The following is a 70,865-nucleotide window of genomic DNA, read 5'->3' as shown; positions in this document are numbered from 1 at the left end:
AGGCTCCAAAACTGTCTGTGGTCTTGGCTTTGGAAACGAGTCCTTGGTATCATGGAGACAGGAGCCCAGGTGTGTTCTGTGACATACAAGTTCCATGATGGCCTTCTTCATTAGACCCTTGAAGAGATGGGTTAACAGAAACAGCCACAACATATAAAGAAGATCGCTGTTGCTTCTTTAGTCGCGAAGTCATGTCTGACTCTTGTGGCCCCATGGACTGTAGCCCACCAGGCTCCCCTGTACATGGAATTTTCTGGGCAAGAATACCAGAATGGGTTGCCATTTCCTTCTCCAGAGGATCTTCCCAACCCAGAGATCAAATCTGGGTCTCCTTTGGCAGGCAGAGTCTTTACCACTGTGTCACCTGGGAGCCCCCATAGAGAAGATTGTTATTGTTGTTCAGTCACTAAATCGTGTCTGACTCTTTGCCACCCCATGGACTGCAGCACGCCAGGCTGCCCTGTCCTTCACTATCTCCCAGAGCTTGCCCAAACTCATGCCCGTTGTGTCAATGGTGCCATCCAACCATCTCATCCTCTGTTGCCCCCTTCTCCTGCAGTCCTCAGTCTTTCGCAGCATCAGAGTCTTTTCCAGTGAGTCAGCTCTTCACATCAGGTGGTCAAAGTATTGGAGCTTGAGCTTTAGCTTCAGCACCAGTCCTTCCAATCAATATTCAGTGTTGATTTCCTTTAGAATTGACTCATTTTATGTGCAAGTGACTCAAGAGTCTTCTCCAGCACCACAGTTCAAAAGCATCAATTCTTTGGTGCTCAGCCTCCTTTATGGTCCAACTCTCACCTCTGTACCTGACTACTGGAAAAACCATAACTTTGACTAGATGGACCTTAATCAGCAAAGTGATGTCTCTGCTTTTTAATAAACTGTCTAGGTTTGTCACAGCTTTCCTTCCAAGGAGTGAGTGTCTTTTAATTTCTTAAAAAGATAAATTTCTTTAAAAGATAAAGAAGATGGAGCCTCTTACTTTGGATACTGTTACCTGAAATACAAGGGTGGCAAAAACCATCAGATGCTGAAGCCAACTTCGTCCTCGTAGGAGCAGGGGTAGAGATGTTCTCCTTGGTGTAAACTTAACGATTAGCAGTTTCATCAGGTGCTAGAGGCTGGGACGGGCTCACCCACCTGCAATCTCGCCTGGACCAGGTATCTCAACTTCCTGTCAACCATAGATGCGGCTCTCCAGGCCTGCAAAGCAACTGGACACCAGGAAAGCAGGCTCGGCACTGACTGGGGTTTGAAGTTTGCTCTTTCATTTCCTAGAAGTGGAAACTTTGAGAAGTGGCTCTAATATTCTGAGCCAAATTTTCCTCATCTGGAAAGCATAAACCATAACACCAAGCCTGTAGGTCCATGATGTGACTGGTACAAACTCTGTTAAAAACCCAGAAGGCACTACACTTTATTAAAGGAAGTCATTCAATGGCTAAGTCAAAGAACTCTCTTGATAAATGTCAGTTTGCACTTGAAAACACATGGGTTATTTTAAAATTTCTTTTGATATTGATTTCTAACATCATTCCACAGTGATCAGAGGTCAGACTCTGTATGATTTCAGTATCTTTAGACCATGAAATTTTTGCACCTTGTTTTATGTCCCTGGATATGTTCTAGTGTCTTCAGATTTATACTCTCTGGGAACTTGAATGTGTATCCTGTTGTTGTGTGAAGATTATATAAATCTCTATATTGAATTGGTTCGTGCTGCTTTTCAAGTCTGCTGTATCCTTTTGAGAATTTGATATATCAAAACTCCAACTAACACTTCCGACTCATTGGAAAAGACCTTGATGCTGGGAAAGATTGAGGGCCAGAGGATGAGATGATTGGCTGGCATCACTGACTCAATGGACATGAGTTTGAGTAAGCTCCAGGAGATAGTGAAGGACAGGGAAGCCTGGTGTGCTGCAGTTCATGGGGTTGCAAAGAGTCAGACATGACTTAGTGTCTGAACAACAACAACAAAATAATAGTAATATATTGTGGAACTATATGTAACTTTGTTCTGTATTTTTAAAGTCTCATTTAACTGTTATCATACTTTCATAATTAAAAAAATAAAAAAGAAAGAGAACGAATAATTAAAGGAAGCCATTTCTATGTCACCCTCCTACATCCCTGTTTCCATTCTTATCACAGTCCAGCCCACATGGGGCTGTGGCTCCCAGGCTCCTGTCTGCTGCTGAAAGTCTCCTTTCCATTTTTTGGTAAAGGTCAGAATAAGGATAGAAAATCAGAACATGTTCATTTATTTCCTCCCAAGGGACTGAAAGCTCAGTAATCAAAACATTGCTTCACTGGTGTTTAAAAACTGCTCCGTGGGCAGATGTACACAGAGACACTGAGGTTTGCAGGAGTAATGGGAACTGCTGAAGTTCATGTAATAAGCCAGAGCTGTTATCCAGGGAGTCCCGGGATTGTCTGTTTTCCTCTTACGGCTCTTTTCACTCTTACTGTGTTCAGAAACAAGGAAAATGCTTTTTGCACTATGAGGAAAATGAACTGGAACCAGTGTTGATTAAGCTGAGCTTCTTACAAGGCACTTTCACAAAACTATCTCCTGAATTTTGTGCAATAGTTGTTACTGTTAACATTCACAAATGAAACTGAAATTCTGTGATGCTACCGAATCTATCCAGCGTCATCGTACCCAAATAAGCAGAACTCAGGTGGGTGTGGCCCCAAACACCCATTCCCCAATTATACTTTCTTATTATTCTTGAGCATGCAACATGAAAACCATATGAGCATTTTTGGGAAAAGATGCTTTCCCACCTTCACATCCCTCACAACCGGCCCCTGCATCTTTTCTCCCAGTCCACCCACTTTCTATTTCTCAAATCCTTGCTCCACTGTAAAGCCTGTCTTGATCAGTACCTTTCTTTTGGATCCAAGGAATCCTGACTCTTCACCTCCTCTACCTGCTCCTGACACTCATCTGAGAGCATGAGATGCGAGGCGTGCACTGGTAGATTTCTGTTTTATCACGTGATGTTAAAAACATAATCCCCTATGAAGGATAACCTGAGGTTCATCAGCCTTGAAGCTTGTGTGGTTCGGGAGTCCTCTCTAGGAAAGGAAAATAATGACAGAGCCTTAGAAGAAGCCCGTGTAAGTGGGAAGGCACTAAATTTCCTGCTCCACAGTCTCTTTGCAGTCCACCCCCAAGGAAGATACAGTTCCCTCTGGCCACCCTTTGAGGAGTCTGCCTTGAACCAAAGGCTGAGTTTGGAGGCTTAGCCCACTAAACATTCACAACACAGTCAAGAAGGTATGACATTTCCACTTTATAATTCAACTCTTCTCATTCAAGCCCAAGTTTCTTAACCTCAAGGGTGAAGCTTGCTATTTCTTGGTGGGACCATCCATCAGACCCAACCGATGAATAAGTGGATATTTGAAGAGACAAATGAATAGACTCGTTGAATATATAGCAGAAAATTTAATGATTATAGTAATTACTATTATTGAGTGTCTGTTATGATCCGGTGGGAAATATTATCTCAGATTTATAGCTGAGAAAATCGAGGTTCTTATGTGGTCAGTTGCTTCCCCAAGGTCAGACAGGAAGTGGCAGAACCAGATCCAGTTAGCCCTAAAGCTCAGTTCTTTGTACCACATGCTACAGCTCAGAAGTCAGAACCAGGATGCTTCAGTCATGGGAACCATCTGCCCTGGCTGGTACCTGCTCATCCTGTCTGCCTCATCTGTCAGTGAGGAGGTGACGAGAGACCCTTTCCTGCTTTTACTCACTTTTTCCTGCCTCCCCTGTACCCACAGTTCCTTGGACGTGCTTGGCCCACGCAACATGCAAGTCACGTGAACTTAAACAGCGGGCAAAATTCTCTTAGTGGGTCTGCGGTAGAAAGTAGAATTCAGTAAACAGAGTGAGCATGCCGAGGAGACCGGGGTGCTGAGGACTAAACTTGGGAACAAGCGCCTGAGCCGCAGGAGAGGGGAGGAGATGAGCAAGAACCTCTGGGGCTTTTGCCTGGTGCCCCAGACGGCTCTGCAGATAAAGCCAGCAGAAAGATGTTCTTTGCGGTCTCTTTGGACCAAACAGACTCTGTGATCATAGGGGAATGTGAGGGTGCATGCCAGATTCCCACCAAGCCCTGAGAAGAAGGAGATCTCTCTTGGGCAATTTTTATGGGATGAAAATGTGGTGGTGCTTTTAAGAGGTTTCAAGAGCCGGAGGCAAAAGATGCTCTGATAACTTTGGAATGAGATGCTCAAAAGCTCTCACCTCCATTATCTCATTGAAGTCTCTCTTATCCTTTAGGGCTAGAAGGGAGGCAGTCCTAGTCATTCCCATTTCAGAGAGGGGAACTTGGAAGCCCAAGATGGGAAAGCCCAGAAGTTCAGTGTGTTTATTCTATGTTTGGCTCGGCATGAGATGGCCCCGGATATTAAAAGCTTCTAGAAGACAAGACAAACTAGAGTCTTTCCTTTTCATTAGAGTCTAGTTCAATCTAGCATTCTGGTATTTGTTATTATTTAGTCACTCAGTCATGTCTGACTCTTTCGAGATCCCCATGGACTGCAGCCCGCCAGGCTCCTCTGTCCGTGGGATTTCCCAGGCAAGAATACTGGAGTGGGTTTCCATTTCCTTCTCCAGGGGATTTTCCCAATCTAGGGACTGAGCCTGCATCTCCTGCATTGGCAGGCTAAATCTTTACCACTGAGCCGCCTGGGAAACCACATTATAGTATAGTTCAATCTATTTTAAAATGCTGAAGTTTTATTTTATTTAAAAATGGGAACTTCTCTGGCAGGCCAGTGGTTAAGACTCCATGCTTCCTCTGCAGGGGGCAGAGGTTCAATCCCTAGTCAGGAAACTAAGATCCCCCATGTCTAGTGGGACAGCCAAAAAGTAGGAAAAAAGAGCAATGTTGTCTGATGCTGGGAAAGATGGTTATAATGAGGATGGTGACAATGATGGTGATGCTGATAATGGCCATCACCTGAACTCATTCAGAAATCAGAGCACCAAGAACATCGGGGTAGCTGGCCTGCTCCTGGGTCCCTGTGTGAGACCCAGAGACCTGGCAGAGTCCTCCCAGACTGGTGACAAACAACTTTTGACATGAGCTGCAAAAAAACGTAAGTGGAGAGGGGCAAGGAAACTGCAATTACCCAGCTCTATTGTGCATAGCCAGGTCTATCGTCTATGGTTCTGCAGCTCCAGATATTTTTTAGATTTTTATTTGAAGATTCATGGCCTGAAGCTCTGCAGTCACTTTGTGACCGTGAGGGGGAAATCCTAAGGGTAAAAATCAACATGCTTAGGATGGCAGAGAGGGCTTCCTTGGTGGCTCAGACTGTAAAGAATTCATCTGCCAATGCAGGAGACCCTGGTTTGACCCCTGGGTCAGAAAGATTCCCTGGAGAAAGAAATGGCACCCCACTCCAATATTCTTGCTTGAAGAATCCCATGGACAGAGGAGCCTGGCAGGCTACAGTCCATGGGGTCACAAAGAGCTGGACACAACTGAGTTTGCATGCACACATACACACACCCTCCCACACACACACAAAAGGTGGTACAGCAGAAAGATGGAAAGAAGCTGGCTCACTGATGCTACTGGGCCGTCAGACTGTCCAACCACAGAAACAGGCTCAGGACTCCTCACCGTGTGGTGATAAATGTCGTCTTTACTTAAGCCCCTTGAGTCAAGGTCTCCATCCATGCTGTACTAAGTATTTCAACCAGTACACCCCCTGTGCAGAGAAAGAGCTCCATGACAAAGCGGACAATGAAGCCAAGGAGTGTGAGAGAAGAAAAACCAAAGGGGAGGCCAGTGGTTACAGAGTTAGAGAGGGAAAGTGAGCAGTGAGACAGAGGAAGAGCATCACTGGGGGTGGGAGAGAATCAGAGCCTGTGTCCCGCAAGTCCACGGGACGGAAGGGTCCGGAAGAAGTAACACAGGAGTGGACCGAAATAAGTGACAGTGGAAGAAGGCAGAAAGCAATGGGAAGAGTGGGGTGGGGGGGTGGGGAATCACCCTTTGCCAGTTGACTATCTGTACAATGGACAGCTGCCCCACAGAAGCCAGGATGACCTGGGTGTCCAGGACTCAGGAACTCTAATCCTCAGGACGAGAAAGAAGTGCCATCGTGCAGGTATGAACTCCCCACGCCCAGGGCCTCTGGGGCAGAGGCTCTGCAGAATGCTGCCCATTGTCAGACCAGGAGCCCAGACACCTGGTCCCGACCTATCTTCTGTAGACAGAAAACGCAACACAGAGCTGCGTTTATCGCCTGTAACTCCTGGGAAGTCATTTTGTTGCTTTCTTGCTTCCAGTGCCGGCAGCTCCCCAGGTCCCTCCTCCCTCCCACTTTCTTCCTTCCTCCTGCTTCCTGTCTTTGATCACAGGGTTCCCTCTACCCTGGTGTCCTTCCTCCTCATCTCATCTCTACTTGTTAAAGTTTCTCTTCCTGTCCTTCAAGGCTGCCACCTCCTCCGGGAAGCCCTCCAGGAAGTCCTCCCCAGTTCTCCCATGTGAAAGTTATCCCAGGCGCTTAGGTACCACCATTTCACCTGTCTTGAAACTTTGTTCTTCAAAAGCTCGAGGGGGATGTGTCTGGGGGCATCTGTGGTCTCCTGGGAGAAAAAAGCACAGACCCAGAAGGTAATTGTCCTGCACAAGTAAACGCAGGACCTACACACAGTCTGCCCCAAGTGTGAGCAGAATGTGGGTGACCCATCCCCTCTGCTCACCTTCAAAGTCGCCCCTCCCTCTTGCCTTCTCAGATGACCTCCAGGACAGACGACCTTGGCAAAGCAGCATGTACACCACTCGCCTTCCCACCTCTGGAGGGTAGGTGACCTCACCGGTCCCCAGATAAAAGTCCACTTCCTTTGGGGCCACCTCTCTCCTCCTCGGCTGCCCTCTCCTGGGCTCCAGGCCCAACGCCTAGGCTCTCTCTTTCTCCTTATCGCCCTCCGCCTTTATCTGGCATTGTTTCTTTCTCTGTCTGCCCACCTCTTTCAGACGCTGTCCTTGTCCTTCCCCACCCCTCCTCCTCACTCCCTCAGCCTCGTGGACTGGAAGGGTCTTCCTAAGAAAGCAGCTTGGCTTCCAGCGCACAAGGGGAGCTGGTATGAAGACCCAAAGGACAGGGGGCTTTGGGATCTGAAACTAACCAGCAGTAACTTACACCGTGTTTACCAGACCTGACTGGACCTTGGAACAAAGTCATGGGCAGGGTCCCAGAAGCCGGGGCCAGAGATGCACACTGCAGCCTCGCTAGCATCTCAGATGGTGACCCAAACAGTTTTGATTGCACACCCTGACCAGTTTTTAGAATTGAGCAGTGGTTAAACTAACACAACGTTCTGAAGTGACTATACTCCAATAAAGCTTAATTTAGAAAATTGAGCAGCGGCCTCAATCTAAGTACTCAGTTCATTCATTCAGACGTGTCTGACTCTTTGCGACTCCATGGACCACAGCGCACCAGGCTTCCCTGTGCATCACCAACACCCAGAGCTTGCTCAAACTCATGTCCATCAAGTTGGTGATGCCATCCAACCATCTCATCCTCTGTCGTCCCCTTCACTTCCTGCCTTCAACCTTTCCCACCATCAGGGTCTTTTCCAATGAGTCAGTTCTTTGCATCAGGTGGCCAAAGTATTGAAGTTTTTGCTTCAGCATCAGTCCCTCCAATGAACATTCAGGACTGATTTCCTTTAGGATGGACTGGTTTGATCTTCTTGCAGTCCAAGGGACTCTCAAGAGTCTTCTCCAACACCACAGTTCAAAAGCATCAGTTCTTCGGTGCTCAGGCTTCCTTATAGTCCAACTCTCACATCCATACAAGACCACTGGAAAAACCATAGCTTTGACTAGACGGGCCTTTGTTGACAAAGTAATGTCTCCACTTTTTAATATGCTGTCTAGGTTTGTCATAGCTTTTCTTCCAAGGAGCAATCATCTGTTAATTTCATGGCTGCAGTCACCATCTACAGTGATTTTGGAGCCCAAGAAAATAAAAGTCTGTCACTGTTTCTGCTGCTTCCCCATCTATTTGCCATGAAGAGATGGGACTGGATGCCATGATCTTAGTTTTTTGATTTGTTGAGTTTTAAGCCAGCTTTTTCACTCTACTCTTTTGTCTTCATAAGAGGCTCTTAAGCTCCTCTTCGCTTTCTGCCATAAGGGGGTGTCATCTGCATATCTGAGGTGATTGATATTTCTCCCAGCAATCTTGATTCCAGCTGGTGCTTCATCCAGCTTGGCATTTCACATGATGTACTCCGCATGTAAGTTGAATAAGCAGGGTGACAATATACAGCCTTGACGTACTCCTTTCCCTATTTGGAACCAGTGTATCTACCTACTTCTATATACTTCCAATACTTTGGCCACCTGATGTGAAGAGCCAACTCATTGGAAAAGACTCTGATGCTAGAAAAGATTGAAGGCGGGAGGAAAAGGAGACAACAAAGGATGAGATGGTTGGATGGCATCACTGACTCAATGGACATGAGTTTGAGCAAATTCTGGGAAATAGTGAAGGACAGGGAAAACTGGCGTGCTGCAGTCCATGGGGTTGCAAAGAACTGGAAAAGACTCAGTGATTAAACAACGTTTCTCTTGTTGTTAATATCTTCCATAGTAGTGGAATTTATGAACTAATACTGATTTCGTTATGATTATTTTAAAGCCCCTGCTTTACTGTGTTTTGTTTTGTTGGGTTTTTTGGTCACACCATGTGTGGCATTCAGCAACTTAGTTCCCTGACCAGGGATTGAACCCACACCCCATGCAGTGGAAGTTCAGAGTCCTAACCACTGGACTGCCACAGACCACAATGATGTTTTTTTGAAATAAATAGAAGCTTATTAGTTTTCTTCCTAACCCCATGCCTCTGGCATACCCCCTGTGTCTGGTAGCCCTAGTGGTGACCGTTGGTTTAGGAGGTCCCCTTGCTCATCAGATAGCTCAGAAATGAGGTGAAGAGGGGACACCAGGTGAAGGGAGGTCAAGAGTGTGAATGCTGAGCAGATATGCAGAGATGGAGTGACTGGCAGCACCAAGGATCAGTCCAGAAAGCATCTTGGAAGCCGGGTTTAGCTGGGGAGGTGAGAGACTGGTAGAGAGAAGGGTGTGGCTTTTCCAGGGTGGAGAGCAGCCCCGGTGCAGACCCCAGGGGAAGCAGGAGCAGAGGCAGAGGGGGTGGCAGTGAGGGAGAACCTGGTTCGCGTGGGGAGCGTGGCCGGGCAAGTGACACAGAGCTAGCTGGTCTGAGTCAGGGCAGTGGGTGGTGGACTGCCGGCCCGGGTCCTGGGTACTTTCCTGCTCTAAGAGCCTGTCTGCGCTCTTCTGAGCCCAAGGTTCTGTCTCTTTTGCTGAACTCTGTGTCCCGTGCTGTGTTGTGCTGTGCTTAGCTTCTTCAGTTGTGTCCAGCTCTGTGACCTCATGGGCTCTAGCCCGCCCCTCCCCCCGCCCTGCCCCAGGCTCCTCTGTTCATGGGATTTCTCAGGCAAGAATACTGGAGTGGGTTGCCATTTCCTCCTCCGGGGATCTCCCCAACCCAGGGATCGAACCAGCATCTCTTGCACTGGCAGGCAGTTCTTTACCACTGCACCTTGTGGGAAGCCCCTGTGTGTACTGGTTCCCTGTTAAAACAGCAGGGTTTTCCTTGACCCTTGGGAGTCCATGTACTGGGTTGGCCAAAATGTTTGTTCTGGTTTCCTATAACAGCTTACAGAAGAACAAGTTTTAACCAGCCCAATATCTGGAGGACAGCCACGATCTTGGAGAAGAAAATTGTAGCAAGACCCCCTACTCCCCTCTTCAGGCCATGAGATAAGAGCTGTCTGGGGAAATCAAGTCCTTTCTGGCGCGTGTACACAGAATGCACCCACGACATACGGTACTCACCCACTCACTGCTGGCTTCTGTCCACATTCTGACTCCCAGGTTTTCCGTGACTTTCCGGAGGAGGTCCGGAAGCAGAGCCCCTGGGGTCCCCTCCATCTGGACAGACACGAGCCCATGGACTTGTGCCCAGCGGCTGAGCGCCCTGGCCATCACATAGGCCTGGGGTGTAGAAACGGGTACAAACCAAGATCACAGATAGGTAGGGACGTAAGGATGACCGACGTGGCGCCGAAACAACGTCATCATCTGTGCGCATCCCTGGAGGTGGGACTGGGTCCCTTCCCTCTGCATTTCCATGTCCAGCTCAGGGCCTGGTGCGCAGTCCGTGTGTCAGACAATTTGTCCATCCAAACGCGCTTACAGTCATTTATTGTAGAACCAGGAAAGGCCTGGGGACCCTGAGCCTTGGGTCCTGCTATTCCTTTCATGGTACCAAGCTACCAAATTGCTTCTGGACCTTGATGTGGCTGCATTTTGGTTCTGCCAGCCACCTTGCTCCTCCACCCCAAGTACACCCACACCAGTTCCTCTGCTGGTTCACCTGGGCTAAAGAGCACTTGTGGCTCACAGAGACAGCTGTGGCCACAAGGCCATTGAACATCCGGGCTGGTTAGCTTCAACCAGGCTCAGCCCTGGCTCTAGGCAGCCTCCTTGGAGAAGGGAAGGTGCACTTGGGGACAGACAGCAGTGCTCAAACCCTTAACACTCAGTGGGGCCACAGTGCCTGGAGGATAAAAATCCAAAGTCGTTAGGGTCAAGTTAGTCCTCCATCATTTTTCTGGAGCCTTCTGTCTCTCCGTTACCAACTTCTGCACTCTCACTCTAATCCTGACTCTACTCACCCAGCTCCCCAGACATCCATGGCTCAGTCACATTTAATATTTGCCATTCCTTATACGGGGCTTCCCTGGTTGGCTCAGATAGTAAAGACTCTGGCTGCAATGCAGGAGACGCAGGCTCAATCCCTAGGTCGGGAAGATCCCCTGGAGAAAGAAAGGAATACCCACTCCAGTATTCTTGCCTGGAGAATTCCAAACGGACAGAAGGGCCTGGCCGGCTACAGTCCATGGGGTTGCAAAGAGTCAGGCACGACTGAGTGACTAACACTTTCATTCCTTATACGTATCCTTTGTCCACCGGTACAAACAGAGGATATGTCTGATCAATGTTTACAACTGCTTCTACTGTGGAAGGGTCTCCCTGCAGCAGACCAGGAGGATTCTGGTTTTGGGAGCAGTTCTGTCAGACAGGGCTTGGGGCACCACCTCCCCACCGTCTACCTCATCCCTCCTCAGAATTTCTCCAGAGAAGCACCCAGTGGCCCCCAGAAAGTCACGGAGCCCAGAGGCGCAGCACAGCTGGTCCCCAGCAGCAACCTTTTCCAGTGTCTATCCCCATTTCCTCTCTGCCTCCCCCAAGCACACACGCCGCTGGGATCCTCCGACGGAAGGCCCCAGGCTGCTGCTCCTTCTCTGGACTCCTGAGTGCTGGCGACCTTCGCCCCAGTGCAGCCATGACCCTTGGGCTTGGAACCAGAATCATCCAATTCATCTTCCTCTTATCCGTCAAAGGTGGGCGGGGCGCGTGGGCTTCTGGGAAGCCCCCAGACTGCCCAGCATCCCATGAGACACTCAGCCAAGAGCAAGGAAGCAGCATGGGACAAAGTGCTCCCTGCTTTCCTGAGAAGGGCCAAGCTCATGCCCGTGGACCACACAGGTTTCCGCCCATCACCCCTCATCAAAGTCCTGCAGGATCCCCGCCATCCTAAGGAAGAATGGCTCCAGTGACATAAAATCATGAAGGATGTCAAGCTTCCCCAAGGCTCAGTGGGAAAGAATCCACTTGCCAAGCAGGAAATGCGGGTTCGATCCCTGAGTTTGGAAGACTCCCTGGAGAAGGAAGTGGCAACCCACTCCAGTGTTCTTGCCTGGGAAATCCCATGAACACATGAGCCTGGGGCGGGGCTACGGTCCATGGGGTCGCAGAGTTGGACACCACCGATCACAGCACACATGTGAGGAATCTCAGACCCATTCTGCCTGGTTTGGGAGCACTGGTGGTTCTTTTCCTGCAGCTGACTTTCCCGAATCTATTGAATATTAAAAGCCACGCACCGCCTGGACAGGGCTGGAGGGAAACTGGCTCCTCATGGAGAGCTGGCCACGAGCAAGTCTGAGCGGTTGTTCTCCAAGAAATCTTTTAAAAATCACAGGAATCGCCAGAGAGTCTGAGTGCTGTGTGTGCGCATTATCTTCTCCGCTTTGAAAACCAACCCAGAGTCATAAATTAGCAACACTGGGAGGGGTCTTGAGACCACTGCCTGAGTCCCCGGTCTGTGTGAGGAAGCCGGAACCCACAGGGAGGTAGGGCCCGCCTAGCGGGACAGCCCGTCTCCTCCTCCTTCTCTTTAAAACTTTGACTCATACGCCCTTTTACCCAGAAACCAACCCACTCGCCCAGCTCCCCTCACCCAACAGCAACTTTGCTCCACGCTCTGATTTCTGCTCAGCTGCTATTTTTATGCACCTGCTGGGTGTGTCCTTTGTGTGTGTGTCATTATGTACATTTTAATGACTTATTTCTCCTATTAACCTATAAGCTAGAAAACTACTGATTCATTTGGGTTTCTTTGTGTAAACTACATGCTAACGCCTCATCGCCTAGTAACACCCGACTAACGGCCCCCAGCACCCATCCTGAGGGTCTCTGGCTCCCACCAGATCCTGACCCTGCTACTTTCCAGCCACAGGACTCAGTTCGTCTGGAGGTGGCACCAAGGGGAGGCTTTAGTCCTCACAATTGCCATGGGCGTTTGTGTGCTCAGTTGCTAAGTCACGTCTGATTATTTTGCGACCCCATGGACTGTAGCCTGCCAGGCTCCTCCGTCCATGGGATTTCCCAGGCAGGAGTACTGAGTGGGTTGCCTTTTCCTCCTCCAGGGAATCTTCCCCACCCAAGAATCGAACCTGCATCTCTTATGTCTCCTGCGTTGTCAGGCAGACTCTATCACACACCCAAACACACGAGGTATAAAGTGAAAACAATGTATTTTGAAACTCAGCTTCAGGACTAGTCTCCCAGTACCCCTGCATCCGTAAATTAAAATGATTAAACTTCAGCAGCTACTGCAGCTCCCTCATTCTCAGTTTCCATCATCTGTAAAAGGGAGGAAACGATATCCACTAAGGTCATTGCATAAGTTCAGTAAGATAATCCATGTAAAGCACTCAGCACTTGGAAACCTTTAGTACGTGTGCACGCATGTACTCACTGGGGTTAGGGGTCCAGTGACCAGCAAAACCTGGTCCCCATCCTCAAATGCTCACAGAGGCAGAGAGGAGGCAGACAGGAGATTCAGTGAGGGCTGTGTGGGACTTCCCTGGTGGTCCAGTGGTTAGGACACCTCGCTTCCAATGTAAGGCTCGTGGTTTGGCCCCTGGTCAGGGAACTGAGATCTCACATGCCACGTGGGGCAGCCAAAAAATTTTAAATGATGACGGTGTGATGAAATGGATGGAATAACAGAGGGTTGAAAGGAACAGTGTTAATCGTGGGCAGGGGGATAATACCTCCAACTGTGGAAGGTGGTCTGGGGAGATTTCACAGAGGAGAAGAGAAAATGCCTAAGCAAGAACGTGGAGCATGAATAGGCGTTTCCTGGGAAGACAGGTATCTCACTGGCCCCAAGGAACATCTTGTAAGAAACCAGAGGCTATAAATATCACAGTGCCTCCACAGTGCATGAGTGACCAAATGGGGGCAGGGAGAGGCCGTGGGCAAGACACCAGTAAGACGTGGCTTCTGCCCACATCTCCATCTGTGACCAGCTGCACAAGCAAGAACCTTCACCTCTCTGAGCCTTAGTTTCCTCATCTGTAGAAAGGCAGAACAGGACAACCACCCCCAATAATTATCACCCATCGTTTGGCAGTGGCACCCACTTAGTAGCCTGGGCACGGGGCAGCTGTAGTGTCCTTTGTATCACACAAAGGAGGAGAAAAAGGCCTCAGAAAGAACTATATGGGTGAAGGTCACCACGGTGGAGATGAGAATCCTCCAGGAGAACACCAGAAGGGCTGAACCGCTAATGGCAGGGGTTGCTGCCGTTCTGTCGCTCAGTCGTGTCCGACTCTGCTCTCCCAGGGACTGCAGCACGCCAGGCTTCCCTGTCCTCCACTATCTCCTGGAGTTTGTTCAAACTCATGTCTGTTGAGACAGTGATGCCATCCAACCATCTTATCCTCTGTGGGTGAGGCAGGGGGCAGGGATGCCAATGAAAGGTGCAAGTCAACAAATGAGAGGGTGTTGGAGGAAAAATGGACAGTTTGTGAAACTTAAGATGAGTGATGGGCAAGAGGCATTTAAGGCGAAGACTTCACCGACAAAAATTATACGTCTGAGTGTGTGTGTGTGTGTGTGTGTGTCTGTGTGTGTGTGTATTAAAGGAAAAAAATGCAGGGTACATAGCAACCACAATGGACCTAGCATCATTCTTCCTCTTGTCGTGGAAAACCGGCCCATCTCCCTATTTTCCAGGTGAATAACCTGAGGCTCAGAGAAGCAAAGCCATCGTCCCCCCGACCATGACCCTGAGTGGGGCTGGGGTGGGAATGCCCAGTGGAGGAATTGAAACAAGTACTGGGGACTCTTTGGGCCCATGAAGCCAATGACCTTGGTTCAATGGCTCCAAGTAGATGCTACCATCTATCTGGGTTTTTAAAACTATCTTAAAAATAAAATAAAAAACTATCTTGTTCTGTGAAAATAGTTGCTCAGTCATGTCCGACTCTGTGTGACTCCATGCACTGTAGCCCACCAGGCTCCTCTGTCCATGGGATTTCCCAGGCAAGAATACTGGAGTGGGTTGCCATTCCTTTCTCCCCGGGGATCTTCCCTACCCAGGGATCAAACTCGGGTCTCCTACATTGCAGGCAGATTCTTCACCATTTGAGCCACCAGGGAAGCCTTAAAAACCACGGTATGTGTCATTTAAATTATGACAGGCCACTTGATGTCAGGAGCCAGGATCTAAACGCTGTTCCCCAGTGTCTAGGAGGATAAAGTTGTGTCTGGACGGCTGGCCATGGAAGCCCAGAGTCCTGAGCGGCGGTGGTCACACCTCGGGCAGACATTTCTGTGGCCTCCACATCACTGACCTGCCCTGTGACGCGTGTCATTGGGACACAGGGAGGTTCCTGCATGGATGGGGGCTCGGGCAGGGGGGTGGAGGGGAGAGAGAGAGAGCATGCTTGTGTCCACCAGGCAAACTGCAAAGTCCTCTCCCCTGAGTGACCCCCAGACAGTAGAGCCGTGGGGGAATGTGCACTGGGGAGGCCGGAGTGGGAGTGGGGGGGGTGTGTCTGGAGGGGGGTGGTCTTTAGACACCGGGAGCAGCAGGCGAGTCCACGGTCTTTCGCGGGACTCTAGCCAAGCGAGAAGCATCTTCCACTGGAGGAAGAAGTCACCAGGACAGCCAGGCTGGACTCCACCGCCCCTTTGGTCTCCGCAGGCAGGCACACCTGGGGAGTCCCCAGGTTGCTCTGCCATCTCCTACTCAGACTCCCGCAGCCCCACCCTGCCCCCACCTGGGGCCCCCCACCCACGTGGGCTGTGCTGAGAGCAGGCAGCAGTGCCTGGGCCTGGCGGGGCGGGCAGGGGAAGGACTCCAGCCCGCCCCCACACCCCCACACAGCTCTCTACCCTCCAGCTGTCGCTCCCCCTCCAAGCCCACCATTTGGCAGAGCGCAGCCCCACCTCCAGCCCAGTCTGGTCCAGCAGGCACGGCTTAAGTTGCCACAGAAACTCTGACTTTCCTGGGGTTTGGAGCAGCCCCGGCAAGGAGGGAGGTGGGCGGTGTCTGCGGCCGCGGTTCCAAAGGCTGCTGGCTTCGGGACCCCCTTTCCTCCCACGACTTCTGGCGGGCATGGTCACTGCCTGGACTGAGGCCTGGCAGATCCTTGCCCGAGGGGTGGGTGGCCTGCTGCTGGTTCCTCTTCCTCCTCCCCGAAATCCCGAATAGCAAGCCATCACCCTTAAAGGGTCCACTTCCACGTTTCAAAGAACTTTCTAAAATTTTATTCCACATGGTCCCCATTGGTTCCCAGAATAATTAAGACTGATGCTGTTTGATCAGAGGAGAAGCTGAGACCAAAGAGGGTGAAATGACTTGCCCAAGGTCCCACGTTAGGGTCGCTGGCAGGGAACCCCTGGAGTCCTCCCCAGGCCATGTCGTTAGCCCCATACCCTCTCTGGGTGACACAGTGTACTCCCAGAAGTCACAGCAAAAATGTCTTTGCATTTTTCACAGCTTCCCTTTTGCAGAAAAGACCCTGGAGGTGCCCCATGTAGGGAGCTGGTAGGGCAGTGGGGAGGCAATAATTCACTTCTTCTTGGGCAACCTCACCACGTCTGGGCACCAGGACCCACCCTCATCTCCCCTACTTGCTGGAAATACGTGCTCTGTGTCCTGGGCAAATCTCCTGATCAATGTGATAAGCCCCCAAAGAAAGATGCTTTGCCTGTGTTTTTCCATAGGAGGAACAGGAAGTTTCAGAGGGTAAAGGAAATTAAGAGAACTGGGGGAGGAAGAGGGCAGAAGAGGAAGAGATGTGCCCTTGTGGGCCTGGAGACAGCAGTTGCGAGGGCTTGCTCCTGCGACGCGTCCACCTCTTGGCAGTTTCGCGTGTGTGCTTGTTAACTTGACCCCAACTGGCTTGAGAAGAGACCCCTCCAAGGCAGCAGGCTCATTCCTGAATCCACAGAACTGAAGTCACCAGGTCCAGCGCAGTCCTAAATTCCGCCAGTGGTGAATCTGCACCCTGGTCTTGCATGTTTCCAGAAAAGGGAGTGCCTTGATCAATTCTCCGGTCTCAGGTTCTACTTAGAGTCTAGCCTAAATCCCTCCTGCTGCAGTTTTAAAAGACCTTCGAATCTCAGTGGAAGAGAGAGCAGGCGGGATGCCAACAGGTAGGAAGTGAAATCAGGAGGCTGATGGTTTCCCTCTTTTCTTTCTTCTCCCCTCTCCTCCTCCTAGTCCATCACCTCGCTGGCCCCCACCCGTGGGGCCACTTATCAGATGCCCCACTGTGATGAGCAGCGCCTATGTGGACGGTGCCCTTATGAGTTACAGATTCTTGCCGTGAACCTTCGGGCTTCTCCTTGCAGCCTGGACAAGGGAAATCCCATAATGAAGGATTTCATGGGGCTCAGAGGCTGGGAGCGGCTTTTCTCTCCATCTGTCATTTTACTTCATGCCTTGACCTTTCTGTTCCCATGTGGGGCGGTACCAGGAAGAAGCCTGGGCTGGGGAGTGAGTGTCTGGGGTGGGCCGTGGACTAGGGAGCAAAGGAACCTAAGCAAGTAGACTGGGGTCAGATAACCTTGAAAGGGTGCGTTAAGGACCAGAATACATCCTTCAGGGCTGTGGATGGAGGCAGGTGGGGTGAAGAGAAAGGTTTAAAGAGAGGAGAGGGGCTTCCCTGATGGTCCAGTGGTTAAGAATCCGCCTGCCACTGCAGGGGACGTGGGTTCAATCCCTGGGCCGGAAGATCCCACATGCCACAGGGCAATGGAGCCTGTGCACCCCAGCTGCTGAAGCCCATGTGCCCTAGAGCCCTGCTCTGCAACAGGAGAAGCTACTGTAATGAGAAGCCTGCAGTGAGGAATGGCACTCGCTTGCCACAGCTAGGGAAAAGCCTGTGCAAAGCAGCAAGGACTCAGTACAGCCAAACATTTCTTTGAAAAATTAAATTTAAAAGAAAGAAAGGAGAGGATCCAGTGAGGAGTCCTCTGTGGAAGTGAGACCGCAGAACAGCCTAGGAACCCCTCCCCGTCTAGCCGCCCTGGCCAGACACCCGGCGATGCCGCTTTTATCAAAGAAGCCAAGGCTCTTTTGTTGTTCAGTGCCTAAGCCGTGTCTGATTCTTTGCGATCCCATGGACTGCAGCACGCCAGGCTTCCCTGTCCTTTCTGGGATCCCCCAAATATGTGTTTAAAAGCCCCTTGCTTGCTGGGACCTTGGGTCAATCCTTTAACTTCCCCAAGGTTCACTTTCCACATTGGAAAGCCAAGGGCGGGGACTCAGATGTCACCAGCTGCTCTGCTGATGGAACAGGCCACCGCCCAGGGCTCAGCCTGGTACCTACAGGTGGGCAGCGTGTAACCAGGGATGCTGGGCGCGCTTCAGGGCAGGAAAGGAACCCAACACCTCCACCTGGAAGATCTCAGAAACCAGAAAGCCCAGCTGTGGCCTCGGTGCTCACAGAATACCTGGAACCTGCCCCGCTCCACACCCAGTAGGGCCTCAGCCCCGGACAAGCAGCAGTGAGAAAGCAGCTGGGGGCTTTGATGCCAGTGAAAAGGCCACCTTCTGAGCAACTTTCCCATGTCGGGTCCAGACGGGGCTGAAAAAAACTCCCAGTCTCCAAGGCTCCACCACCAAATGCCCGGCTGGCCCTCAGCTTTGCAGAGGCCAAAGCCTCCGAGATGCACAAGGATTGTAATTGTTCGCAATGCTGGTAACATTTCATCTTCCCAAGGACCTTGTTCATTTATCTGGGTTCTTAAAACCCTTTTGTTCCTAGGCGCGCGGTGAGCACAGAAAACATTCTAATATCAGAGCACAGCTGTTCCCTGACAGACAGACTTGGGGAGAAAGCCCTCAAAAAAGGGGGAAGGGCAGGAGGGGTTTATCCTACCAGGGACAGAAACACTGGAGAAGCAGCCAGGGCAGCTGCCTGACCAGAATAAGCTGCATGGGGGCCCCGGGAGAAAGTCCCCCCAGCGACAGTGGGCCCCCGGGCGCTGAGTCCCGAGACAGAGGCTAGGCCCCAAGTCGGGGCTCCACCCCCTGTTGGGTTCCTGGCAGCCGCACCCGAAGCCCCAGCCAAGGCCCCTAAAAATGTTTGAAGTAGGTGTGGAGTCTTGAGTAACATCTTCTTAAGGGCCAGTGTGGCTGGGAAAAAAAAAAAAAAAAAGGCCTAGTGGAAAACTCTGTCCATCCAAGGCCACAGACGACCAGGAAATATTTTCTAAAAAGGGCTTTGATTGCTCCTGAAGGCCCAGGACAGACTAATTGGGCCTGGCCATGGCGGAGACTCTGCAGTGTTACCAACGGCTGCAGAAGGTGGGGGCAGACAGGTCCCCAGTCTAGGATTTATTTTCAGCTCTTGATGATTGAGTCGGGAGTCGTGTAAAACTTGGATAAAGGAAAAATCATATCTGCGTTGATGAAATGTCCGAACAGTCGACATCACATTAAATGGCACTTTATTTCATAAATCAAAGCCACATTCTAAAAGGGAAAAAGGGACTTTCCTGGTGGTCCAGTGGTTAAGACTCCACCTTGCAATGCAGAGGACGCAGGTTCAATCCCTGGACTGGGAACTAAGATCCCACATGCCGCGGGGCAATGGGGCCTGCAGGCTGTGACTCCTGGGCCTACGTGCCACAAAGAAAGGTCTTCAAGATGCAACACAGATCTCAACACAGCCAATCAATCAATATTTTTTTTTTTTAAATAAAAGGGAAAAATGGTAAAGTTCATTGAGTTGCCTTTTCAATACTGAAAATTGCAGTTGCCTTGTAATCAACTAAAAATAAAGTAAGTGTTAGTCACTCAGTTGTGTCTGACTCTTTGTGACCCCATGGACTGTCCACGTAATTCTCTAGGCAAGAATACTGGAGTGGGTAGTGATTCCTTTCTCCAGGAGATCTTCCCGATTCAGGGATCATATCTGGGTCCCCTGCAGTTGCAGGCAGATTCTTTACCATCTGAACCACCAGGGAAGCCCATACTAGTTAATGACAGAGATAGGTTTAAATGATGGTGCTGTGTGACCTTGAGGAAATGTCTCAACCTCTCTGTGCCTGGGATTCTCCAGTGGAATGATAATGAAGGCCCTTACATCACAGGGTTGCTGTGAAGGTTCCAGGAGCTTCTCCATAAAATGTGTTTCAAAGAGGGTGAGAATCTCTTAAGCCTCCCCTTTTAAAAGTAGAGGCTCAAATTTTAATGAGATGGAGGTAATCACAAGGCTTTGTTGGATCCTGAAGCATCTCCAGGCCTTGGTTATCTCTGCAAGAGGCAAATAACACCCATCTATTCCATCTGACACGAAGGTCAGGGGTCAGAGAAGCTTGCTGCTGCTGCTGCTAAGTCGCTTCAGTCGTGTCCAACTCTGTGTGACCCCACAGACGGCAGCCCACCAGACTCCCCTGTCCTTGGGATTCTCCAGGCAAGAACACTGGCGTGGGCTGCCATTAAAGGCGTAGGTAACTGTGATCTATCATTATGACAAAGTATCTTTATTCAGGGCTTCCCAGGTGGCTATAGTGGTAAAGAACCCGCCTGTCAATGCAGGAGATATAAGAGACGTGGGTTTGATCCCTAGGATGGGGCGATCCCCTGCAGGAGGGCATAGCAACCCACTCCAGTATTCTTGCCTGGAGAATCCCACAAACAGAGGAACCTGGCAGGCTATAGTCAACAGGGTCAGACATGACTAAAGCGACTTAGGACAGAGTGCATGTCTTTATTATGTAATTTATTTCCTCTCGTTCAACAAACAACCTCATGCAAGAACTTTGAAGGAGTACTGGGACCCAAATTTCCACTGCATCCTTATTCTAACAGATCCATCGCTAAAGAGTGACAGGCAAACAGTGGGGAAAATTGGATACTGAGTTACTGTTCATTTTATTAGTTATAATCATTGTATTCCAGATTTGTAAGTATGTACACATGACAGAGTTCTTCCATGGGTGCACGTGGAGTGTTTACAGATGATATCACACGATGTTTGGATTTGCTTTAAAAATCTTCATTGCAGGAGTGGAATCTGGAGCTGGGTATAGATAAAAGAAGTTTGGCCATATGTTAATAATTGTAGAAGCTGGGTGAGGGCACATGGGAGTTATTTATATTGTATTCTCTACCTTTATGTCTGAAAACTTTCCATAAAAACAATACCAAAAAAAATTCCAGAAGGGGATCAACGATTAAGCATCCATGAGGGCAGCTGAGGACCATGTAGAGAGTCCTAACCGGGACAGTCAGGTAGCTGGGATGCAAAGAAGGTACCCAGTTTCGGGCGAATGCTGGAAACTGGATGGCCTGCAGAGGACAAAGCTGAGGGCAGCTGAAGACCATGTAGAGAGTCCTAACCGGGACAGTCAGGTAGCTGGGATGCAAAGAAGGTACCCAGTTTCGGGCGGATGCTAGAAACTGGATGGCCTGCAGAGGACAAAGCTTTGTGCAGCCACCATCACTCCATATCTCGGGCTGCTGTGTCATTTCTCCTGTAAACGGGGGACAGGAGCCTGAAATGCTCCTTTCAGCTTGAACATGCTATGCTCTTCGAGGATTTCAAAATCAATTACACTTCACCAGGTTCTCTGAATGGAACACACCAATCTCACTTTTAAGTGAACCAAGCCATTTACAATGTATCCGCAAAGCTCTCAATTTAAAGAATCACCACGGGAAAGTGTCTGGGTCAGTATAACAAATATTTTGGTGAAGGGTGTGCCTTCTGCCTCAATTTCTTCCTGGCTTTTCGATCTGTTTGTTAAGGTCCATTGACCAACACCTACAGAGTCTGGAGAAGTTCTTCCAAAGTTCATTTCTAAGAGCTTAAGGATAATCTGAAAAAAAAATCCTTTAGGTTTCAAATCTCATTACAAAAACAAAACAAAGCACTCAAAGCCAGGCGTCTGCTTTCCTAGCTTCACCACCACGGAGGAACAAATACTACCTTCTTGGTGAGCTTGGCGAGAGGTTTCTTCTCATTTCAGGTCATCGCCGAGCATCAGGTCTGACTGCCCCGGGCTGGAGATGTAGGCAGAGCGGGTAGAGATCAAGTCCAGTCTGCCGGGCATCTTCTGGAAGGTGAGTGAAGCCCAACATCAATCCTCATAGGAGCCAGTTTCACCCTCCTACAAGCGGAGGACAGGAGAGCAGTTAACACAATGTTCTGGTTTGGCTGAGTCTATCAGTCAACTGACGTGGGCTGTCTTCCCATTTTTCTCTGCCATGATGGACTGCGTTCATTCACTGTGACCCCCAATATGCAGGCTTTATCCCCACCCCAACCAAATCTCCTGATGCCAACTGGGGGTCCGACAAGTCAATTCAGTTCTGACAGGGACTACAGGGTCTTAGCACAGACCCTGAAGTGAAGAGCTCAGCCAGCAAGACTTGCCCAGCTCAAGCGCCATCTGGACTCCTGACCAACTGGCCATAAATTCAGTGGTTCTCACAGCCTCCTCCTGGGGTTTGATCATTGCTAGAACAGCTCACAGAACTCAGGAACAATTTACACACTATTACTGGTTTATTAATAAACCATACTGGGCTTCCCAGGTGGCGCTAGTGGTAAAGAACCCAACTGCCAATGCAGGAGACTTAAGAGATTTGGGTTTGATCCTTGAATGGGGAAGATCTCCTGCAGGAGGGCATGGCAACCCACTCCAGAATTCCCGCGCGGAGAACCCCATGGACAGAGGAGCCATGGGGTCGCAAAGAGTCAGACACCACTGAAGCGACTTAGCACGTACATAAAAGATATGATAAAGGATCCAAACAGACAACCAGATGAAGATGTACAGAGGGTGTGGTCTGGAAGGGTCCTAAGCATGGAACCTTCTGTCCCCATGGAGCTGGGGTGCATTGCCTTCCCAGGCGTGGTTGATTAAGTCATCGGCCGTGGGTGATGAACTCAATCCCCAGCCTTCTCCCCATCAGGAGGAGGGGGGATGGGACCCAAAGTTCCAACCCTCTAACCTTGGTCTCTTTGGTGACTAGCCCCATCCTGAAGTTCTCTAGGGACCCCCCTCCCCCTGAGAGTGGCCTCATGAGAACAAAAGACACACCTATCGCTTGGGAAATTCCAAGGAAATAAGAAGCTATGGGTTGGGAATTGGGGACAAAGACCAAATACACATACACAGTGTGTGTGTGTCACAGTTACCCTGAAGACTTGGAATAAAATGCATGGAAGTCTCTCACTTCTCCCAAGCAGTGCCTGGCTTTTGTCTAGCAAGGACTCAATACTATTTTGTCCTCTCAAAAGCATCTGAACTCAGGAATTCCCTGGTGGTCCAGTGGTTAGGACTCCAGGCTATATTGCTAAGAGTGAGCACAAATCACACAGCATGGCCAAAAAAAGAGAAAAAAAAGCACCCAAACTCACAGATCACTGGAAAAGCAGACTAGAAGAGTCTTGGAACAATCAGTAAGCCGATGTTTCTTGAGCAACTACTCTGCAGGGACATTTGCTAAGCGCTACAGGAGGTACAAAGGAACAAGAACGTCCTTGAAAATGTCTTGTTGAGAACAAGACGGAGACAAATCCCAGACTCTGACACCTGCCCGGGGTTTCAACACTGTGGTCCAGCCAGTACCAGTTGGGTCCTTAGCTGCCGAGGACTGGGGCCTCCAGTCCCTATTATGTAATGCGCCAGTAATAGTAACACAGACTTGTAGGGTTGTTGGGAGGATTAAACCAGCTAATCCCTGGAAATGGTGCCTGGTTCATGCCAAGTATTCCATAAGTGTCTTGCGAACATCTGAGAGGTGCGTTAGTGTAAGAAGCTACTATGGCCAGGAGACATCGCACCAGCAAGAACTCCAATGCCCAAGGCCAGATGGACACTAGGGAGGGTATGTTTGCCATAAGAATGGGGTTAATGGGGAGACAGGTCCCTGGACTGACTGGGCTGGCTTCCAGAGTGTCTGAGGCTTTTATCACCTGGTCTGAACCTCAGCCCTCTGGGGACCCCTGCCCTCAAGGAGTGTGGACTGGCCTGGACCTCAGAGAACCTAGGCTTTGTACCCTCAGAACAGAACTGTGAATTCTATGGGTGTGCGGGTGCTGGTCAGTCAGGAAGGGCTCCATGGAGGAGGTGGCAGAGGAACCGAGGCCTTAAAGAATGGATGGGGTTTCAGAAGGTTAGAGGCAGAGACAACGAAGAGGCCAGCTTTGGGGTGGCCCATCTCCTCTGTCTAGAGGCCACTTCGCTGGGTGAGGTCCCACCGCCACCCTCTGTCACGGTCAGGCATTGTACACCGTCGGGGATGTCTCTCTTGCTCCCTGAAATCCCACTGCTGCTGCCCAAACAGAAACCTACTTTTTCTTGCTTGGCTCTTGGGAGAGCCTCTTCCTACATCCCCTCATCCACAGAACAGCCCTTCTCAGATCTGAAGGCTGAGGTCATGCCAGCCCACCCCGCTGGCTTTCTCGTCTTCCAAGGACCATGTTCGTCTGGTCCCCTCGAAGCCACACTTGGCGCTCAGCCCAGCTCGGGGGTGCCAACCCACCAGTGGGCTCTGAGGCCTTCCCTGGCGCAAGCCCAGGCTTGTGGCTGCTGTCTCATCACCCTCCCCTCCGCCCTCCCCATCTCCGGAGCTGCAGAGATGCGGCTGTCCCTGGCACCCCGTCCCAGCTCAGCTCAGAGACTCTATTCTCAGAACCCTGGCATCCCACCCTGGGCCCTCCCTCGCAGGAGATTTCCAGGGAGAAACAAAACCCAAACAGAGGAACGTCTTCCTATTGCATCACAAGACCTCAGGAGTGAATCACACACCCCACCACTCACCAGCAGGGTGAGCCTGGGCAAGTGACATGTGCATTCCGAGCCTCGGTTTCCCCATCTGTTAAAAGGGAATAACAGTGCCCCTACACGGCGCGGTAGTGAGAGCTGGAGGGGTCACTATAAAAGAAGCATGGAATGGTGCCTTGTGCAGAGTGAGGGCCCTGTTCGTGTGGGGTCTGGTTGGGATGGTGGTTACCAGGGTGGGAGACTGCATCAGGCCTCCTGGAGACATCATTTAACCTCTCTGAGCCCCAGTTTCTTCATCTTCTTACGGTAGGAATAATCATAGCACCTACTTCCCTAAAGTGTTGGACGCCCATAGGAGATGCTGCCTGCTAAAGGGTCTGTGTTAGTGAGGTAGCGCCGTAATTGACATGTCCGTCTAGTCAAGGCTATGGTTTTTCCTGTGGTCACGTATGGATGTAAGAGTTGGACTATGAAGAAGGCTGAGCACCGAAAAATTGATGCTTTTGAACTGTGGTGTTGGAGAAGGCTCTTGAGAGTCCCTTGGACTGCAAGGAGATCCAACCAGTCCATTCTGAAGGAGATCAGCCCTGGGATTTCTTTGGAAGGAATGATGCTAAAGCTGAAACTCCAGTACTCTGGCCACCTCATGGGAAGAGTTGACTCATTGGAAAAGACTCTGATGCTGGGAGGGATTTGGGGCAGGAGGAGAAGGGGACGACAGGATGAGATGGCTGGGTGACATCACGGACTCGATGGACGTGAGTCTGAGTGAACTCCGGGAGTTGGTGATGGACAGGGAGACCTGGAGTGCTGCAATTCATGGGGTCGCAAAGAATCGGACACAACTGAGCGACTGAACTGAACTGAAGTTACATTAAAGTTTATAGCATTAAAAAAAAAAAGAACCTTTTTCCTTTAGTATTTCTTATATGGACCATTTCTAAAGTCTTTGTTGAATGTGTTACAATATTGCTTCTGTCTTATGTTTTGGTTTTTTGGCCCCGAGGCACGTGGGATCTTAGCCCCCCGACCAGGGATCAAACTCGCACCCCTGCACTGGACGGTGAAGTCTTAACCACCGGACCGCCAGGGAAGTCCCAAGAAGAAGAATCTTGAAAGGAAGAAAAAAAGAAAGGCTGATCAAGTTTGGATAGAAGCACGATGACCAAACTCAAGAGAGATGTAAAATGTCTGTAACTCACCCCTCACCCCAGAAGTGGCCCCCTCCACGGCACCCCTTGCCAGGCTGACCCAGAGGTCCTGAAATAAACCAGGGTTCAAGCAACAGCATATTGAAGCATGCCTGCTTGACCCCCAGGAACCCAGGGGAGGAAAAAGAAGCCCTTGAAGGATTTTTCTCCACCCGATAAACACACAGACCTCCTCCATTGGGGAGAGTGGCTGTCATGGGTGCCACAGAATGTGTGGACTTGCCACGTGGCTTTGGGTGCCAGGGTCAGGAGCTTGGGCTTTGCTTTTGAAAGACTGGGTTCAAGTGCACAACTCTGCCAGTTACTGGTTATGGAATTTGGGTAAATTTCTTACTCCTTCCTAGCCTCAGTTCCCTCCTTCCTAAAGTGGGGATTATGCAAAGTACCTCATCATAGGCTTCCCTGGTGGCCCAGATGGCAAGGAATCTGCCTGCAATGCAGGAGATCAGGGTTCGATCCCTGGGTAGGGAAGATCCCGTGGAGAAGGGGATGGCAACCCACTCCAGTTATTTTTGCCTGGAGAATCTGATGAACAGAAGAACATGGGAGGCAACAGTCCATGTGGTTGCAAAAGTTGGACACACACACACACACACACACACACCCCTCACCACTGAGTGCATGCTCAGTTGTTCAGTTGTATCAGAGTCTTTGTGACCGCAGGGACTGTGGCCTGCCAGGCTCCTCTGTCCATGGGATTTTCCAGGCAAGAATACTGGAGTGGGCTGTTATTTTCTCCTCCAGGGGACCTTTCCAACCCAGGGATCGAACCTATCTCTTGTGTCTCCTGCATTCAGGCAGACTCTACCAACCACGGAGTAAGGAGAAGTAAATGAATTATTTGTTAAATGCCCAACACACTGTCTGGTAGATGTAAGCGCTGAATGAATTTGGCTCATTATTACCCATTCTGGATTTCTCAAACTCCTGAAGAGAGAAGAGCATTCCAGGCAGGAAGTATTTTTAGGGCATATCTGCTGTCTTCTTAACTGTTCCGGTTGGTGATCAGGAGAAGAAGGATGGGGCCGTGACCTGAGACCCAGAAGGCTTCTGCCTCGTGCCAGCGCCGCTGACGTGTGTGTCCATCCTGCCCCGGGGTCACGGTCCCCCTCTGGCTGCAATTGTCAATCCCATCACCATCAACACCGCTCCTTCTGTAGAGATGTGAACACGCTGGCATTGTTTCCTCTAGCCAATGGCTTCTCTCTGGCCTGTGATTGGTACCCCCGAGATTCCACTGCGGTCCAGGCATGCCAGCTATGTCAGCGTGACTCCGGTTCTGTGCGTCTGACATCCACACGGCCCCGTAGAAGGCAGGCTGCAGCAAAAGGTTATTTGGAATGCTGCTGAATGTTTGATGGCTGTGCGGTTATCTTTTTGGGGTTAGGCCATTAAAGTCGCATCTCGTGTTTTACGGAGCAAAAGAGATAAACTACATGTTGAAATTCATGAAGCACAGGGGGAATTTTTAAGGATACAGACCCAGCAGCAGCTAAAAGTTGGTGGGGTTTTTTTCCCCCCTAAAACTTTGCAGTTTGTCTTCCACATGGCGATTTCACTTGAATTCAAAGCAGAGTCACAGTGAAGCAGAGAGGCATCATAGTAACAGACTCAGGAAACCTTGGGGCTTGGGGTCACGTATAAAGAACGTTCAGTGGGAATGCAAACTAGTACAGCCACTATGGAGAACAGTGTGGAGATTCCTTAAAAAACTGGAAATAGAGCTGCCTTATGACCCAGCAATCCCACTGCTGGGCATACACACCGAGGAAACCAGAATTGAAAGAGACACGTGTACCCCCGTGTTCATCGCAGCACTGTTTATAATAGCCAGGACATGGAAGCAACCTAGATGTCCATCAGCAGACGAATGGATAAGAAAGCTGTGGTACATATACACAATGGAGTATTACTCAGGCATTAAAAAGAGTACATTTGAATCCGTTCCAATGAGGTGGATGAAACTGGAGCCGATTATACAGAGTGAAGTAAGCCAGAAAGAAAAACACCAATACAGTATACTAACACATATATATGGAATTTAGAAAGATGATAAGGATAACCCTGTATGCAAGACAGCAAAAGAGACACAGATGTATAGAACAGACTTTTGGACTCTGTGGGAGAGGGAGAGGGTGGGATGATTTGGGAGAATGGCATTGAAACATGTATACTATCATGTAAGAAATGAATCGCAAGTCTAGGTTCGATACAGGATACAGGATGCTTGGGGCTGGTGCACTGGGATGACCCAGAGAGATGATATGCGGAGAGAGGTGGGAGGGGGGTTCAGGATTGGGAACTCATGTAAATCAACCTTTTTAATAAATCAATAATCAGTTGTTTAAAAATAATAATAATAATAATAAAATAATGTTGACCCATCTGTCTGGCTCCCATCATCCCATCAGATAGCTGTCTGCTCTGGCCTTACTCTTTCTGCCCAACCTGCAGCATGCATATTAAAGAAAAATCATTTTCCAGACTCATCAAAATGCCTCCTGGGTGTCTCTTAGTCCACTCCCATACCCTGTCCCCCGCCACAGCTTTCTATCCCCATGCTGTTCAGAGGCGGCCTGTGCTGAGTGCCCTGGCCGCAGCAGCCAGTTCTTGGCCCTCTGAGAAACGGGACACTCCCTCACTTTAGATCCAGGGCTATGTCCCCTTTGCTCAAAGCATCCTCCCCATCCATCTTCACCATTAGTCATCCAACCAAATGGCCTAAGACACATTGCCAGGCCACGATAGGAAGATGGGCAGACCAAGCATCAGGGCCTTCCCATCCTCTGCAGCTATACTCAAGTGCCACCTCCTCCATGCAGCCTTCCTGGCTATTCACTCAACAGAGCCCCTCAATCTCCTTCTTCCTGTACTCCTGTAACACTGAGGGGATCCTTATCTCCCTTCAGTCAGTCAGTCAGTTCAGTCGCTCAGTTGTGTCCGACTCTTTGCGACCCCATCAATTGCAGCACTCCAGGCCTCCCTGTCCATCACCAATTCCTGAAGTTCACTCAAACTCAAGTCCATCGAGTCGGTGATGCCATCCAGCCATCTCATCCTCTGTCATCCCCTTCTCCTCCTGCCCCCAATCCCTCCCAGCATCAGAGTCTTTTCCAGTGAGTCAACTCTTCCCATGAGGTGGCCGAAGTATTTCCCTTGCTCTTATATTAAAGGGAAAGTCATGTGTGAACACATTTGTTCTCTACAGACTGAAATTGTTGAAAATAGGGACCTCAAGATGTTCGTTTTCTATCTTGGACCACTTTTGAGGTTGCAGCATTAAGGTCTCAAGACTTTTCTCCTCCTACGGACACTTAAATGCACAAAGAAACAAAGCACAATGATGGCACATCATTTATAATAGCAAAAAAGAGTGGTGCGGGAAGTCTCCCATGCCCATTAATTGTAGGAAGTGATTAAATGATGATACATTCTAACTGTGAATGCAGGAGACGATGGTTTGATCCCTGGGTTGGGAAGATTCCCCTGCAGAAGGGAATGGCAACCCATTCCAGTACTCTTGCCTGGAAATCCCATGGACAGAGGAGCCTGGAGGGCTTCAGTCCATGGTGTTGCAAAGAGTTGGACGTGACTGAGCGACTATTAAAAAACCTTTTGCACTTGCAATGAATGGAGCAGATCCGTACCAACTGTTCACTGAAAAAAATAAAGCTGCGGGACAGTATGTTTGGCATGATCCTAGTTAGGGTTTTCACAATTCCAATGCTTGGAAAAAGAAAAAGGAAAATCTCTCTGCTGTGGTATTGGGTTATCTAAAAATGTCAGGAAAATGAGATATCATTTAAAAATGAATTATACATACCTAAACATTTATTATGGGGAAACAGTGGAAACAGTGTCAGACTTTATTTTGGGGGGCTCCAAAATCACTGCAGATGGTGACTGCAGCCAAGAAATTAAAAGACGCTTACTCCTTGGAAGGAAAGTTATGACCAACCTAGACAGCATATTCAAAAGCAGAGACATTACTTTGCCAACAAAGTCTATCTAGTCAAGGCTGTGGTTTTTCCAGTGGTCATGTATGGATTCGAGAGTTGGACTGTGAAGAAGGCTGAGCACCGAAGAACTGATGCTTTTGAACTGTGGTGTTGGAGAAGACTCTTGAGAGTCCCTTGGACTGCAAGGATATCCAACCAGTCCATCCTAAAGGAGATCAGTCCTGGGTGTTCATTGGAAGGACTGATGCTGAAACTGAAACTCCAATACTTTGGTCACCTGATACGAAGAGTTGACTCATTGGAAAAGACTCTGATGCTGGGAGGGATTGGGGGCAGGAGGAGAAGGGGATGACAGAGGATGAGATGGCTGGATGGCATCATGGACTCGACGGACGTGAGTCTGAGTGAACTCCGGGAGTTGGTGATGGACAGGGAGGCCTGGCAGGCTGCGATTCATGGGGTCGCAAAGAGTCAGACATGACTGAACGACTGAACTGAACTGAAACATTTATTTGAAGTGGATGTACCTTTATTTACTAATCTTTTTAAAACTTTTAGTGGTTTTGCTTATTGTTGCTTTGTTTTTACTTTTTGGGTGTGCCACGCGGCATGTAGGATATTCCTCAACCAGGGAGAGAGCCCATGTCCCCACATTGGAAGTGTGGAATCTTAACCACTGGACCACCAGGGAAGTGCCTATTTACTAAACTCTTGATGTCAATCCAACGCCGATTTTTCAGCATGGGTCCATCATCTTTCCTGGTAAGCCACACCCAGAAAGCACTGTCTGTGACTGCTAGTTTCATTTTCTGTGAAGTAGAGGGGGAACTTAGAGACAAGAATGCAGTCATTCGGGTGCGGGTCCCTAAATTGCGGTATGTAGAAGCTGCGTGTCCAGCACAAGTTGAATAAACTCTGTAAGCCTGTTTTTCTCATCTGTACAAAACAGGGCGTGGTAATAGTAACCATCAGTAACCGAGAAAAAAAAAAAGATGATTCTCTGTTCAATGTCTTGTTCTCAATAAGGTTTAGCTGATCTATGAGGTATTTTACTTTCCTACTATCTTAGCACAGTAAGATGATGAAGAACCAGCAGGGGACCATTCTACCTGGGACTCTGGCCATCTTCTCTCTCTGCCTCAAACATATTCAAAGTCCAGAGATACCCAGGGGCAGTGAGGACTGTGGCATGAAGCACAGATGAGGTGTGACAAAACCGTGCTAGGGGGTGTGGCAACAGAGAGCTGAGCAAGTTAGTCTCTGCTCCAAGGGACATCTCAATCTAATAACAAAACATCGTATATACATGGGAAGGCAATAATAATGAGGATGAGACTGTTAGCATAACTGACTCAATGGACATGAGTGTCCGGGGGACAGTGGAGGACAGAGGAGCCTGGTGTGGTGCAGTCCGTGGGGGTCACAAAGAGTCCGACACGACTTAGCGACTCAACAGCAACAAATAAGTATCGATTAGGTATTTTCAGTTGCAACGGAAAATTCCGGGGGTTGGAGGGACTTCAGGAGATGCTTGATCAGACTTCTAGCTCCATCTCTTTTTGGTTTTTCTCAGCTCTGCCCTGCTCCCTCTGTCAGTTTTGTTCTCAGTCTGGCTTCCTGCTAGTTTAAAAAAAAAAAAAAGACAAAAAACCTGACTCTAGCAATTCTAGACCTCACATCTGAGACCATGTTGTCAAATTGCAGTCCCGAAGGTTGCGCTGGCCTAGTCAAGCTCATGGACCCAAGGCCAACTCAATCCCTCCGGCAAGAAGGACGGGATTATGTCAGTTGGCTTGGGCCAATCAGGGATTACCCCTAGATAGGGTGATGGAATGGATTCACATTTATCTTCACAACAACCCTAGGAGGTAAGTACTAGTAGCCTCTCTAGTTTATAGTGGCAAAACCCAGCCCAGAGAGGTTAAGTAGTTTTCACAAGGTTGCACAGCTCAGGAGCAGCAGTGCCAGGATTCCTACTTTGGCTTTCTGACTCCAGGCCCCACATTCATAACCACTAAGCCCTAGAGTCTCCCAAAACACAAGCCCCAGGGTGGTGCCTGATGGGCACTGCAGACACTTGTTGGGTAAACTGAGAGGAATGACTGCTGGCTAGGCTCAGTTGGTAGAGAAGGGAGGGCTTGAGCTAGGTCTTAAGCAAAGGCGAGAAAATCAGATCCAGTGAACTTTCAGAGATAAGAATCCTGTTATACCAGGAATAACAGAGGCAGTTGGGTCAGACAGCTGCTGTCTGCCATCTATATACAAGCTGAGTGAACTTTTAAAAATTATTTGACTCTTCTGAAGATCCCCTGGAGAAGGGAATGGCAACCCACTCCAGTATTCTTGCCTGGAGAATCCCACGGGCAGAGGAGCCTGGCGGGCTACAGTCCATGAGGCTGCAAAGAGTCGGAGGTGACTGAGCGACTAACACTTTGCTTTTGACTCTCTGAGCCTACAGGTGAATCAAAGACCCATGGGGAGAAGCTCAAGAGAGAAGAGGGACGTCCTTGGTGGTCCAGTGGTTAAGAATCCGCCTGCCAATGCAGGGGACACGGTTTGATCCCTAGTTTCGGAAGATTCCCCATGCTGTGAGGCAACTAAGCTGGTGGTTCACAGCTACTGAAGCCCACGTGCTCTAGAGACTGCTCCACAACAAGAGAAACCACCGCAGAAGCAGGCCACACACCGCAACTAGAGTTGCCCCTGCTCAGCACAACTAGAGAAAGCCCACACCCAGCAACAAAGACCCAGCACAGCCAAAAATGAATCCATAAATAACATTTTTAAAAAAGAAGAGAGCAAAGAATACAGTCCCGGAAACCCTGAAAGGAACCAGTAAGAGTCCAGCCAAATCGTAAAATGGAAAGTCTCTTGGGAGGGCAAAGTACAATGGCACAACTCATGGGCTTGCTGTAGAGACAAGTCTAAAGCAATTATTCTATAGCAACCCCACCACTGCCAGCTAGGAAATAGGAAAGTGAAAGTGTTAGTTGCTCAGTTTTGTCCAACTCTTTCACATCCCATGGACTGTAGCCCACCAGGCTCCTCTTTCCATGGTATTTCCCAGGCAAGAATACTGAAGTGGGTAGCCATTCCCTTCTCCAGGGGATCTTCCCAACCCAGGCTTCGAACCGAGGTCTTCCCACATTGCAGGCAGATTCTTTACAGTCTAAGCCATCAGGGAAGCAGGAAATAGGAAGGAAGGGGATCAAGATGAACCCTCAGGAGCTATAAGGATATCCTAATAGACAGCTCCTTACAGTCACACAATTCTGGACCTTGATGGGACAACGGACAACATTTGGTACAATCCGATTATCTTATAGATAAGAAAGAAACACATCTGAACACATATCGAGGTTTGTAGGCAAAGTGCCTAGCACGGTGCCTGGTGAACAGTGGGTGCTCAATAGATATTAATAGTATTTCTCATGTTTTGAAGTGACTTATCCAAGGGATCAGAAATTGGTTAGTGACCAAAAAAAGATGAGAATCCATATCTCTTAATGCCCAGCGCAGTGCCTTCCATTCTTCTTAGCTTTTTTCTTCTGTGGCAAATTCAAGATGAAGGATGCCAGGTATCGCTAAAGTGAGGGGTTAGTCTCTTTCACCCAAAGCCAGCAATCCTCCTTAGTACCCAAAGTGGGGGAAAGCTGTCATAGAAAGAAAATATAGGAACAAGCGCCAGACAAGGAGTTTGGAAACCAAGATTATGGATGTTGACCTGCCATTAACCAGCTCAGTGACCTAGCCAGCTGAGCCCCAGTTGACTCATCTATCAAATTAGAGATCTGGGGGAAAAAAATAAACTCAGTTTCCTTTCAACTCTGAAATGTTATGGAAGTAGGTTCTGCTCTTCACACTGCAATAGATATCTTTATACGAGATCATGACTGAGTTCTAGGGAAAAATTGTATAAGGCAAAGGTCACACAGAAATTGAAAGTGGGAGGGGACACGAGAGTTGGCTTCATATATTTGGAGAACTCTCTGGTCACATAGGGGTTAGACTTCCTTTGTGAGGCTCCGGAGGCAGAAATAAGCACACAGAGTAAACGCGTCGGTAACAGATTCTTGCTCAATACAAAACAAGATTATGTTCATATATTTGTGGGCTCATTTATTAGGGCCGCATAATGTGTATAATCAATACATCTTCCAGATGAACTAACCCTTCTATCAGCTGTTCTTTGCGTCCCTAGTAGCAGCTTTTGTCCTAAAGTCTATTTTGTCTAGTGTTGGTAATAACCACATTAGCTCTCTTTTGGTTAGTGTTTGCATGAGACATATTTTTTCATCTTTCTGCTTTAAATTTATGTCTTTCCATCTAAAGTGTGTCTCTTGCAGATGGCATATAGTTGGATCATGTTTTCTTTTATTCTGCCAACCACTTCCTTCGACGGAGCTGTTTAGTTCATTTATGCCTAATGTAATTACTAAGTTAGAAGGAACATCTGTCATTTTGTTATTTGTTTTCTGTATATATTGTGTCTTTTTTGTTCTTCTATTTTCCATTGATAGATTCTTTTGTCTTGAATAATACTATTAAGTGTGCCACTTAAATTCTCCTGTTTTACTTCCTTAAAATTTTTTTTTTTCTTGGTAGGTGTCCTGGGGATTACAATTAAAACAATGTATTAATACCAACTTAAAGTTCAATAGTTTGTAAAAAAGTTTACTCTATTACAACACTATTCCCTCTCACTCCTTTGTGCTATTATTGTCACGCACATTACATCTTTAAGCATTATAAGCCTATCAACAAATGCCTTGAACCAACGTCTCTTAGCTTTACCAAGAGACCCGGTGTCTGTGTTGGGAGATTCTGCCTTCAGCAAGTAGTAGACAGTTTTTAGCTCTTAACTCTCACTTTCTGTTTGCACAGAGGCTCAAGGTCGGCTGGTGGCGAGTAATTAGGGCTTTCTCAGGTCATGCCTGTGTACATGGAAAGCCATGCACACGGAGTGCGACTTTCTAGATTCCCAAGAATATGTCAGAACTGCTCAAAGCCCATGTGGACAGCACATTTTCCAGCATTTCCTTTTACTTTTCTCAGCCAGCCTCTTGTTAGCTCCAGTGGGTAGCACCACCTCAGGTGGTTGAAATGTTAAACAATTACCGCTGATTGTTTTGGGCAAACACCCTGAGGATAAGCTTGTTCACAGAGCAAGCTCTGAGTCAGGTCAGATAATGACAAACCCTTGAGAAAGAAGCTATTTCAGAAAACTGATAGATAAGTCAAATAGTGACATTTCTCTACCCTTAAAAAAGCAGGTAAGTTTGGAAGGGCGACAGGACAAAAGGAAAACCTACTTAAATAGGCAAAAGTAACAGGCAGTAGTGGTCTGGTAAAAAGGCAAGGCACCTGGCCCAAAAGTTAAAGGTAGGGAATATCATTAAAACAGAAATAGACAGTAAGAAGTATCTAAAGCCATTCAGAAAACACAGCCCATCTGTGAGTCACAGTAAAATACTGAGGAAGAAACAAGCAGAATGGGTAAATTGTAACGATACAGTTTAAATGAAAAGAAGCCATTCAATGAAAAGTTAATCCAAAGACTTAACTTCTTTAATTTCAGAAGTGAAGTGTGCTATTTTAGTTCTAGACTACCACCGAGGGGCTGCGAGATTATAGATGTTAAGTGAGACTCTGTCCCTCAGTTTTCTAAGGAAGAATTGGAGTGTGTTTCCTAAATTTTAATAATTTGCATACAACTTTCCTGATTTTTAAAAACTGTGTCTATATATCACTGCTTCTAGTTTTTTTTAAAATGGATCCTTTTTAAACACTTAAATACCACTATAGTATTTGTGTAACTATGAGTTCTATATGTTGCATTTTTTTCTGCTACTCATTAAAATAAACCTCAAAGCATTTAAATACAAAATGCTCCTCCATGTACCAACTACCTCACTTTGGTAAACAGTGGATTTGATATGTAAGGATCTCTCCACTTTTATGATTGTGTAAATGTGTTCTCCTTTGTCCCTTGCACAAGTTGGAAGATTATGAAGGTTGGAGGATTATCTCTGAGTACATGTCTCTCTGAGGATGAAGTAACAGGATGTTTAGAACTGACTTGTTTGAGATTAAACCATGTTGGCAGAAGCCACTGAGTAACTGACCCACAGTGGTGTAAACAGTGGGTAGAGACACCCCACTATATTATGGGGACTTGATCTCACCTCTCATAACCCCAAGCCTAGTGCTTTCTTCATGACACCATACACCATGTTTAAAAAAACTACAGGGGACTTCCCTGGCTGGCCAGTGGTTGAGACTGTGCGATTCCATGGCAGGGGGCATGAGTTTGATCCCTGGTTGAGGAATTAGGATCCTGCATGCTCTGTGGCACAGTTAACCAAATTAATTAATTAGTTAATTAAAAAATATCTTAAAATGATATAGAACTGTCCAGAAACTCTCCCAAAGGTAACTGCTTATTGTTGTTGTTGCTCAGTTGCTAAGTCGTGTCTGACTCTTTGCAACCCTATGGACTGCAGCACCCAGGCTTCCCTGTCCTTCACTGTCTCCTGGAGTTTGTTCAGATTCATGTCCATTGAGTCAGTGATGCTTTCTAGCCATCTCATCCTTTGCTGTCCTCTTCTTTTACCTTCAGTCTTAGCCAGCATCAGGACCACAAATTTCTCCTTCTCAGCAGCCAGGCTTTTTTTTTTTTAAAAAAAGACTTTTGTTGTTGTGGACCATTTCAATTAAGACCAAGTCTTAATTGAATTTGTTACAGTATTGTTTCCGTTTTGTGTTTTGTTTTTTTGGACTCAAGGCACTGGAATCTTAGCTCCCCAACCAGGGACTGAACCTGCACCCCTGCACTGATAGACAATATCTTAATCACTGGACTGCCAGAGGGAAGTTCCCCAGTAGCCACACTTTTAAGAAGGAAATAGTCTAAAATTTTATATGGTAAATAATCTACATTAAGTGGATTTTGCTCAGTGAATGACATTTCTCACATGTTCAAAGCAATGAAAAGTGGGACAGAGCAGAAAGCTCTCCTTGCTTACTCTTCGCTGTTAGGATGCAAGGAGGAATGTCCAGTCTAAAGACTGCAATGCTGGAAATCAGAGTCACTTGATGCCCTGGGAGTTCCATCGAGTTCGGAATAAGCCTTGCTGAAAAGAGGCCCACAAGGCTCTAAGCGGTCACTTAGTCAGGCTACCTAAAGAAGGGTCTGTGAGTGAGGATCCAGTCGAAACTCTATGTCCACACATGCTGTGATGGGGCTGTGTTCGGGATGCGGGAGTACGTACTAGGTGAGTTTAAATTTTGTGCTGGAATTTTCTCAAGCACCAGAACACTCCTGTATTCCGTATATTTTTACATTCCGTGAAGTTTAAAGGCTACCATCTTCTTCCGTTGACTTGGGCCAATGAAAGTAGTCTTTTCATCAGCTGACAACACATAGCAAATGCTCGTCTATGTAATGTACTGAATTTAAAAGCTTTCAAGGGACTTCCCTGGAGGTCCAGTGGCTAAGACTCTGCACTCTCAGTGCTAGGGGTCCTGGGTTCAATCCCTGGTCAGGGAACTAGATCCCACATGCCGAAACTAAGAGTTCTCATGCCAAAACTAAGAGTTCTTGTGCTGCAAGGAAGACCCAGAACAGCCAAATAAATAGAAACAAATATTTCTTTAAGAAATAAAAAGTAAATAAAAGATTTCAATCTATGAGGAGTTAATATCTCCCAGATACCTAGGGAGTGAGAATACATCCACCCAAATTCACAATTTACGATTTTTTTAACGTTAAACATAAAATACATAAAAGATGCTGTACGATATAATTCCTATTTTGATGATGATGGTGATAAAGCCACAGGAACTTGAGAAATTTAGGGCTGAAAGGGAACTTCATGATCCTCTACTCCAGCCAGCTAGTTTTGTAGATGAGAAAGGAACATCAGAAATGGAAGCACTTAAGCTATCCCCAGGTCACACTGCTGGAACCAGAAGATGAGAATTCTGACTTCTAGGCTGGTGCCATCTCACCAACATGGTGCCAAGGACAGATGTTTCCTTTATGCATTTTAGGAGACATCGGAGCTCATAATAAGAGGTCTACGCTCTGCTCTCTCAACATCTGGATGAATCAGGATGAGTATTAATAAATGATCTACTTTTGACCTCAACTTCCCTAACCAAAGGAGTGAAACGCTAATCAATACTCTGATTCAGGGAAGGCTCATTGAGACGAGAAACAGATGGTCTGGGAAAAGCAGCTACTCCAAGAAAGGGCTGCTTGCAGACTGATGGACCAAGAAAGGAGTCTGGGTGCTTTAAAAGGACTGATCAAACCCCAGACACGTAACCCATATATCCAACCAACAAGTTCCAATAGAGTATTATCAAATTAAGAACACAGCTCAAGAATAACTTAAGAAAAATAATTTTAAAACACTATGCAGTCCAAGGAATAACTACTTGTGTAGACTGAATTTTAAAGAAAATATAAATCTCCACGCCCCTGCCTTAAGGTGGGTGGCATAAGGTAGGTAAGACATAGCATCTCATTCTATGCCTTCTGTTCTAGGTTTTATTACTTTCTTAAAGCGTTCATGTATGGGATGTTAATTCTTTCCCAGGCTTGATCCCTAGACAATGGGCTTGTTAAGGACAGGGACTATATTATCTAATACTTTTTCCTCCATGCAAATCTTACAAAACATTCATTCAGTGTCCAGTCTTCATACCCTCCACATCCCTGATTTCTAGCACATTGTTTGACACCTGGTAAGGACTCAGTTTGTATCAAATAAATGAAACAATAAAACACAAAAGGCAATTTCCTAAGCATAGAAACCTCTGCATATCTGACTCCTTCATTAAAACCACTTAAATTCTATCTTACAAATCTGAAGCGTGCCCTCCGACATGCTCTGCTGTACTTGTGCACAGACCTGCGATGTTATCAGTTTAACACATATGTGATCGCTCAGCATGAATAACCTTGATGAATACTGTATAGAATTTCAACTGCAGACTCCCAGACACAGAAGGCATATTCTATGACCGGCCAAAATGTCACGAGGGTCCATCATCCGTTGCCCTGTTTCTAAGCAAGACTACATCTAATCTATAGCAGAGAGCCAGGTTTCTGAAATCTGAAAGAGCTCCACTGAGTGAAACACACAGACAGCCAATGTAAAGTTTTAAGTGTCTCAATGGAGGGTCAGACCTCGATTTCTCAAGGTAAAGTATGGTTTTCATCCCAAGCGCAGCAGATTTCACTGGAGTTCGATTACCGACTTAACTTAAATCATTTGCTAGATGACATAAAATCGCTGGTAATCACACTGCAAGGAGTAATTATCGGAACTCTCCTTGCACAAAGGCAAGTAAATTGAAGCCCTAGTCTATATTCTGCTAGGGAAATTTATAATTAGGTCTGCCATTTTATTTTAAAAAGAGAGAAACATCACAAGAATATATGTTCAGAAGTAGGGGGTAAAAAAAAAAAAAGGCTATTTACCAGTTTATTGAAATTATACAAAAGGGAGTTCAAGGGCTGCTATGTGAAACAACTAAATTTCTTGTGTTTAATAGATTTTAGGAAGACCCCACACACAAAATGGCCTGCCCACATGTGATGCGTGATCTAGAGTCCTCTCTCTCTCAAAATATTTCTTTAAAATCATATTTCATTACCCTGAAATAACTGCTGCCTGTGAGATGCCAGATGTAAGACATTTCATCCGAAACCTTCTTGTAAACCACACCATTCACTTTAGCACATCTTCCTAGACACCAGAAAAGACTTTAGGTCCTGATGCATTTACCTAACGGACTGCCTGGCTGCTCTCAAAAATGGAAACATACATGGGCACGATGAAGGAAAGGATTTGTAAATTAAGCAAAGGATTTTTCCTGTTCATTTTTAATCCAGTGACTTTCCCCCCACCTCTTAAGCAACATGACTACTAAATTTTGGTGACTTTTTATTTTCAAAAGTACAAAATCGAGTGCTTTTGCTGTTATTTCCCAGGGAAAAAACCTAACTTTGGGATGCATTTCTTTGCAACATGCTCACAATTTTTATAGAAAATTAAAGTGCAGGCTCACACACATTCACTGGAAGAGGAGATAGGTGGATTATTATTTATTATTATCATCATCATTATTAAATAGGGCTTGAAAGAACATACCTCTGTATGTCACAAAGAAAAAATTATTTGGTTTACAGCTGATGGAATCACAATGAAAGTGTGACTGGAGAGGGCTAACAGCAGAAATAAATTAGGACTTTCTGTTCTAATTTCACCTTCCACATGAACCCCTGTCCTCTGAATTTGTGCTTTTCAAAGTTGTTTATATAATGCATAGGCACAGGCTTTGTTTCGAGTTCATATGAGAACAAATGCCCTAACTTAAGTAGGAGTGTAAATCCATCCTAGCTGGGATTGTCCAGCATACTTCTGCAAACTGCTTGCTTTCAAGTCAATCCCAAAATAGAAAGAACATCTCTCTCCAGAGGTGCACATTTTGAAGATTATAAAACTTAAAACATGCTCTATTCCACATTTCAAATTTAAAATGCCAACAAAAGACCACCAAGAAAATAATTTTTGAAAAATTTTCAATCTGCCTCCTGAATTTTGCTACCAGGGAAAAAAACCCCAAACCTAAAACCTCAACAAGAAAACTATGTCTCCGGTTTATATTAATTAGTTGTTTGTTTTTTTTTTTAAAGTTTGCAGAATGTGAATTCAGGGTGTTGTACAGCTATGCTATAAAGTAGACTAACAAATGTTTACAATCCTTGTGTTTAAAAATTGAAAAATAAAATATGAAATAAGCACTATTTGTTAGAAATATTTTATATTGCTTCAATTTGGTTGTAGCTAATACACAGCCAAAGAAAGCCACGAAATCGAAAGAATATTCAATCATACTAGAAAAGTGGACATTTTCAAGGCAAATGAACGTTTGAACTTGGGCAAAATTGAAGTGTTTATAAAACAAATAAAAATGACCATTGCTCCAAGAAAATTTCTGGTAAGGGTAGTTTTGATATTTCACTAAGGATTTAAATGTACAAAATGCTTACTCTGACCTCCCAGAACTTAAATGTCTAAAGTGAAGCAGGAGAAAAAGTTAAAAGACATTTGTCTTTTTTGGTTTCTTAAACACTTCTTTGGCTCCTTCCCTTTTTTTTTCCTTCAATAATTTATTCTATTTTTCTACCTTTGTACATACAAACCAAGCACCCATCAAATCAGGCACCAAAAAGCAGGAACTCAAATACAGTTCACTCAGACTGACCTTCAACAGCAAGTATTGACATTTTTTTATTAATTTTAACTCTTTTTTCCCCTCAGAAGAAACAAAACAAAGTCTCTTGGGTCACAGCAACAACCATTAAACGAAAAAGAAAGAAATAATGAATTAAAAATAGAGGGAATGTGTTCAAACGAAGGAAGAAGGTTCATAACCAAAGTCTGACATCTTCAAAAAGAAACAGTTCCACACTTCATATCTTATTCAAACAGAAAGCTTCTCCTTTACATTTGAAACAAATAATTCCACCTCCAATCCACATTTTCTAAGAAGCCCCTAGCTTTCTACATCTGATTCCTGCAACAGTCTCTATACCTCACTGAGGTTAAAAGCTAGTTCACATTTGACTATTTTTCTCCCAAAAATTCCCACAAACTCCTTGTAACTTTCAGCAGAAACGCAGTATTATCACCCTGGGTTTCAGGAATGGCACAGTTCAGATATCACCCCCCCCAAACGGAAAGATTAAAAAGACTTTGCCCAAATGTAGGGGAAAGGAAGGTACTTGGGCTCACTCTGCAGCTGCCGTGTTTAGCTCTGGGAGTCTAGGAGGTTCTCCCGGAGCTCGGACACCATGGGGGTACCCAGCGGGTGGGAGGGGAGTCGCCCTACACGTTTACCCATCGATCTGTGAACTCTTTTGAAAAGTATATAGTTGTAGCTGGATTTGCTCCTAACACAGTAAAATTCGTCCCAAGCTGCTTGTATGCAGATGTCACATGTCATTTTCAGGGCACCAGCCAGTCGGTAATGAAGTAGTGGATGGGGCGGGTGACGGGGGTGGGGGTGGCAGGGAGGAAAAGTCACGCGTGAAAAACTCCTGGTGTCAAACTATGTGCCGAACTCCCTGCCGGGGAACAGAAAGCACACCCACGTCTCCATCACTGGAGAGGCGGAGGACAGCCGGGTGGCGGCGCGTCGCGACCAGCACTCGCGATATTCAATCTGATGTCGCCAACGAGCGCAACTGGACCGCAACCCAAAGAAATCAGCTTTTCCCGGAGCTAGGAGCAACTCGCGGCTTCCAAAGGCTGAAACTCAGCTCCTCCGGGTGGAAGATGCGGGGGCGCGGGGGCGGGGGGAGGGCCTGGGAGCCGGTCGCCGCTCGGCTCCGGGCGGGCGCGCACGGCGGGTCCCAGCGACCGCGGCGGCCGGGGGCGCGCGGCAGGAGCGCCCCTCGCGAGGTGCCGGCCACGCCGCCGCCGCCGCCCGCCCCCTCCCCCGCCGCTTCCTCTCGCTCTCCCAGCCCCTTCCCCCACGTGTGGGTGACGTCAAAATTCCGCGAAAAAGCCGCGTGGTGGCTCCTCCAGCGGAGGCGCGATTCCGCCGCCCAGCGGGCCCCTCCCGGGCGCCTGGGTGGGGGAGGGCGAAGCAGTGAGCCGGCCGGTTCCCTTTCCTCCCGGAGGCCGGGCCCGCCGACGCCGCGGGCCAGACGCCCCCCGCCCCAAATCTTAGTGGAAAAGTCACTTTTTTTTATAAAGCGAATACATTTCAGGGCTATTTTCGGCCGCGTAAGGCGTGTCCAGCAGCTGAATCAGACAGGAAGAGGGGGAAAGTTCGGGTCTCTTTACTTTTTATTTTTTTTCCAAGGGAGAAGAGGAAGATGTGAGGTGGGCGAACGGACGGCAGGCGTTCCAGACCCATGCCTGTCACATCTGCCGCCCCAGGCACGCAGCCCGGGTTCGAGCTCGGACCTCGCCAGGGCGGCTGGAGAGCGCAAGCCCCAGCCCGGCTCTGTCCCCGCAGGGTCCAGGCGCCCCGGAGCCGCCGCGGGCAGGGGGCAGCCGTGCCAAGTCCCGGAAGCGCCCTCACACCTGGTGTCCCTGGGCCTGGCCTGGGGTGGGGTGGGGCTCCCGACGGCTCATCCCCACCCACTCACCCTCTGTCCCCGTGCGCTCCAGTTCCTGACCTGTCCCTCTCCTTGTGCACATGTTTCTAACTTGTTGCTACCCCCCACTCTCCCACTCCAGCAGCTCCTTCTGCACCCCGTCCGGTTCCTCTCTGGTACTCCGGGCGCCCGGAGCCGGGGCTCGGACCCTCGGCCATCTACTTTCAAGCCACCGTCGGGTTTTCGGTTTTGACTGCCTGTCCATCCCTAAATGGGAAAACCCCGACACAGCTCTGCTCTAGGGGGGCAGTAAGGGCTGGGGGGAGGGCCTGAGCCCGAGCTCCCCTCCCCTCCCCCCACCCCGCCTGAGCGCCCCTCTGAGGACGCAGCTTCGCGTCGACGGCGGGATCACCTGGCTGGGCGGCGTCCGCCAGGTGAGCTGGGGCGTAAGTGTGCTCAGCGTTGCAGGTTCCTGCAGAAATGTGCCTATAAACACCCTACACCTACAGGGTTTTGTACACTTTCCAACCGAAACTGCACAACGCGAGAGGTGATGAGCCGGCCCGGGAGGGAATAAAAGTCCAATAAAACTGAAGTTCGCTAAAGGTTATCACTGATCCCTCGAAGGGTAGGAATTTTTTTTTCCCCTTGAGGCATGGAAAAGGAATAAGGAAGAGCCAACATTCTCCTTCCCCCCGCCCCCAACAGTGACCAGTTTTGACTTAAAAGCTAGAGCACAAGTTTGGTGTTTTTTTTTCTTTCCCCTCTAAACCTACGTCTACACTCAAAGGAAATGCGCAGGTTTGCCCAGAAGGCAACGTCCCTTTTCCCGCGTGCGAGACGGTGTGCTTTTTAACAAGCAAAATTAAGGTTTTAATACATGGTCCGAGTGGCGACGAAAAGGGAAAACTCAGTTTCCAGTCCAAGCCTCCCGGAGACATTCCTGCCAACCTCCGCACCCTCGCACGCTCCACCCCGAGCCTCGGAGCCCGAACCACTGGGGGATGGATTCGCCGCGAGGTTGCAGTTCGGATAGAGTCCGTGATCAGAAGGGGAAGTCAACGGGGAACTGGAAGGAGCGGGCCTGCCGCGCGGGGAGCGCCCGCACTGGCGGATCGGGGCGGACGGAGAGGGCGGCGGGGAGAGGGGCACCCGCCTGCGCCCCTCCCCTTCACGACCGCCTCCCCTCCGCCCCCGGCCCCGCTCCCCGCCGGAATTTCTCAGTAAAGCCAGACGAGTTTGGGGTTGGGGGGAGGGAAGGGGCGAGGGGGCCCCTCGGCTCGCTCCGGAGACTTGAGGCCCTGCCACCCAGGCTTTCTCCCCAGGGTGGGCGAGGCCCGGAGGACGACCACCCGCCTCTTCCCCCCCCCCCCCCGCCCCTCTTCAGGGGACCCCGAGCTCAGGATGCTTTCTCTGCAGGGAGGTGGAGAAAAGACCGTGCTGCGTTAGTTATCAAGTGATGTCAAGAGGCTGGGGGCCCTGGCCGGCTTCTGTCCTTGCCTGTCGGGGCAGATTTATACTTTAAAAATACCTCTCTCGCCCCCACTGCCCCCAGCCCACTCCACCCCCAACTCCTGCAGGCTTTCTTTGATCCGCTCAAAGGTGGCTGAACTGAAGTTTGAGTAGGTCTTTTATGGGGTCTTAAAATATAAGTTAACGTATTTATCCGGAGTGATTCAAGGCCTGAGTCGGGAAGTCCACGTTGACTGAAATCAATAGGCGATTGTTAGGGACCCGATCTTTTCCGAGGAACACGCTCCTGGGCCCCGGGTGTCACCCGCCGCGCGGGGCTGTTTCATTTTGAGTTTGCAACTTGGGTTTTTCAGCGAGCTTTTTTTTTTTCTTCCCGAAAGCTAATGGCTTCCACCGTAATTAGACATTCTCCTCGCCCGCCCCCTTCCCTCCCCTTTCTTTACGTACAGTCGATAGGATCCTAATTCCTGCGGCTATTGATAAGGTCGCGGGCGCCCCGGCCTCTCACCAGCCCCCGCCCGCCCCATCCCCGCTCTCCCTCCGCCCTCCCTTCCTTGGCTTCCTTTTGATGTAGCGGGGAACGCGTCCTACTAAAAAAAAAAAAAAAAGTAATCTGCCCGGTAACAATCAGCGCGCAGTAGCAGGAGACCCAGAGCTATTGGCTATGCAAATAGAGGGAGGGGAGACGGCGCCCCAAACTCTTACTCACCCTTTTAAAGCGATAGCCCCCTCCACCGACCCACCCACCCACCCACCCCTTCCGCCCCACCCTCGTGGAAAGGGGCTGGCCCCGGGGCCGGAGTTAATTGCTCGCACCTCTGGTTTTCTGCGCGCTCCCCGCGTTCCCTTTCACCTCCCCCTCCTTTCAGGGAACCGCTCGCCCGGTTCACCCATCCCGCACCCCCCCCGACCACGCTCGCCCTCCGTGCCCCGGTTCTGAGACCCTCCTTGCTCCGCGAGGGAGGTGCTGGGCTGACCTCGGGGTGTCGCGAGAGCCGCGACCCACGCGGCGCTCGCCGCACGTGCCAGCTCGGCCAGCACCCGGGACGCAGGGCCCGCTCCTTTCCCCCTCGGAGTGAAATAGCACAGAGGGCAGGGTGGGAGGGGGTGGCGGGAGGAAGGAGGTGAGGAAACGCCCCCGGATCCCCTCCCAAAGCTGCTTTGACCGGAGGATGCGTCGGAGCACGTGTCGGAGCCGACCGCGTCTCCACCGCAGTCCAGTTCTCGAGGAGAAAGCCCTGGCTGCGATGGAGGCGTGAACCCTGAGGGTCCGCGAGCGTGCCGGCGAGGGACCCGGGGTGGGAGATCTTGGGCCTCGGAGGAAACGAAGGAGTGGTGTCGTTGGCGCTGGGGGAGAGACAGGGAGCCCAATCTACCCCCTCTCTCGCCCCCCTCCCGCCCCCCCCCCCCACCTCCCCGGGCTATTTCCTAGAAAGCTGTATCAGTGTGGCCACGCTCGGCGCAGACACCTCGGGCGGCTTGTCAGCAGATGCAGGGCGAGGAAGCGGGTTTTTCCTGCGTGGCCGCTGGCCGCGGCGGAACCGCTGGTAGCCCTGCCCCCGGCCTGCGGCGGCTCGGGGCGCCTCCCCGCGTCTCCCAGTGGCGCCTGCGGCGCCCCAAGAACGGGAGGGTTTCTGCTCCTAGGTCACATTCTCCCACGTCGAAGAAGCGCCCCCTCCCTCCGGACACCAACCCCTCCGCCTTCTTCCTTTCCCCACACATCTGCGTGGGGGTGGGGGGTGGGGGCGGTGGCATGGGGCGGAGTTGGGGGGGGGTGTATTTTGGTCCCTATAATCGGGTTTCGGAAATAGGCTGAAAATGATTAAGAACGTACATTTCAGGGCCATACATACCCTTTCCCTCTGAGTATGCGAAGTTAACTGTTTTCCAAAATCACCCTCCTTCGGGCTCATATAAGGGATCTTATTTCTCAATCGTTTGAGCCCACCTCATCTTCAGCTCACCCACCCGTCATTCCTGGATCTTAAATTCGTGGGCTGGAGTGTAGCGATCATGTTTGAGGGAGCCAGAGTCGGAGGGTCGTATTTTTGGCGGGATGCACCTACAGAATGTGCTGCAATTACAGGGAATAAGTAGGGATCGGTGGGGTTTTGTGGTTTTTTTGGTGGGTTCCCCTCTCCTGGGCCCCTGGCTTGGTGGAGGGAGAGGGCCTCGGAGAGCTAAGGGAGAGGATGGGGGGCGGCGCGGGGGACCGCGTTTGAAGTTTGGTCGGGCCAGCTGCTGTTCTCCTTAATAACAAGAGGGGAAAGGAGGGAGAGACTGAAAGGAGGAGGGGAGGGCCGGGAGGGGAGGGAACGGGAGGAGGAACCGGAGAGGGGGGTGAGGCGAGAGGGAGGAGAAGTAACTGCCCAGCCAGTTTGCGTCACTGCCTCGGCGAGCAGAGAGCCGAGCGAGCAGGGGAGAGCAGACAAGTTTGAAGGGGAGGGCAGAGAGAGTCAGCCGCCCCCGGGGCGCTCCTCTCCCACCGCCCATCCTTCCCTTTCCACTCTTCCTCCCCGGCTTCTCTCTCTCTCTCTCTCTCTGCCTTTAACTCTACCCCTCCAAAAAAACCCCCTTATTTAGCCAAAGGAAGGAGGTACGGGGAATCCTCTCCCCTCCCCCCTCCCAAAAAAACCCCAACTTTTCCAGTCCGGAGATCGCAGGGGCACGAGCGAGTAGCCAGCTGGCCATGGAGCTGCTGTGCGGCGAGGTGGAGCCGGTCCGCAGGGCCGTGCCGGACGCCAACCTGCTCCACGACGACCGCGTGTTGCAGAACTTGCTGACCATCGAGGAGCGCTACCTGCCCCAGTGCTCCTACTTCAAGTGCGTGCAGAAGGACATTCAGCCCTACATGCGCAGGATGGTGGCCACCTGGATGCTGGAGGTAGGGCTGCAGGCAGGCGCTCCGTCGGCCCCCGCGCCGGGTCCCGGAACCTGGGCGAGGGCAGCCTCGGGAGCCCGCCTCCCCACTCCTGCGCCAGAGCTTACCCCCGCGCCCTCGGCGAGACGCGTGGCTTCCTCTCGGTTCCTTGCGGGGGGTGCAAGATTCCCGGGGGGGAGGGGGAGAGCAGCGAGGTTGTCCCAGGGCGGGGGGTGGGGGAGCATCCCGAGCGCGTGTGCCTGCATGCGGCTGCCACCTCTTCCCACCGGCACCCACCCCCGCCGCGACCTTTTGCTAAGCCGAGGCTGCTTGCGGTGCCTTGAAGAAGAGCAAGGGAGGGTGAACCCCGAAGTTAAAAAGTCAGCTGCACCCCCTTCGCCCGCAAAGGCCAGAGCAAAAGGGTCCTAGCCTCGGGTCCCCGCATGTGGTCGGGACTCCGCGTTGGCACTTAAGGGGGGAGGGAGAGGGCGGAGGGAGAAGAGAAACGGGGAATTCAGGAGCCCCGGAAGTCACACTGAAGAAACGTGTGTTTTCGGGGAATCCAGAAGAAGCACTTCTTTCCCCTTGCTCCGAACCCTTGCCGTGTGCCCACGTCTGCACGGCTCCGGACCTGCCGTGGTTTCGCCATGTTGCTTTGTAAACTCGGGGGTGGAGCGGCTGGACGCGTCGCCTGCTCCCCCTCGCACCCCACGACCCCGGTCCCCCCACTTCTGATGGCGCCCTCTCTCCCCCATCACCCACCCCGCCCCCTCGTGAAGGTTACTTACGGTTCGGCCTTCAGTTTCCTGGGTGCGGAGATCTGGGTGGGGTGGGAGGGGGAGGAGGTGTGTGCAGGGGGGATAGCGGGCCCCCCCCCGAAGGAGAGGCCGGAGCCCCCCGCGCCTCTCCCCGGCGGCTCCCCGTCCTCGAGCGTCCCCCAGCTCTTCGCCACCGTCCCCGGCCTCTGCCCTTGTGGGCCGCGGCCGGACACTCCCGCCGCCGCGCTCTCCCCTGCAAGTTTCCCCTCGGGATCCGAAGCCCCAGGGGTCGCGCTCCAGACCTTCCCGGCGCCTCAAACCTCCGCTGCGGGAAGCCTGGGTCCTCTGCGGGGTTTTCATGGCGAAAGGGCTTTTCTGGGATATTTCCTCGATTTTTAATTATTTTTTGAACCCGTCTCCCCTGCTCCGACTCCGGCCGCCCAGGCTGCGCGGCGCTCGCTCCCTCCGCCCTCCCCCCGCTTCCCCACTTCTCCCCACCCACCCCCCCAAATGCGGCGCCTGGGCCGCGGGGACCCCTCCCGACAATTTTTTCAATTGTCGGGAATGATAGAGCAGGGTCTGGGGATCCGAATGAGACCAAGAACGAGACCCCTGGAGCCTCCAGAATATTTTTATTGATTTTTTGAAAAGATGACGAAATCCAAAAAAGAGAGTGAGTGAGTGCGAGCGCCCGGAGTAGTGAGCGGCCCACGGGGGCGGCGGGGCCGGCGCTGCTGCGCCCTCGGCTTCGGGGTCCTTAAGCCCCCTCTCCTTTGAGATTTTGAGTTCCCGGGGAGGACCCCCGCGCGGATGGCCATGTAAATTGCCCCCAGTTTCCTCGTCTTCGTTCTTATCGCTTATTCTACTCCCCTCCCCTCCCCCCAAATTCAACATTTTTGTCATTTCCCTGGATTGTGCGATTTCCCTTTCTTCCTCCTTTCCTGATATGATGGTCTCCCCCTACCCCGACCCCTTCCCACTCATGTCGTAGGTCTGTGAGGAGCAGAAGTGCGAAGAGGAGGTCTTTCCTCTCGCCATCAATTACCTGGACCGCTTCTTGGCCGGAGTCCCAACTCCGAAGACCCATCTGCAGCTGCTGGGGGCCGTGTGCATGTTCCTGGCGTCCAAGCTCAAAGAGACCATCCCGCTGACCGCTGAGAAGTTGTGCATTTACACCGACAACTCCATCAAGCCTCAGGAGCTGCTGGTAATGCCTGCCTCCTTCCTGCCTGCCTGCCTTTCTGCTCTGCCCTGGCCTAATCCGCCTTGACCCACCGCTCCCAGAACAAACTCTTAGGACCCCAAATTACCCATCTGTGAAATGTCCACCCTTTGGGGAACTCTGACTTTTCCTATTGAGACTCCTTGTGTTCCTACTGTGTGCTGGACTGTATATACAAAGTACTCAGGCTCCGCCCATGCATAAGATCCTCCTTCACAGAGGTTTGGGTTGGTGACACTCATTTGCAGAGAGTGTGTGTGTGTGTGTGTAGTGGAGGTATAGAACACAGTGATAATATTTTAATTAAATTCCCAGTTTTCAATCACTGACTTCTGAGACAGTCGTCAACCTCAACATGGTCCGGACGTGTTGTGACGTGTCTCCTAAGAACTAGGAGTTCAAAGGTAGCCTCTAGGGAATCTCTCAGTCTCTGGCATACCTGGACATAGCAGCTGTTCACTAAACACCAACTCACTGGCTTTTGAGCAGAGTCAAGTTTGGCCCTTTGTGGGAGGATTCGGAGGCATGGATTCCCATCTTCGGTGGGGCTGTAACCTCTGTACAGACATGGGGATCTTGTCTGGGCTCTGGTTTTCTGCCAGCAAACCTTTTCCCCACCCAGTAGGAAGGACCCTTTGCCTCTGCAGCTTCACCTTTAAGACGTCCATGTAGCTGCAGTGTGGCATTGGCTGAGTGGCCCCAGAGGCCCACCTTCAGTGATCTGCACACCCATCTCCCAACTCTTTTGGAAGAGCGCCCCCCCCCCACCCCCGTTCCTTCCCTCCACCCTCTGGCCAGGCCTGCGCCGAAGTCCAGAGGGCCTGGACTGGCTGCCTGAACCGAGTTCTTTGTGAGAGGCCGTCCTCCCTGAGGCTGTGCTGCCACCTAGCGGCAGACATGTGCAAGGACGGGGAGGAATCTCCGAGAATGCAGAGGGGCATGAATGACCTCACCTTTGAACAGCTGCCAGATTTCAGCTGCTTCTGGTTTGGTCGGAGAGGCCCAGAAAGGTGCTTTCTTCTGGGAGATCTGCTTCCTTTAATAATGGTACAAGTCGAGTGGTTTATACTCACATTCTCCCGTGAGAAGGAGAGCTGGAATTTCAAGCCGTCTTGGAAGACCCTGATTGTTTAGAAGGCTATCTGTGTTTTTACCCCCAACCTCCAGAAAAAAGCAAAGGCTGACATTAAAGCCAGTAAAAACAAACAAATGGGTAGAATTAAGATCCAGTTATTATTTGTTTTCCCCAAGGAAGACCAGGAAAAATAATCTTCCTTTTGCATCACTGTTTCATCATGATGGGGGGCTCAGATCTTTTAGAGCACCCCAAGTTTTTGGAGGGTCTGCCAAGCTAATTTGTATTTCTGCAGACACATGTGTCTGTTCCTAGTCTCTTTATCCCAGAAGTTGAGCTCTAATGGGGTCCTCCTATTTTACCAATGAGGAAGCTAAGACCAGGGAGGGGAGGGCATTGGCAGAGACCACACAGCCAGTGGATGCCGTGGGCAGAATGGGGCTCCGGTGGCTGGGGGGAAGAGAGTCAGTTTCCCCGGGTGAATGTGGGAGCGAGCTGCACTGGCAGGCTGCTCTCAGCCTCTCGTTCCTCTGACGACGATCTATCGATAGACCTGTTTTCCCTCTGACTGCACGTTTTTTTAAGGCATTCTTTTTGACTTGTTTCCCTTGAGCATAATTCCCCCTGAAGTACCTCCATGAGGAAAAGAAACAAGGTTTTTTCAGTAGGTGGGCTGCTGGTGAGAGGCCCACAGACACCGGGTTAGCCTTGTGCCAGGATTTGGGCTGCATTCTTCTCTATGACCTCAAACAAGCACTTTAATCCTCTCCTGAATCCCCTCCAGCCGCAAAACGGGGTGGGGGGCTGGGGGCGGCCAGTGACCCTCCGGTCCTTTAGTCATGGTAACAGAAAACTGCGAAAACCTGTATGTGGAAGGGTGTGCTGTGTCTGGGTGTCATTTCCTGAGGTCTTCTGCGTTGTGTGTCCAGGGGAAAGTTAGCAGCAGAGAGGAAAATGGCACTTTTTGGCACCGACGGCAGACGAGCTAATTGGTTGCCAAGAATTTAGGCCAAGAAACCTAAATTTGAGCTTCTTTCTGTGTACATCATTTTTCCAGGAGGATGAAAAAAAAGACTCATTAATCCCGTCACTGATACATACAATAAATTCCTACCAAAGGGCCACCACGACCTTGGCGGTATTTTACTGTGAATTCAACCTCCTGGGTGGGCGGGCGAGAGCATCCTCTGGAAGTCAGGGTTGGGTGGGGAGGTGGGGTGTGCAGCTGGAGAGGCTGAAGAAATAGCAGAAAGGACCATCGAGGCAGGGGCCACCTGGGTGCTCAGGTTTCTGGGGAGCTTGACATTTGAAGCCTTAAGAGCCATCACCCACTTCAAAACTTTAGGACCACTCTGATAAATGGTCCCACCTTCCAGTCTAGCCTCGTCCTAATGAACATCCTCAAAAGACTGGTCTAGATCCCAAGCCTCCCATCCGGGACACTGGGTTAGCCTGTGTGGGTTTTATACTCTTCTCTGCCTCCCTCCCTCCCCAGGAGTGGGAGCTGGTGGTGCTGGGCAAGTTGAAATGGAACCTGGCAGCTGTCACCCCCCATGACTTCATCGAACACATCCTTCGCAAGCTGCCTCAGCCCAGCGAGAAGCTGTCGCTGATTCGCAAGCACGCTCAGACCTTCATCGCTCTGTGCGCCACTGGTAGGAACCGCTGGAGCCCTGGGGGACGGGGGTGGTGGTGGCTGGGTGCCGAGAAGGGGTTTGAGAGGGCTGCAAGGGGAGGCAGACCACAGCCCTAACTTCGAGCGTTTACGGGAGGGGTCCCAAGTAGTCTCTAGAGTCCAAGGTTTCCTTCCTGGGCAGTTTTTTCCTTCCTTTATCTCAGCTGGTATATTTTCTCTCTCTGCCAAACTCATAAATGGTTTACGAGGACAGGTGTGGTAAGGGTAAGAAAAAAAAAATAGCCCCTGTTAAAATATTCTTTATGGTGTCTAAAGTGCTCTTTTGAAGATTATATATACTGCTCTCTGGTCGTGTTTAAATCTTTCATCTTTGGAGGGAAAAGGATGGCTTGGAGATAAGCCCAAGAGGAAATTTGGGGGGTGGAGACAAATACAGGTTAAGGAACCCTGTCAAGATAAATACTGCCTGCCCTGATACTGGGAAGGGAAGAGGCCTCAGGATTTCTACTGGTTGCCAGGCATTGACTGCCTCCCGGCTGCTCCCTCTGGCAGGGTGGGGGTGGACCTGTGGGCTTTGCAGCCAGGAGTCACTTCCTAAGCCTGGGCTTTGCTACCCGCCCCCCCACCCCCCCAACGTGTTGAGGTTTTGATTGCAGCCTGCAAGTTGCAACTGCCTTTTCATGTTAAAAAGCACTACATCCACCCTGTTGATGCCACAATTGGTACATAATCTTGTTGGCCCCTATGCCATTAACTAATACACCAAAGGCAGCAGTTTGATACAGTCTCATCACACTGAACCTTGGCCAGTTTCTACATTGTCCCCACTTCCCGCCCTCCAACGGTAGTGGCTGTGGAAGAAACTCCGGACCCGCAATCATCTGGGGTGGAGCATCAGGAGTTCATATTTTCACGAGCAGAAGTGTCAGGGAAAGAACTTGTTTGGGCAGATCTTCTCCTGCCAGCGGGGGTCGGGGGGGGGGGGGGGAGAGGGCGTGGTTCAAGGTTGCCAGGAGTCTGCACTTGCATTGCAAAGGTGGGCCTAGGGGTTGACTTCTTTCAGTATCTTGTTACATATTATATTAGAGCCCAAGGATGAACACATTGTTTGCAGTAGCGTCCATGCCCTGTTTGCAGCCAAAAGGTCAGGCTTTGCTACTTATCACTGGGTGACCTCCTGGCGCTAAAGTTTTGTCTGAACCTTAGCTTCTTCATCTGCAAAACACTGACCCGCGACATTCCTACAACCCTTTCAGGGTGGTTAGGAAAACAGACATCACAAGAGAGATGAAGGGCGAGGAGGCCCTTTGTCATGCAGGCAAGGTACAGGTGATGGGCCCTGGTACTAACTGTGAACGTGACTCCGATGCTGACTCTTCCAGCTAAGGCGGATACAGTGACGCTGACCGTGCTGCGCCGTCTGAGTCCAGCAGGACGCCATGCTCGGCCTTTGCTGGCTCAGATGCAGGGTCCAGGCCCCCCCTCCGTGGATCCCAGGGCAAGCTTCCCCTCCCCGGGCTTCCTAGATGCAGTCTGTGCCTTTCCTGCGGCCCCGAGGGCCACTCTTAGCCATTGATTCCTGCTACCTTGCAGGCCGTGGCCATTCTTAGCTGCTTCCCTTTCTGCTGTCTGGCCTAAGCCCTCGAGGTCAGCCCCTCATTGACTTGTCACTTTGTCTCCCAGGCCCCGCCTGTCCCTTCTTCTCCGTGGTCGCGGTTCACTGGGGGAGGGGGTCAGCCAGCCCTTTTCTCTTTTGGACAGCTGACCCCTGACCCTGCGCTCCCGCATTGCCCAGCTGTTGATGGCCAGAGCGCTGCTCTGACCTTGTCTCTTAACTGATGTACCTTTGGGTCCATCTGCCCGCCCCTCGATGATCTCTGACTCGGATAGGAGGGCGGGGGGAGTCACCCAGGCCTAGAACAGGTCTCCACATTCTCTAAAGGCCCATTCTCTAAAATTGGGGATCCCATCCCCCACTCCTGGCCTTCTTGGCCAGATCCTTGGGGCAGCTGCCAAGTTTGGGGCCAGACTAGGGAGCCTGGGATTCAGGGACTGAGGACAGAGGTCTGAGGGGAGGCGGAGGAAGTTGGGAAGACTGCCTTGCTAGTGCGGGGCAGGGGGTGGGGAAGGATAGGAGAAAAAAGACTTCTGGCCAGGTACTCAGTAAGCCCCAGGTGTGGTCTGCTCAGAGCACAGGGAGGGTCTCCTGTGTCTCCTGAAGGAAGGAGCCTATTTCCGGAGGCTTTTCTTTGCCCCATCTGCCCTTGAATGTGTCTGCAAGGCTGCGTCACATGGCATCCCACTGGCCAGGGCTTTAAGTCCATGATGGATCAAGAGCCCTGGGGCTGCTTTTCTTGGAGGAAACACCTTCTGGTTAGATGAGATTCCACACCCTGGGGCCCCGTGTGTATCTGGGACAGTTAGCAGGTGGGAAGTCCCAGGAGCTCAGGTCCTGTTTCCCCACCCCCACCCCTTGTGGATCCTGCCGGTTCTGTCTCTGAGCTCTGGCAGCCAGGGGCTCGGAGGCCCCTGCAGAGGCCCCGCGGGTCTGGAGGCGGCAGTAGTGACCCTGGGGCGCTGTGGCCAGTTAAGGGGGAAAGCTGCTTGTGAAAGAGCTGGCCTCGGTCCCGCTGTCCGCAGAGTGCCTGTGTGTGAAAGGGGAAGAGATGGGAGGCAGGGTGGGTAGGGGGTGTCAGTGTTCCAGGGGCTCAAGGCATAACATGGTGAGACGGAGAGGTGCCCCCTTTCCTCCCCTCCTCAATCCAGAACAGCCTCTGGGGCGGAGACTCCCCCCGGCTGGTCCTGGTCGGCGGAGGCCACGGGGCGAGGGGAGCCCTTATAACTACTGGCTCCTGTGGACTTTAGCTGCCAGGCAGCAGGCGGGTCCTGATGGCAGAGCCCCCCCAGGTCTGCCAAGGGGGAAGGGGACCACTGGGATGACTCAGGATTGCACGCCGGCATGGGAGATTCTTGACGCATGATATCATGCTCAACAGATGATTCCAGTTACGTTTAGAAGAGCCAATGGCATTGAGGTTGAACTTGGCGCGGGGGGTGGGGAGAGGAGGTGTTTAGCCTCCCTACCCATGGCGCCTGGCCTCTCCTCTTTTTGCCTAGGTGCTCCGCACCCCAAGGTGCTGCCTCAGCTCTCCTGCACATGAGTGTCCCCCCGATTTCCAGGCCTGGGCCCGGGTGATGGTGTCACCCCCCGTGCTTCCAACTGTCTTCCTGGCTTTGCCTCCAGGTGTTCCTGTGACAGTTCATCCCCAGGTTATAGCCAGATAGTGATGGCCCAGGTGGCTCCCGTGGTAAAGAATCTGCCTGCCAGCGCAGGCAGAGGCGAGATGTGGGTTCAGTCCCTTGGTGGGGAAGATCCCCCGGAGAAGGACATGGTGGCAACCCGCTCCAGTATCCCTTTTCCCTTCATTTTGAATTGAAGGATACTTGCTTTACAGTGTTGGTTGGTTTCTACCCATGGACAGAGGAGCCTGGCGGGCTGCGGTCTGTGGAGTTGCAAAGAATCGGACACGACTGAGCACGCGTGTGCATGCATACACACACCCACACACCCACACACACACACCCACACACACACACACACACACACAAAGTTGCAAAGAATCGGACACGACTGAGCACGCGTGTGCACGCATGCACACACACACACAGGCACACAGACACACACACAAAGTTGTAAAGAATCGGACACGACTGAGCACGCGTGTGCACGCATACACACCCACACCCACACACCCACCCACCCCCCCCACACACACACGCACACACACCCACACACACACACCCCCACCCACACCCCCACACCCACACACCCACACACACCCACACACACACACACCCACACACCCACACCCACACACACCCACACACACACCCACACACACCCACACACACCCACACACCCACACACACACACCCCCCACACACACACACACCCCCACACACACACACACCCCCACACACACACCCACACACACACCCACACACACACACACACACACACACACACACACACACAGTGATGGCCCAGAGAGGATCTACCACTTGGCGCCTGAGCCAGGAAGGGAGGTTTGCCTGGGTGGTTGGAAAGTGGAAGGAAGAATGGAAACCACTTTCTGTCCTCCAAGAGCCGAGGTCGCGGGGCCCAGGGGGCGTGGCCCGTTGACCCGGAGTCTCCCTTCTTCCCTGTGTGGGTTCAGGCAGCCTGGCAAGGCTGGCTCACTTCCCATCTTGCTGTGAGGAGCGGGCTGAGGGCCCTCCTGCCACCTGCTCCCATCCAGGCTGCTGGAGTTAAATTGGCATCAAGGCCCCCACAAGGACGTGGTGGGAGCCGGCTCTGGGGGCGGCCGGTGACATCATTCGGTGGCCAGTGAGCACCCCCATCCTGGCCTTTTAAACCCCCAACGGACTGACAACAGGTTGCAGGAGAGATGGAGGAAGGCGTCTTTGGTTGACACCTCAGAGAGAGCCTCTCTCGCCCCCCAGTGGTGAACAGAAGCACAGCAGTCATGCTTATCCGGTCAAGGCCTCCACCGCCGTAGTCAAAACAACAGGGATAACGCGACCAGCCAGGGCCCTGGAATCTGTGGTTGCAACCTCCTTAGGTCAGAACGCTTCCTCCAGTGACATCTTCCTGAGTTGATGAACGTGGAGCACTTCTCTTGCCCTTGCCTGGGTTAAGGGGCCCCCCCCAGAGGTCCTTGACAGACGTGGCAAGGATCTCTGCAGGGTCCCAGAGCAAGAGCAGGGTTGGTGGTGGGGGGACGGCTGAGGATGGAACAGGTTCTTGTCTCTTGGACGTCAAAGCCGAGGCTCCCTCCTCTGGGCATTTCTCCTGCTTCTGATGGGAGAGACGACCCTGTGTTCTCAGTGGGGCTGGAGGGCGGGGGGGGGGGGTCCCTTTGAGGCACTCTTTACCTTCTGAGGAGTCCTCCAGCGCACTGGGTGACAAGTCTAGGCACCTGCAAACCCAGCAGCAGACGCTAGACAAAGCCGCTTAACCTCTGGAGATTTTACTGGTTCACCCGTAATAGCCAGTGTCCTGAAACAGGTGAATTTTACCTTGTTTTTTGCTAACACTTGGCCAAGTAAGCAAACTGTAGGAACGCCATCAGGGCTGGTCGGTGAATACCCACCCTTTGCCTGCCCCGCTTCACTGGGAGGGCAGAGGTCAGGTCGGGGCTGCAGGTGTGTGGGCCTGTTCCTTGGCTCTGGGTGTCCCTCTTGCAGGAATGAATACGGTCCATCCAGCTTGCCTTTCATTGCTTGTACACTTGTATCGTCTTTCTGTCCCCCCATCCCCACGTCCCCATGGGATCTCAGCTTCTGCCCCTGACAGAGCAGCAGGAGGTGGTGGGGACTCCATGAGGCCGAGTTCCTGTGACACGCACACACACACGCATGCACACACACACACACACACACACACACACACACGATTGGGAAAGAGCCTCCAGGCCCAGAGCAGATTCCTCGTTTTCTCTGGGCTCGCCATCCACCTTCCCCTGAATCACTGCAGATGCTGAACAGAATCTCTGATAGTCAGAACTGCACACCCCAGGGGCTTCCCTGGCAGGCCAATGGTTAAGATTAAGTGTTTACACAACGCAAGGGGTTACAGGTTCGAGCCCTGGTAGGGGGAACTAAGATCCCACAAACCATGCAGTGTGGCCAAAAAAGGGTACTGCCCGCCCCAATCCCACGGCAAGTCCCAGTGTTAGGAATAGTGGGGGTGATGGTGGTGGCGCTTGATGTGGACTGTTGACTGAGCAGGGCGCTGCTCTCCTGGTTGAAGCCTCAGAACTACCCTAGAAGGTGGGTATATCCTCATTTGCAGGTGAGAAAACGGAGTCTCAGAGCGGTCAGTTGACTGGCCCTGGAGACCTTCAGGCAGCTGGTGAGCAGTGGGTTACCAGCCTCCATGGCCTCTACCTTCCAGTGCTTGGAGCTGCGTGGCCCAAACCCTTCCCACCTTCTAGGGGAGGCCTGTGTGGCTCCATGTGGCCGCTCCTATCCACGTGGGGGCATCTCTTTTCTTAAAGATGTATCTTTAGAAGAAACACCCTGCGTTATATTTTTATGTCCTATATTTTTGGGGCAGGGGGCCATCCGTGGTGCCTGGGGCATGGGGGAACATGATCTGAATGGGTCCCTGCTCAGCTAACTACCTCTCAGTCTGCCGAGGGTCGGGTTGCTCAGAAGTGACACACGCCTTACCTTTGCAGGTAGGAAGCTGAGGGTGGAGGGAGATGCTTACCCTGATCGTGCCTTCAGCCCCAGAATATAACTCGTCAGCATTTCTGAGCAAGAGATTTAGATTCAGGGGAGATTGTTTCGTGATATTTAATTTTTGCTAAAAGAAGTTTTCCCCACCCAGTGGCGGGGAAGTTTACATATATCTTTGTGTCTTCTAGTTTTCCTATATGCATGCACGTTTATGCCTTTCTATTTGTATATTTATAGGTGGTTGTAATCTTGATCATAGTACACACTCATATAGTTGTGTTTTGTTTTTTTTTACCCCCTTCCTCACCCAGGTAGGTATTGTGAATATTTCTTCATCCAGTTCCATAGCTGAAAGTTTAAGGTCTTCAGAAATGGCTGAATGGGTTGGGTGGAACTTTCCACGGCTGAGTGTGGAGGTTAGCTAACAGGAGCTAGGACAAAGACGAGACCAGGTGTTTTATTAGGTATTTTCCTCTCTGCCGTTTCCCCTATCAGCAGAGAGGGGAGTGTCTCTGGGTGTAGTCTTGGGGCAGCCCCTGAGGGGTTGCAGAACTGCGGGATGGAGAGACATGTCTTGTGACTTAGCTGCCTGGTAGAAGCCAGGGTGTCTGCTCTGTGATGACCTAGAGGGGTGAGATAGGAGTGGGTGGGAAGGAGGCTCTCCATAGGAGAGGGGATCCATGTATATTTAGAGCTGATTTGCTACATTGTATAGTAGAATTTTAACACTGTAAAGCAGTTACATTCTAATTTTTTTGTAAATAAAAGTGGGTTAGACCTGGAGGGTCCCCTGGGAGATGAACCAGCCTGCTGCTTTCCAACTTTTGACCTACCATAAAGGAAGAAATACATTTTATAACACCACTTGGAACGCCTCATCAGTGTACCTCAAATCGATACAAGAGTTTCTGCAGACAGTGTTGACTCTCCACCACATGCCCTCCTTCCTGACACTTTTATTTTGTTCCACACAACAGCAGCAACAGAACAGGCAGGTCGTGACCCAGGAGTGAACCTGGTGACTGGTACTGAGTTGCAAGGGAAGTTAGAAAAACTTCAGGGTGGAAGGGAGGGCATGACCCCCAGGGGGCTGAACCTGGCTTTGCAGCAGTCATGTTGCCTCCACTGGATTAACCCAGAGGAGAGTGAGCCGCCATTCAGAGTCCTGCTGCTCAGCAGAGCCTGCCTGGCTTCCCTTGCTTCATAGGTGCAGCCATGCGGGGGTCAGGGGATGGTGGGGAGGAGCAGGGGGACATGTCTCTCAGCGTTCCCCCCCCAAACAAGGGAGGTACAGTCCTCTGGGCAGCCCCTGGACCATCCGTCCGCACCCCCTGGCTTCCAGAAGTCGGTTAATTTGCTAGAAGTACGGGTTGGGTGTACAGGTAGTGGGATGCAGAGATAGGCAGTATGTGGACTGTGCTTCTGGGCTGAGGCTTGGGCACTGGGAGTTGGGGGGAAGGAGGCGGGGTCTCCTCCTGCCTGACCTTTCCCTGCCAGCTGCTCCCACCCCAAGCCCCCGTGGGCCCAGGGCCACGAGCTGGCTTCCTCCTGTGCATTGTGGGGGAAGCTAACGAGGTTTCTAGGCAGAGAAACACTGCTGTGACCCCATGTGAAGAGACCTACAGCAGAGAGGAGGGAGAGAGGCTGGCTTCGTCACCATCCAGGGGACAGAGGAGGCTCTGCACAAGTCCGCGCACAGCAGGCTCTGGGTGGGATGTTGTAATGTACATCCCTCAGGAGGTGGAGATGGTGCACAGGCTAAGAAAAGAAGGCCAAGGAGAAAGACAGACAGCCAGGCCTGCCGTGCTCAGGGCACGCGGCCAGGAGGGCTGGGGAGTGGGTGCCTCGTTGAGCCACCCAGCATGGTTTCTAAGGACGCCCGTGACTCGATGTAGACCTTGGAGTCAGCGATAAGAGTGCCTCCATGGACAATGTTGATATGCTACCAAGAGGGAGAAACCATAGGTCAAACTGTTTCTGTGGGTTCAGCTCAGTGCTTTGGTTGTTGTTGTTGTTGTTTTTTTTAAATATTTATTTAGCTGCACTTGGTGTTCATTGTGGCACGTGAACTCTTAGTTGCAGTAAGGTGCAGTCTAGTACCCCGACCAGGGATTGAACCCATGTCTCCAGCATTGAGAGTGCAGAGTCTTAGCCTCTGGACCGCCAGGAAAGTCCCCTGTGCTGGGATTTGAATTGGGATGCAGGTCCTCCCTCCCCGGCAGCCCCTACCCTAGCCTTCCACTTTTTGGGTAGGTGAATCACACGGGTTCTGATGCCTCCGAGGGACCAGGCTGCACTTGTGCTATCCGTCTACTGAGCGGGGAAGCACCCGTCTCCACCCTTTCCTGACCTCCCTGCCTCTCGTCCCCGCAGACTTCAAGTTTGCCATGTACCCGCCGTCGATGATTGCAACTGGAAGCGTGGGGGCCGCCATCTGTGGGCTTCAGCAGGATGAGGACGTGAGCTCGCTCACTGGAGACGCTCTGGTGGATCTCCTGGCAAAGATCACCAACACGGATGTGGTAGGTGGCCCCTGTCCCTCTTCCTGGCCGAGACCAGGCATCCTGTCTGTCTGCTCGGGGAAAGAGACAGTTGGTGGGATGGTGATGTGTCAGAGGTTCTTTGTGCTGGCTGGCATCTCTTTGCAGAGACCCCGGCCTCTAACGTCATACAGAATTCAGCAGGTGAGGCTGCCTCTTCAGGTTTCAGCAGCCCGTGTGCCCTCAAGATAGAGGGGAGAACTTAGCAGGCAGATCCGAGGCAGGAGGGAGGCCGCTGACTGCTTTCCTGTATGGCCCAGGCTTCCCCGTGGCTCTGATTTGTTGCTTGTTTCCATTTATGTACAATCCCCAGCCTGCTTCTCCTCCAGCATGGAGCCTTCTCGCCTGCTCACACACGCTGAGGCTGGCAGGCAGGGCCGGAGCGGGGGGCCCCCCTGCAACATAGGGCGTGGGAGAGGAGGGCCCCCCCACTCCCGTGAGGAGGTGTCCGCCTCCACTGACCTCTCAAGCCCTTGCGCCTGCCTCTCATTTCCCTTTAGTTCACTGTGATGATGGATTAAAAAGCACTTTAAAAAGAGTTAAGTGCCATGCAAACGCAAGGAACTATTATTAGCTATAGATTTTTCCATTCTGGGTGCCCCGTGGACAGTTCAGAGGCTGTAACTCTGGTTGCCAGAATTTGAAGCTCCATAGAAGAAAGAGGTTTAGAGGAAAAGCCAGGGTCTAGGGAGGCTCTGATTCAGCTGGTTGGAAATGACAGTCCTTAGAAGGTCCAGGCCAGGGTGATTCTACAAGGTCAGGGAGGTGGAGAGGCCGGGGTCACTGGCCTGGGACCGGAACCCAGAGGCTCTGACGCCCAGGCCTGGGAACCCTGCATTCCTGCCTGGCTGCAACTCCTGGGATCTTTTTGTTTGAAAAAGGCCTTTGGCTTAAAGCAACCCGGGAGAGGGGTGTCAGCTCCGAGGCCCTCTCGAGTTACCATGGAGAAGCTCAAGAATGCAGGGGACTTCGTGATGACCCCCTCTGGATGGTCAGGGGGATTCTGAGCGCCCTGCTGGGGGAATATATTGAGTTACAAGGGAGAATGTGGTTTACCAGCCTGAGGCCGGTGCCTCCTCTGGCAATGCCGGGCAGAAGGGGTAAATGTCAGCTCAGCAAAGGCTGAAGTTCTCTTGCTTCCCCTCTCCCCCAGCCCCTCCTTAGATTTTGCCCGGAGCTTTATTACCATCTCACGGAAATGGCACCGAAAGGGGTTCTCCTAGGCTTGATTTTCAGATGCTGCCTCCAAACAGGCTTTTTTTTTTTTTATTGAAGGGTAGTTGCTTTACAGAATTGTGGTTTCTGCCAAAGTGGGTAAAAGAATCCACCTGCAATGCAGGAGATGTGGGTTCGATCCCTGGGTCAGGAAAATCCCCTGGAGGAAGAAATGGCAAACAGGGTTTTGAAGCATGGTTTCCGAGGTGTAGATCAAAAAGACCCTCCCAGGCAGAATGCTTTTCGAATCCTCTAGAGGCAAATCTTAGACAGAATTTATTAGGATTTATAGAAACGATACACTTGCTTCCTTTTCTGAACGTCTCCTATTAAGGCTGCCTTGCCGAAAGGACTCCCAGCCAGCGTCAGACCAGCCCCTCCTCAACCCCCAGAAACAAAACATGTCAGTGACGGTCTGATGGCCCCACAGGGTCTCCAGCCTTCGCCCCCATCTCTCTGTCACCCCTTTAGTGGCTTCAGATGGACAGAGATTGTTCCCAGGGTGTCACTGGAGCTCGTGAGCTGGGCCTGGCTGTGCCCGCGACCCAGTCTCTCACTTCATACTAGAGACACTGCTGGCCTCTTTCAGACACTATTTAGCCAAGCCATTCAGACTAGGTCAACTGAATACAGCCCCAGCTTAAAGGTTCCTTCTAAAAATGGCAGCTGTTGATGGAGATGGCGTGCACACGTGTTTCAGTCTCACCGGTGGGTCTGGGGGTGGAACAGTTTGATGTGAAATCCCGAGCATGCGTGGACCAAGTTTTCAGAGAGCTAATGGAGACCTCAGGAATTTCCCAGCTTCACCGTGGATCCCCGGGGCCTGGCTCCCGCTCTCCTGGGCCGTGTCTGTCTTCTGTGCCTCAGCAGTTGTGTGTGTTCGTCCTTGGGCACCGAGTCCTCTCTCCCATCAGTCTGGATTCTCTGGAGGGCTCTTGTTTAAAACAATATTTAATAGAGGATATTTGACTTAATTGCAGTATTAAGTATTCAAGTATTAGTTGCTCAGTCGCGTTTGACTCTCTGCGACCCCATGGGCTGTAGCCCACCAGGCTTCTCTGTCCACAGAATTCTCCAGGCAAGAATACTGGGGTGGGTTGCCATTTCCCTCTCTAGGGAATTTCAACGTATAGTCGTTAAAAGAAATAGAAACAGTAGGGAGAAGTAACAGCAAATGCATCCGCTGCTTGGGCTGATACCCACATCCACCCTTGAAGAGCACTGACGAGTCCCGAGTGACTGCAGTCTGGAGTCCCAGCTGGGAAAGGGTCCCAGGCAGAGCCTGCACCCTACGGGTGAGACTTCAGATTCCTGCTTTCAGGGCTCCCGCTCATGATCCCAGGTTGCAAACTGAGATCATCAGCTCTGGGTTTTCTTTAGCTATTTTTTTTTTTAACAATGCTGTTTGTTTCACCTTGTGAGTCATAATCTGGAGAGCCCTTGGTGCAAGCTGTCACCTTGTGAGCAAGGCAACACGAATGAGCAAGGCACAGACCCGAGACAAGCGTGGGAGACGTCCGGGGGTGGGTGACACGTGGAAAATAAAGATGAGCTTCCTGTCTTCAGGGAACTCAGCGAGTGTGTGCAGAATCAACAGTGAAGCACCTAAACTCCCGGCAGATGAAGAGCAAATGAATGGGCGCTAAGCAGGTGGTGTGAGGAGCTAGAGGCGTAGCGGGCAGTCAGCCCGCAGGCAGGACTCTCTGGGCCTAACATGAAACTCAGGGAAGAGCATCAAGTTTCATCACTTGATGATAGAAAATGCCCTTGGGACGGAGAAAGAAAATACGGTGTGTACAGGCCATGGTCTATTGTTCACCCATAAAAAGAAATGAAATTCCGACATATGCTACAACGTGGATGTACCTTGGACATGTAAAGTGAAATAAGCCAGATACCAAAAAGACCAAATATGATTCCACTTACCTAGAGTAGTCGAATCCATAAGCACAGAAAGTGGGATAGAGGTTCCCAGGGACCAGAGGGTCGGGGGCGGGGGAGAGTGGTTGTTGATGTAAAGATCTGGAGAGGATGATGGTCACACAACCCAGCGAAGGAAGTTAAAGCTAACACACTGCATTTAAAAGAGTTGAAGATGGTCTGTGGTAGGTGGTGTATACTGGCTTGGCCAAGAAAGGTCATTCAGGGTTTTCTGTAAGAGCGTATGGACAAACCTGAGTGAAATTTTTGGCCAACCCAATGTTTTGCCTTCACAAAAAGTTGTAGACCCTCGGACCACACTGAAAGGCCCAAGGGTTTGCATTGAGTCCTCCCACGGGGAAGCCAGGTGTCCCGACCACCTTGTGTCCCACTGGCCCTGATGCTCAGACAGCTAGGAAATCGGGGTGCACTGGCCTCTGACTCCAGAGTCCCTGAAACTGTGTGTCAGCCTTGTGCACCTGGAGATCCTGGTCCAGCTGATGGTATCCTCTCCCCATGGATTGTCAAGGATCAGGCTGCGGAAAGAGGGTCCCCTCAACTCCCCTACCCCAGGATAGCCAGACCCACCTCTCCGGCTCCTTGGCTGGTGGCAGTGAGCTTTGATAGGAGGGATGCACGCGGCCGTAGAAAGCCGTGTTCTGTTGCTCGCTCTGGTTGCCAAAATAAACCGGAACGCTTCATGCCAAAGAGAAAGCTGAGTGAGAAGGCTGACGGTTTTACAGGGAATAAAAGTCTCAGAGGGTGGTGTATTTTAAGTAGTCTTTCCTTCTACTCATGAGGGTTGCTAAAAACAGACACCAGCCAGAGAGGCCGTGCTGGCGTTGGGGGACGGTCCACCGGGGCTTCCGTTGCCAGGGGTCTGCTTGCGAAGGGAGAACCGACTGGGCCACTTCCCTGGCAGAATCGGGGTTCCTCTTCCGTCCCCTCGGCATCCTGCTCTGCTTGGCGCCTGCCTTTATCTCCTTGTTCACTTGTCTATAGACTCTTGAACGAGACCCAACTTCGACTCAATCCTTTCTCTCCGTATCCCCTGGCAGAGTCATCGGGGAATGATGCTGGGGTGGGGGGAGGAAGGGGAAGGGAACAAAGGGCTGGCAGGTGGATGTCAAGTGTGTTTCCCCTGCTCTGGTCTCCTCAGGTCTCTTGGAAAGGCAGAGAGGACTTAGCATGTCAGGGTCCCTCGAGTTTTACCTGGCTTTCTCTTAGAGCCAGTCATTTCGCTGTCATGTGACACCAGTTTCCTGAATCCCTAATGAGCGAGTAGAATGGGGCGCACAGGCCTTGAAGATGTGAACTTATCGGAAGATAGTGAACAGAGCAGGTATAGACTCAGGTCCTCTTGTCATTGTATATGCCCTGTTGCACCTAGATTATACCAAAAGGCTGTTGCACTCTTTTTTTAAGACTTTCTTTTTTAATGTGGCCCAGTTTTAAAATCTTCATGAGTTTGTTACCACATTGCTTCTGTTTTCTGTTTCGGTTTTTTGGCTGTGAGGCATGTGGGATCTTAGTTCCTGGACTAGGTCCCCTGAATTGGAAGGCAAAGTCTCAATCAACTGAGACGCGAAGTCTCAGTCTCAAAGTCCTGGTTCCACTGGACCACCAGGGAAGCCCCTCTGTCTCAGTCTTAAATAGCTCCCAGAGAAGTTCCAGGACACCGCTCTCCTAGGGTCATCCTGGCATATTAGAATCCTGTTGTCAGTGGGCTGTTACAAAACTGCAGCTGCAGTGCCGGGGGAGATGCGATTAAGACTGGGCTTCCCAGGTGGCTCCGTGTTTAAGCATCCCACCGCCAGTGCAGAGTCGACGCAGGAGATGTCGGGAAGATTCTCCTGGAGAAGGAAGTGGCTACCCCACTCCAGTATTCTTGCCTGGAAAATTCCATGGACAGAGGGGCCTGCATACTACACTCCATGGGGTCACGCAGAGTTGGACGCGACTGATGTCATCTTGGTCCCCGGAGCCCTCACAAGCACACCTTCTCCCGGAGACCCCTGTGTTCCCCAGGCTTGTCTTTCGTGGACAGGACCGTGTCTGTACGGTCAGGGGCCTCCCGAAGGGTGGCTGGAGGAAGGGAAGGCGGGGGCGGGGCGGCAGAGGAAGCAGAGTTGGAGCTGACGCTTCCCCGCGTGCCTGCCTGATTTTCACTGCGGGCCTCATTTGGTATTCAAGGAAATAAGCCCAACAGGCTGCGAAGAAAGGAAGAATGAGATAGTTTCCTAAGTTGTCTGTGCCTGATTTGGCCGCGGGTCTGGGGCTCATTCAGCCCTTTGTCCCCCCGTTGAGTGCAGTGCGTGTGTGGTGACAATGCCCTGATGCAGCGACACTGGGGGCCGATGGTAACAGTTCCGCAGCCCATTCACGGAGGCCGAAGAGGGTGCAGGGCGCGGAGCTGGAGCCAGCAAGCGGAGGAAGCTGGGGCCCGGGGGACGGAGCCCGGCATCACAAACGCGGCTGTCAGGGCTCTGGGGGCCAGGGCAGGCGGGGGGGAGGGGGCCCAGCCTCGTGGGGCTGGAGGCCTGCCCGACCCCCAGCGCTGGGGAGTGCCACCTGTCCAGGCTGACAGACGAGCATTATGGCTCTCCTTCTAATCAGCTTAATTTGGGGCATCTCGACACAATGGCTGGTGCTTTTGGAGGCTGCCGAGGAGCAGAGGGCCCTGGGGCATCTTTTCATCCGAGGCGCTGTTGCGGTGGGGTTGGGGTGGGGCGGTTTCCAGGCCGCTCCTGGGCTGTGTCTGCCCTTCCTGGAGATACTCTGGTCTGTCTTTCCTTAGAGCCTGGAAGGAGCAGAGAGTTGCACAGGGAAGAAGGTTCTGGAATAGGAAGCTTGCCCTCTGGAAACCAGGGTTAACGTCTGACTACATGTGACTGGGGGATGCGCCAGCTCTAGTTCGGTTCTCTAAGCTGGGAAGTGAGGGCCACTGGCTGTTACAGCTCCCCCCGCCCCAGAGCCCATATTCTCAGATTCTGTAAGGATTTACGTGTGTCCACCTAAGAACCCCACCTGAAGACACGCTGCCATCACTCTTCCCCAGCTTTGCCTCTTGTTCCCTTCAGACTCCACAGCTTGTTCCCCCATCTATTTGTTTGTTTCCATCTATAGGCTTGGCCGCCACCTCCCTCTGGGTCACACCCTCCACCCTGGTCCCTGCTGGGGAGATTGAGAGCCCTTTGGGCAGGCCTGGGTGGGGGTGCCGGTCTGCTGCAGGTAGGGGCACCAGCCCACCCTCCCTCCAGCCTCACTTTCCAGTAGCTCACAGGAAATTCACAGTCGTAGGAAGTCCACAGAGGGGAAGGGCTCCTGCGATGCTGAAGGAAGGTGTTAAAATGCAGGGAGTGGGGAATTCCCTGGAGGTCCAGTGGTTAAGACTCTGCACTTCCATTGTGGAGAGCACCGGTTCTATCCTCAGTCTGGTAACTTAAGATCCCACATGCTGCATGGCCAAAAAAAATTATAGGAAAGAAATGCAAGGCATGAGCTCTGTTCTCCAGGAAGAAGGAGGCTGATTTCTTACCTTTGTGCCTCCATCAGAGGAGAACTTCAGCATCCTTTATGCAAAATGAACTCTTGCCCTCAGGTAGGTTTTCATCCCGCCAATAGCAACAGATCCCACAGTTGAAACTTGGATGCTGTCAGCAGTGGAACCAGAGGAGGGTTAGACTTGGACCTCAGAGTGCTTCCCAGGAATGGGAGACAAAATTGACCCCTGAGAGCCTTTGCTTCCTGCTCCATCCTCATTTCTGCAGCAACTGCTACGGTCCTTCCTTTTCTCTCGAAGTAAGAAGTATCAAAGAGGAAGAGCTGGTCACTGTCAAAAATGATTTACATTGACTGAAGGAAGGAGAGTCTGTGTTTTGTGTGATATCTTTCTTCATTTTATTCAGGAAAGCTTGAAGGTTTGGGGCTGTAAGTTATGTACTTGTGATGTTCGATGCCTGTGTTATCTTGAAGTCCTGTAGAAGTAACTGCCCGGTGTACCAGCCCGCCCCGAAGGACTTTCTCAGAACTTTTCTTTTAGGGTCTTAGGCTGCTGGGAGGGAAGCCTGAATACCAGGAAGATCAGGCACCTGGGTGACCTGCAGGGAGACTGTCCATGGCCCCCTATCAAGCTGCTTAGCTCTCTGGAGCCCCATCCCCATGTTCAGAGGACCACCCATCTCAGCCGCTGGTGTGGCTAATGCAGAAATGGTCATGGCATCCTGGGTTCATCATATTGTTGGGTGGCAGTTGTGTTGACGCAGAAACAGAGTCTCGGAGGAAGGAAAGTCGACAGGGTTGGTGGAGAGCTTCGTAGGGGACCAGCCAGAGCAGTTTTGACTGTCGTCAGTTTTTGCCTTGTTAACCTGATGCAAAGAGTGAACTCATTGGAAAAGACCCTGATGCTGGGAAAGACTGAGGGCAGGAGGAGGAAGGGGCAACAGAAGATGCGATGGTTGGATGGCATCACCACCTCAATGGACATGACTTTGAGCAAACTCCAGGAGATGGCGAAGGACGGGGAAGCCCGGCGTGCTGCAGTCCGTGGGTTCGCAAAGAGTCCGCATCCCTGCTGGACGCTCCATCCCTGGTGCGCGTTCCTCTGTGCCCCTCACCTGTCTTGAGCAAATGCTCACTCGTACCTCATTTCAGAGAAACCTCAGGAATTTGTTCAGATTCCAAGACTTCCACTTTGTAATGAACGATTAGAGCTTCATTTGGACATCTCAACTGATCCTCCCTCTGTGAACGTCTCCTGAGTCTTGCTTTACAAATGGGGAAACCAAGGACAGAGAAGGAGAATAACTCAGTGGTGCCCACAAGTCTGGTCGTGGGGACAGCAGATACCACCTCCCTCTGTCCCTCTTCACTCATTCTGAGTGGTATTTCATATCTGCTCTCAGCGCTCGGTCCAGATGTTAATTTTCCTAAAAAGCTGTGGTTTAACAGTGCACGGTGGCTGAGAGATAGAAAAGGAAAATGTGGGGGCATGGAAACTTTCCTGGGAGTTCCAACTTTATTTTAGATCTTTGGAAAATAGAGATAATGCTTGTGTGCTTGGCAGACTGCAGCCTCTGGGCAGTGAAAATTGCGTGGTGAAACAAACACAAGGGGAACATACATGAAACTCTGAAAAGACCCAGGCAGAGTGGAGTTCACATAGTTCCCATACGTTTACGAGAGTGCCAGGAAACCAGTCTTGATGAGTAGAGAGGTCGGGAGATGCTGAGTTGGCCAAAAAGTCCATTCAGATTTTTCCATAACATTTTACAGGAAAAGCTGAACGAACCTTTGGCCTACCCAGTATCTGCTGTGAGCAGTTACTTCAGCTCACGCCGCGGTTGCTAGTGCCAGCCACCGTCCCACCCTGACGACGCCCGTGAATTCCTGCTGTGTCAATGTCGCCCAGTTTAGACGAGCTTCTGCATGGGGCTGACACACCCTGAGTCTTCCCTACCAAATATAGACTGATCTCAAAGCAGTGCTGCAGTTTTTCTTCTTGCTTTCTCCCAAATTAGACGGCTTAAGTGTCCAGAACGTTGTAAACACTCTGTGTTGTGTTTTTTATGAGAGCTAAGGAAATGGTAAACAAGCGGAGAGGCGAATTTGCTTGTTTCTGAGTATGGTTGCAATGGCTGGGAGGCTCAGTGTAGTTTAGTCCTTTCGCTTATATCTGCCCCTCAGGTCGTCTAGTTCTGTCACGCTATCTGGAGGGCTCACCTTCCCCTTTTCGCACTCGCCATGCAGTGGCCCCAAGCAGGAAGCATCCCGCTGGCCCTTGAGTTACCAGGTGCTGCATGGCCGCAAATGGCCCCTCGCCTTGGGCAGCGCTGCCCGGGCTTCTGATGAAATGCACATCCTGAGATGCAGCTGGTTCGGAGAGGGCTGAGAATTGCATTTCTAGCTAGCTTCCGGGTGGTGCGGATGCTGCTGGCCTGTGGACCCCCCTTAGAGTGGTTCCCCGGCCACCAGGAAGACGCATCTCCTTACATGTTGACTTTCTTTCTACTGGAAGCAGAGAAGGACATGGCAGCCCACTCCAAGATTCTTGCCTGGGAGATCCCATGGACAGAGGGGCCTGGCGGGCTGGAGTCCAGGGGGTCGCGAGAAGCGGAAATGACCTAGTGACTACACCACCACCACCTGCTGGAGTGTGGAGTCAGGCGGGCTTGAATCGTGCGTGTTCTCTTTGTTGATTGCTCTGTGTCCCGCTGCCCTTGCTAACGGCTCTGGTCTCGATGCTTCTCCCTTCTAGGATTGCCTCAAAGCCTGCCAGGAGCAGATTGAGGTGGTGCTGCTGAATAGCCTGCAGCAGTACCGTCAGGACCAGGGCGACGGATCCAAGTCGGAGGATGAGCTGGACCAAGCCAGCACCCCTACGGATGTTCGGGATATCGACCTGTGAGGATGTGGGGTGGGCCAAATGGGAGGGGTGCGTCCAATCCGCTCTCTCCTTCTCTCTGGTTGTATTTGGTTCTCTTACATTTTAGGATGAAACTTAAAAAAAAAAAAAATTCTGCCCCCACCTAGATCCTATTGAAAGATCTTTTAGAAGTGAGAGATAAAGGTCCTATAAAAACAAAATCATTACAAGCATTTGGTGCCTATTTGAAGTACAACAGAAGGGAATCCCTTATATATGCCAACAGTTACTGTTTGATGATGTTAAAAGTCATAGTAATATGCTTACAGGAAAACCTGCAGAGTAGCTAGAGAAAAATGCACGCCTGCACTATGGGAACAAATTAGAGACTCTTTTTTTCATGTTATGAACTAGCACCTATATACCCCTGTTGGATAATTTGGAAGAACTGCGGATGCCACGTATGGCAGGATTGGATTGTGAAGCAGTGAACTTGAGAAGGAATTAGAAATAAAGGAGGGACAGGATGGGGAGGGAGTGACAAACGATCTCAGCGCAATCGAACCATTTTGGGTGGAGAAGCGCCTGACTCCCAACCACCTGTTTGGTGCTAAGCGATGCTGGGTGTCTAGTGACAAGTCTTGCTGCCTGCAGTAGCTGCTACCTAAAAGAGATGTTCTGTTTTGCCCGTTGGACACAGGTGATTAGATCCTGGGTTTCATGTTTTTCTATACCTTGCTTCTTCTTCCAAACTCGGTTCGTTGCAGACACCACCCCATTTTTATCTTAAAGGGGCAATCTA

The 70,865-nt window shown here is 50.8% G+C and overlaps 1 protein-coding gene across 1 annotated transcript; it reads left to right on the top strand.

Moving 5' to 3' along the window:
- Positions 1-46,879: 46,879 nt before the first annotated feature.
- Positions 46,880-70,246, top strand: CCND2 (cyclin D2). Its single transcript, XM_052640791.1, has 5 exons — positions 46,880-47,114; positions 48,840-49,055; positions 51,641-51,800; positions 60,398-60,546; positions 69,956-70,246. Exons 1-5 carry the CDS (start codon positions 46,920-46,922, stop codon positions 70,103-70,105), a joined length of 870 nt encoding a protein of 289 aa, XP_052496751.1. The 5' UTR covers positions 46,880-46,919; the 3' UTR covers positions 70,106-70,246.
- The last annotated feature ends 619 nt before the right edge of the window (positions 70,247-70,865 follow it).

This window comes from Budorcas taxicolor, chromosome 5 (assembly GCF_023091745.1).
Source record: "Budorcas taxicolor isolate Tak-1 chromosome 5, Takin1.1, whole genome shotgun sequence".
NCBI classification, from domain to species: Eukaryota; Metazoa; Chordata; class Mammalia; order Artiodactyla; family Bovidae; genus Budorcas; species Budorcas taxicolor.
Note: the sequence above shows the minus strand (reverse complement) of the source record. Positions and strands in the feature narration are given on the sequence as shown.

Bases quoted from the DNA above. Each gene is read 5' to 3' on its own strand.
- CCND2 (XM_052640791.1), top strand. From the start codon at position 46,920: ATGGAGCTGCTGTGCGGCGAGGTGGAGCCGGTCCGCAGGGCCGTGCCG. The intron at 47,115-48,839 runs GTAGGGCTGCAG...CTCATGTCGTAG, and splicing joins TGGCCACCTGGATGCTGGAG to GTCTGTGAGGAGCAGAAGTG. The intron at 60,547-69,955 runs GTAGGTGGCCCC...TCTCCCTTCTAG, and splicing joins AGATCACCAACACGGATGTG to GATTGCCTCAAAGCCTGCCA.